This window comes from Cervus canadensis, chromosome 21, assembly GCF_019320065.1.
Source record: "Cervus canadensis isolate Bull #8, Minnesota chromosome 21, ASM1932006v1, whole genome shotgun sequence".
In the NCBI taxonomy this organism is placed as follows: domain Eukaryota; kingdom Metazoa; phylum Chordata; class Mammalia; order Artiodactyla; family Cervidae; genus Cervus; species Cervus canadensis.
The window spans coordinates 13,823,908-13,895,599 of record NC_057406.1 but is presented as its reverse complement, the minus strand read 5'-3'; the positions used below and the strand labels follow the sequence as shown (position 1 = coordinate 13,895,599).

General features: G+C 47.0%; 1 protein-coding gene across 2 annotated transcripts; it reads left to right on the top strand.

Moving 5' to 3' along the window:
• The first annotated feature begins 23,162 nt into the window (after nt 1–23,162).
• Nucleotides 23,163–39,778, top strand: FGF6 (fibroblast growth factor 6). 2 transcript variants are annotated; one of them, XM_043441627.1, is made up of 4 exons: nt 23,181–23,753; nt 24,690–24,793; nt 35,358–35,557; nt 38,334–39,778. In XM_043441627.1, the coding sequence occupies exons 1-3, from the start codon at nt 23,408–23,410 to the stop codon at nt 35,532–35,534; spliced, it is 627 nt and encodes a 208-aa protein (XP_043297562.1). In that variant the 5' UTR covers nt 23,181–23,407; the 3' UTR covers nt 35,535–35,557; nt 38,334–39,778. The 2 variants fall into 2 exon arrangements, with proteins under 2 accessions (XP_043297561.1, XP_043297562.1); XM_043441626.1 differs by having other exon boundaries at nt 23,163–23,753; nt 35,358–39,778.
• The last annotated feature ends 31,914 nt before the right edge of the window (nt 39,779–71,692 follow it).

Sequence of the window (71,692 nt, the reverse complement as noted above, 5' to 3'; positions counted from 1 at the left end):
GCAAAAGCTATCATAAGGAAAGCATTATCTTCTGAGTATCATTCAACAGCTTGCTTTTTAAAAGCAAAAAAAATATTTATTTTTTTATTTGGCTGTTGTGGGTCTTAGTTGCAACATGCGAGATCTTTAGTTATGGTATATGAACTCTTAGTTGTGGCATGTGGGATCTGGTTCCTCTAGCAGGTATGGAACCCAGGCTCCCCGCATTGGGAAAGTAAAAGTGAAATCACTCAGTCATATCCAACTCTTTGCGACCCCATGGACTGTACCCTCCAGGTTCCTCCATCCATGGGATTTCCCAGGCAAGAATACTGGAGTGGGTTGCCATTTCCTCCTCCAGGGGATCTTCCTGATGCAGGGATTGAACTCAGGTCTCCTGCACTGCAAGCAGACTCTTTACCCTCTGAGCCACCAGGGAATCCCCTGCATTGGGAGTGTAGAGTCTTTAACCACTGGACCACCAGGGAAATCCTAATAACTTGCTTTTTTAAAACTCAATACGATGCTTTTGAGATTCAGTCATATTGATACAAATAGAGCTACTTCCTTCATTTCAGCTGCTGTATATTATTTTTGAATACTCTGAATTATATAGGTTTATAGTCCAGTTTGCTTATTCGTTTATTCTCCTTTTGATGGACAGTGAGGTGCTTTGCTGCAACAGCCACATCATATACAGGTATTGTCCATCATATATATATACACATACACACATACATGTATACATGTACATCACGTATATATGATGTATATACGTATACATCATATACATATACACATCATATACATGTATTGTCCTCATATATATGTATTGTCCTTCATATACATATGTGTTGGCTTCTCCCTGGTGTATCTCTGTGAGTGGAATTACTGAGTTATAGAGTATGAACAATGTCAAATTGGTGAGTTCCAAATTTAACTCCAAAGTGGTTGTACCAAATTCCCCTTCCACTGACAGTACATGAACCCTCCTTTTTTCTCCATCTCCTCAGGTAAACTAGGCAAGAACTTTCAGAAATTTTATTTTTTGCCATTCTGGTAAGAAATGGTGCCGCAGTGACGTCTGGTTTTGCGTTTCTGTTGTTACCGATAATGCTATGTAGCATGGGGCATGGCAGATGTTTGCTGGCCATTTTGATGTCCCTTGTCACAAATTGTTTGAATCATTTTGAGGAAACTCCATGCTGTTTTCCACAACGGCTGCACAAGTTTACATTCCCAACAACAGTGCACAAGGGTTCCCTTTTCACCAACACTTGTTGTCTCTTTTTTTGGCAATAGCCATTCTAACAGGTGTGAGATGACCTCTCATTGTGGTTTTGATTTGCATTTCCTTGGTCGTTAGTGATGTGAAACATCTTTCCATGTACCTGTTGGCTGTTTGTGTGTCTCTTTAGAAAAATGTCCATTCAGTTCCTCTGCCAATTTTTTCAATTGAGTGGTTTGTTTGCTTTTGTTATTGAGCTGTATGAATTCCTTATCATTTTGATTTTTAAACTTTTATTTATTAATGTTTATTTTTGGCTGCACTGGGTCTTCATTGCCACGCATGGGCTTTCTCTAGTTGCGGTGAGCTGGGGCTACTCTTCGCTGCAATGCGTGGGCTTCTCCTTGCAAAGCATGGGCTCTAGGGTGAGTGGGCTTCAGTAGCTGCAGCACACAGGCTTAGGAGTTGCGGCGCATGGACCCAGTTGCTCCATGGCATATGGGATCCTGGACCAGGGGTCAAACCCATGTCCCTTGCATTGGCAGACGGATTCCAAACCACTGGACCACCAGGGAAGTCCCACCTTATACATTTTGGATATTAACCCTTTATCAGATACATGATTTACAAATATTTTCTCCCATTCCGTAAGTTATTTATTCTTTTAAGTTATTTATTTATTTACATTATTTATTCTATTAAGTTATTTATTCTTTTAATTGTGCTGTAGGCTTAGTTGCTCAGTCCTGTCCGACTCTTTGCAACCCCATGGACTATAGCCTGCCAGTCTCCTCTGTCCATCAGGGTTCTCCAGGCAAGAATACTGGAGTGGGTTGCCATGCCCTCCTCCAGGGGCTCTTCCAAACCCAGGGATCAAACCCAACATAGCAGGTGGATTCTTTACTGTCTGAACCACCAGAGAAGCCCAAGGTTGATGGTTTCCTTTTCTGAGCAGAAGCTTTTCGGTTTGGAGTAGTCCTGCTTGTTTATTTCTGCTTTTGTTGCCTTTCTTTTGGTGTCAAGTCAAAAAAAAAATCATTGCCAGGACCAATGTCAAGGAGCTCATGTCCTGTTTTCTTCTAGGAGTTTTATGGTTTCAGATCTTAACATTCGCGTTTCTAATCCATTTCAAGTTGAATTTTGTGAGTGGTTTAAGATGAGGGTGCAGTTTTATTCTTTTGCTTGCAACTGTGCAGTTTCCCCAACATCATTTATTGAAGAGCCTGTCCTTTCCCCATTGTATATTCTTGGTTCCTTTGTCATAAATTAATTGACCATGTATGTGTGGATCTATTTCTGGGCTCTATTCTGCTTCATTATTTTATGCCAGTACTATACTCTTCTGAGTATGATAGTATTGTAATATAGTTTGAAATTTAAAAAAACTATGTAGCAATACTTGTTGATTATCCATTTTAAATATAGCAGCATGTACATGTCCATCCCAAACTCCCTATTGGGAGATTTTTGATTATGGCTTCCGTCTCCTTACTAGTAATTGATCTGTTCAGGTTTTCTATTTCTTTATGATTTAGTCTTGGTAGACTAGTGTTTCCAGGATTTTACCATTTCTTATACGTTGTCTGATTTTTTTTTTTGCATATAGTTGTTCATAGTAGTTTCTTATGATTCTTTGTATTTGTGTGGCATTAGTTACAATGTCTCCTTTTTCATTTCTAATCTTATCTGAATCTTCTCTCTTTTATTCTTGGTAAGTTTGACTGAAGGTTTATCTATTTTGCTTATCTTTTTTAAAAAACAACTTTTAGCTCCATTAATTTTTTCCACTGTCTTTTTAGTGTCTATTTCATTTATTTCTACTCTGATCTTTGTTATTTTGTTACTTCTTCTAACTTTGGGCTTACATTGCTCTTCTTTTTCTAGTTCCTTGAGATGTAAGGTTCAGTTGTTTATTTACCTTTCCCCCTCTCAACTTCATAAAATCAGGCAAGAAAATAAAGGAAAAAGATAAGATTTAATTTGATTGTTGAAAGCCAAGGCCATATTTGGATATGAGGATCTTAATATCTTTTGGGAGGTAAGGCAGGACATGCATGGGTAGGCGGGTAGATGGAAGGAAATTAAGTAAATAAATATGTATTGAGTATATCTTTTGTGTCATACACTGTTTCAAATATAGAAATATTACATAAGAGTGAACAAGACACATGATCTCATCCCTTGTCCAGTAGGAGAGATATATTAGATCAATAAACAAATACATATGTAACTATAAACTATGCTGGGTCCTAGGGAAAAGGGGTCAACATAACTGATATGACAATAAGGGAAGGCTTTTAGGATAAGATGGTGTGAAGCTAAGACCTGAAAAATTAATATTAGCCAAACAGAGTATAGGCAGGTGCTTTCCCAGGCTGAGGAAATAAAATGAAACAAGCAGAATTTTTTAAAAGAGTAGTTGAGGTAAGTACACTGAGTAGGGAAAGTAAATTCCCAGATTTCTGGTTAAAGGACACAAAATGGGAAACACGGGAAAGAACTAGGGAAATCAGAGAGAGGGGAAAGCTGGAACCTACACCACAAAGTAGTTTGTGAGCTCCTGGACTTACTCCAGAGATGTGTCAGCCTGGATCTGATCTTAAACATCTTACTAAAAACTTTGAGAACTAAATGATGAGATAGATCACCACCCAGATTCCAGGCTGTCTGCTGAGCAGCACCAATGCAAGAAAATTTCAAATAGCACTGCAAAGGCTTTGAAAATAGAACTAATATTCAAGCCATAACCCACAAAAAGTTTTGTCTGAATTTGTGGTCTGAAATAATAAAATGAGTTGGTTGTCTGCTAGGAGAAAAATATCAACATTCTCCATAGGATTTAAATAAAACCTAGAATCTGATAATATAACATTGTAAATGTTGTGAATACCATCTAAAAACACTTGCTATACAAAGAACAAGAAAAATCTCAACTCCCAAAGACAACTTAAAATCACTCAGATGTTGGGATTATACCACAAAGCTATTAGAAAAAATGCTTTATTAAATAAATACAAACTCTCTTGAAATGAATTTAAAAATTCTTAGCTGAGAAATAGACATAAAGAAGAACCACATGGAAACTTTAGAACTAAAAAATTCGATCTCCAAAATAAAGGAAGAAATCACTGGATAGGGTCAGAAGCAGAATGGAGATGATGAAGAGAGGAGTCTGTGAACTTGAAGACAGATCAAAAGAAATTCTTCATGCTAAAGAACAGAGAGAAAAAAATAGGGAGGGAAATAAGCTAAACCTCAGGGGACGGTGGGTAAATAGTAAAGTGTCTGACATTCATGTTGTTAGAGTCCCAGGAGGAAAAAGACTGTGGTGCTGAAACAATATTAGAAGAAATATTGGCTGAAAACTTCCCAATTTAGTGAATGATATAAATTTAAAGATTCAAGAATTTCAGTAAATCCAAAACAAGATAAATTCAATGAAATCTACATCCAGACACATCAAACTGCTGAAAGCTAAAAATAAACAAACAAACAAAATTCTTGAAAGTAGCCAGGAAAAACCAATGCTATAGCCACAAGGCAACACCAACATAAGTGGCTGCAGGTTTCTCATTAGAAACCATGGAAGCAGGAGGAAGTGGAAAAAGACTGTCCAGAATTCTATACCCAGTGAAAATATCTTCAGGAATTAAGTGAAATAAAGACCTTCTCTGATGAAGAAAGACTAAGAAAATTTGTTGTCAGAAGACCTGCGTTAAATATATTGCTAAAAGAAGTTCTTCAGACATTAGAGATTCAGGAAGAAACGTAGAAGATCAGGAATGAAGGAAGAGAAACTGAAATGGTAGATGTTGAGTACATATGGTTGACTATTCTCCTTTTCCTCCCTCCTAGCATTTAAAGAGTGAACCCTTTAGCTTGGTTACAAGGCCTTCCATAGTCTGCCTCCCCATCACTTCCCCAGCCTTGTTGCCACTCTCCAATCTCCCCCCAAACCATTTTCTTTTGACCAGTATAGTATTTTAGACTTTCAGGGTCACATGTTCTCTGTCACAAAGACTCAACTCCAGTTGTAACACAAATCAGCCATGGGCAATGTGTAAATACATGGGTGGAACTATGTGAAAATAAAACTTTAATTACAAAAACAAGCAGCTGGCTGAATTTGTCTCTTGAGCCACTATGTGGTGACCCCTGCTTTAAACAATTGAACTACCTGTGGACAAGGCATTTTCTTTCATCTCTCAAGCACTTCTCAGTCTGCTGTCTGGAATGCCTCTTTCCTTTGCCCTTTGACCTTTATTCATCACCAGGTCTCAACCCAGATGCCACTTCTTCAAAGACTCCAGGGACTCTCTTTTGCCTCTACCTCCATCTTTGCACTTACTGTGCTAATGTATTTACCTACTAATGTATTTACATGTGTACTTCTCTGTCTTCTCCTGCTAATTTATGAGCCTCTGGAGGGCAGAAACTATATCAAGTCCACACTTCAATCCCTAGTGCCTGGAAGAGTGCTTGGCACATGTTAAGAACTCAATAAAACTTTTTTTTTCCATTGAGTGAATGGAAGGCCAGTAAGTCTCTGGCTGGCCCAGCCCCAGTCTTCAAACTTCAGGACTGGGGAAACTGCCTGGCTAGATGGTTGTATCACCATGGAAGTTGTGGTCTGTTTGGGGTAAGCCACTCCTTCGCTTTGGCCCAGCTTCCTCTTCCAGGGAAGTAGAGGTCCAAAATTAAGGACCAACCACTGCATCTCCTCTCAGACAGCACCCATTCCGTCCACCTGGCAGCTCAGAGCTGTCTGACCCCACTTCTGGCAGGTATTCTCAGCCACTGATTTTAAAAATAAGCCACGAGGGGGGAAATTGCTACATCTCTTTCCAAAGGCCCTTGTAGATGCCAAAGCGGTGGTCAATGAACCATTTGTGGTTAAGGGTGGAGCAACCGCCATTCAGCCAGCATCCTGGGGACTGTCCCTGCCTGTCCAGTATCCTCCCTTTCCCGCCCATCACCAGTGAAATGGGAAAGGGCGACTTTCTCAGCTGAGCCATCAGGTAAGTAAGGAGCTGAATGGTCAACCAGGTATCCCGTTCTGATCCAGTGCTAAATCTCAGGTGAAGACCTGGACACTTCCTGTAGGATCTTACAACCTAGTTGAAAAAAAAAAGGCACATATGAATCAATTAGAGATTAGAAGAATGCATTTATTATCATTTTTTTTTAATTTTTTTATTAGTTGGAGGCTAATTACTTCACAACATTTCAGTGGGTTTTGTCATACATTGACATGAATCAAGGTGGCCTCTATGCCAGGTACTGTGGGGTGCAGAGTCACAAAGATGAAAAGGAAGAAGAGTCCCTTCACTCAAGGAATGGTCTGTCTTAAGTTTATGCTGAAGTAGGAGCAGGTTGATTGTGTAAGGGAGCTTAGGGTAGAAGATGTCAGTGAAGACTGACATCAAAGGCCCATCAAGGAGGCCGAACTTGAACTGGTCTTGAAGAAACTATGAGACAGAGATTTATGAACCGAAGGGGGAGAGGATTTTAGGTCAAGGAAGTGACAGGACCAGAGGTAGGGAGAACAGAGAGTGGTGAAAAGAAAGGTGAGTGGGAAGAAGCAAGGCTGGAGAGATCAAGGGAGTTCAAAGACTGTGCACTTAACTCCAAGGCCGAGGGTGACAAATAGCCTTCTTTTTAAAAGTTGAGCTGTATTTCACATGCCATAAAACTCACCTTTTTAAAGTGTAAGTTTTTACCATCCTCACAAAGTTACACAACCATCACCATGATCTAATTCCAGAACAGAGAGTATCCTTCTGTACATTTCTGAAGAGAAAGTGCATGGGGTGAAACTGTGTTTCAAGAAGTTCACCCCAGCTACAAAATCAGGAATAACGTGAGGAGAAACAGGACACAGAAGCAAGCTAAGAGGTCCAGAGGCGTGGAGACCTGGACAGAATAGGACCTACTGCCACCTCCTGCCTACCATCATCTCACTCTATCCAGGACAGCACGATGTGCACCAGGATAATTTACTGAGAAGATCGACTTTGTCTTCTTCCCTCTGTATTGCCCTCTTGCATTCCTAGGTGGTGCAGACATTGTGTTCCCTCATCGATGCAGCATGGGGAGTGAGGCCAAAAGCAAGTTACCTGTAGACAACCCTCCTTCCTGACTTCCATCTAGAAATTCTGAGCTCAAGGTCGGGGTTCTGTTGGGAGGGGGAGACCCCCTGGGGACAGTGGGAGCTGAAACTGAGCCATCAGAGAGAACGGAGCAGGGCAGGAGAGTCCCCCAGACTTTGAAGAATCAGTGATCTCTGGTTCCGAGACTAGTGGGGAACTCAGAGAGGGTGATGGTGCTGCCTCCTGGAAGCATGATCCCAGGCGCTAGAGCTCCCAGGGCTACGAACCTCCAAAATGACTCCTGTTCCCAAGTGAACCTATCAGCTCAGCCAAGTGGACCGAAGACCAGAAGGGCCTCTCTCCTAAGCATTCTGTTATGCACAAAACTCCCAGGATTCTGTCCTGCCCTGCAGAGTGAGGAGCCCCCGTGATGATGGGGTCTGCATCAGCCCAGTGGGCAGGGTGGGGCTCCGGCAAGCTGGGGGACTGTGGAGCTTCTCGAGAGCTGGCAAGCAGTGGTCACAGCAGATGCTGGAGGCCTGAGCCTTGGCACTGCTATCTGATAGCTGGAGAGCTTAGGCATCGTATAAACCTCTCTGTGGCTGGGTCTCCTCCAAATGGGGACAATGAGAGTCAACTACCTCACAGTGTCGTCCTGGGTGTGAAGTGAATGAATGTAAGTAGAACAGTTAGAACCTTGCCTGGCACATAAAAAGGCTACACAAAAGTTTGCTTGTTATAGGTTAACCTGGTGCCTCAGATTGTTAAGAATCTGCCTGCAACGCAGGAGACCTGGGTTTGATCCTGGTGTCAGGAAGATCCCCTGGAGAAGGGAATGGCAACTCACTCCAGTATTCTTGCTTGTTATTACTAACTAATGAGATGAAAACAAATAGTTGGAGGCAGGAAGGAATGTAGACATCGAAAGAAGATAACTAATGTGTGATTGTGTGGAAATAAGGGTGGGGGAAAGAGTGGAGGGGATAAAGAGGAGAAATAGGGGGAATAATAAGGATGAAAGACTGAATTAAGAGATAAGTAACTGTTTAGACATGAAGGAGAAAGGACAAGATAATAAAAACAGAATGAAGATGAATTAGGAGGGAGAAATAGATGGCTTGATAGACGATAGAAAAATAGATGATAGATAGATGATTGACAGATGGTAGATAGATGGCTGATAGTAGATAGATAGGAAATAAAATGGGATTGAGAAATAAATAGATCACATAATGAAAATGTTACAGAAGTAGAAAAGTAGTGGCAAAAAGTAACTGATAAAATGATATGTGACAGAGATCAACTAATACAAGTGATAAACTCAGAATGAAACAAGTAAATAGCCTCAGATGCTAAAAGGAAAAAAGCACCCAGGGAAAACTAAAGGAACGGTGCTGGTGAGAACCAGGTAACTGGTGGCTTCCGTCTGTGGGTGGAGGGGCTGCGGTCCCCCTGCCGCGCCCTGCCCCCTCCTCCCCACCCACTCCACTCCTCGGGGCTCAGCCCGGCCTTCTCTGATTTCCAGACCGTGCTCCTCCACTTGGGAACTCCCCGTTCTGTGTACCACACAGTTCAGAAATGGATTCTCTTCTGTCTGGTTTTCTAATTACTTTGTGGATGCAATTCCTCTTTTTGCTCCAGAAGACTATTTCCCTAATGAACATAGGTCCACCCCTCACTCCACTTTCTTGGTGTCCTGCCCCGTATGGGGTTGGGAAAGAATCTGTTAAAGGAAAGTTCTGGAATGGAAGTGAGAATCCTGGGGACAATCCTACCTCCAACTGCCACTGTCTCCTCCCTGCCAGACATCACCAGTTGCCTCTGGAAGGTTCATCTCAAAAAGCTTAGTCTAGGGGACGTTGTTCAGCCTGCCCCAGCCCAGAAAAGCACGTGTGCAATATGTGATGGTACCCGCCCCACATGTGCCTCTCAAGGGTCTGTGTGTGTGTGTGTGTGTATAAGTCACTCAGTCATGTCCAACTCTTTGTGATCCCATGGACTACAGCCTGCCAGGCTCCTCTGTTCATGGGATTCTCCAGGCAAGAACCTTGGAGTGGGTAGTCGTCCCCTTCTCCAGGGGATCTTTCCTCTGCAATTCAGCATTTTCCTGTAAATAATTGGTCTCCCCTTCAAAACTGTGAGCTCCCACAGGGCAGAGACCATGTAGGTAAAGTTGCAAAAATGTTATAGGACGAACAGGCGCTTATATTCTGTCTCCATCACTTTTAAGCATCTGAAAATCTCCACTACCTTTCAGTAAACATGCTTCATCCTAGGGACAGAAACTGTGTGGTGAGGAGAAGGGAAATCTTGGTTAAGAAAAGAGACATGAGATTCTCTGTTTGCACACATCCTGAATATAGGACAGGGGCCCTGTTCATACCCAGAGAGAGAGTTCTGGTCACCTCAGCCCAAGGAAACTCCCCCGGACTGATCTAAACCCGTTCCTTTCCTCCTAGACGAGAGGAAGGAAAAGTTCCATTCATAACCACAGACAAATAAAAGTCTTCCTCCCTGATTATATGCAATTTACAGCAGAGCATGTCATTTGGTGCCCAGGAGCCTGTAATAGCTGGAATTACCCTTGTTCCTCTTCCTCTGGAAGGGCCAGAGCTGAGAAGTGCCCTGTGATTATGGCTCAGGGTATGACATCTCCACACCAGGCTGACTTGGCCTGGTTTGCTGTGTGAGGGTGTGTGTGTACGCGCGTGTGTGTGTATGCATGTGTGTGTGCGTGCATGTGTGTGTGTGCACACACATGCGTGTGCGGGTGTGCATGCATTTCTAGAATAAAAATTTCCCAGCTCCTTGCATAGTTTCTCAATTCATAAGGAATGAATTAAGATATTTTTGTCTCTTCCCTCATCCTTAGTGGAAGGAAGGAAAGAAGGGAGGGAGGGGAGAGAAAGGGGGCAGGGAGGGGAGGGAGAGAGAGAGAGAGGATGGAGAGAGGGAAGGAGACAGGGGCAGGGAAGGAAGGAGGGGGGAGAGAAGGGGCAGGGAGAGGAGGGAAAGAGGTGAGGGGGGAGGACGGGGGAGAAGGAAGGAGGAGGGAGGAGAGGGAGAGAAGGAAGGGGGAGAGATGGGGCCGGAAGGGGAGGGAGGAAGGAGGATGGGACGTGGGGGCAGAAAATAGAAACAGCCATGCCCCCACCTTGCAACCCTGCATATGGATTGAGAACTCCAGTATCAACAGAACAGAAAAGCTGAATTAGTCGGGGGGCTGCGATGAGCTAATATCTGTAGAATGGTAGGTAAGGACCAGAGAGGAACAGACTCCCTGGATTGGAAGGTGAATGCCGCACAAAGGCAGTCATGATTCATTCTCCGCTGGAGTTTTGCTACACATGTAAAATATTAGAAGCCCTAAGTCTGGGGTTGCAAGCTGTTTCTATTGAGGGTCAAGTAGCATGTATTTTAGGCTTTGTGAGCCGTCCGATCTCTGTCACAACTAATCAGCTCTGTAGTCCAAAAGGAGACACAGACAGCAGGTAGACAAATGCCTGTGATCCAAACAAACGTCAACACAATAACAGGCAGATGCTCCAGTTCGGCCCTCAGGATGGAGTTTGCCCTGACTCCTGCCCCCAAGCGATTTAATTCTCTGAGGACCTGGTTTTGAAAAATCTTGATACTTTTAGAGTCAAGACTAAAAGATAGAAAGACAGGAGAAGGAAAGGAAGACCAGGAAGAGCTGGAGAGTGGGCAATAGTTGTTTTTAGAACAGGGGCCAGGAGGAGCACCTGGACGGATGGGCTGGGTGCAGAAGGAAGAAAAATTTCCGTTTGAATCATTTCTGGGTGAAATTTAGGAAATCAAGTGGGGCTTTGAGTAGCTGCAAGGAAAGCATTTGTGACCAAGTGCTGAGGAGTAGAATTTGAGTCCTATCGTAACAAGTCTTTCTCCCTGTATTCATTGCAACAAATTCACTCCAAATTTAGTGACTTAAATGTTGATGCAAATATTGTGTGATTAAGATATCCAGAGTACCCAGATTCTTGGAGAAGGTAGACATGGTGGTTGGTTGCCAAGACCTGGGAGGGAGTGAGAAGTTATTGTTTAATGAGTACAGAGTTTCAGTTTGGAAAGATGAAAAACTCAGTGGAGATGGATGGTGGTAGAGGTTTCATAACAAAGTGAATGTACTTAATGCCACTGAACTGTGCACTTAAGAACAGTTAAAATGGTAAATTTCATTTTATGTATATTTTGCCACCATGAAACAAATAATTAAATCAACCAACTCTTAACTCAATAAATAAATAAATATGGATCATCTTCCATTGTTTCTGGGGGCCAGGAAAGTCAAGAGTGGCCTGGCCACGGTTTCTCACGAGGTGGAGTCAGAGGTCAGCCAGAGCTGCTTTCATCCGAGGCTTGGCCGAAACTGCACCCACGTGCCTGAAGAGCCGGCACGGCTGTTGGCTGGAGGCCTCAGCTCTTTTCCACTTGGCCTCTCCGCAGTGCGGCTTGAGCGTCCTCACAGCATGGCTGGGAAGAGCAAACCAAGAGACCCAAGTGGGAGCCGCCGTCTTTTCATGACCCAGCATCAGACCTCATACACCTTCACATCTGCCATACTCCGCGGGTCACAGGGACCTGTCCGGATTCAGTGTGGGGAAAGGCCAGCCAAGGGGCCCATCTTAGAGGCTGGCTACCTCCCACCTACATACAAGGACAGCTAAAAGATGTCTCTCTGGTTTCAGTCTGGGATCTGCACATTAGGAGGACCTAGAAATGTGTGTTTGCCTCCGTCTAAGGAAAGAAAGCAAAATATACCACCCAACTTAAAGTTGCTTCAACAATGAGATTTATTTCACTGTCTAGATGCAAGAGATTTCAGGGCCACTTAATTCCACAGCTCAACAGTGTCAGGCTCTTGTTCGGCCTCCTGCAGTCTTCTTGGCTTCATGGAAGCTTCATGGTCACAAAAGGATTGCCGCTGCTCACACTACATGCATACACCACTGCATGTGAAAGCAGAAAGAAAGGAAGTCTGTTGAGCAGCTGGCTGACATTGCTTGTCACAGTAGACTGATAGGTATATGGCCACATGTGACACTCTGAATTGACTAACATGAACAGTGCACTTGTAACTTTCTAGAACCACAGCATCTCAGAGTCGCCAAGTCCAGTTTCCATCTGATGTTTGCATCCCTTCTATTGAATCCAGGGGACCTTGCTGTATACTACAATTTCCTCTCCCATTACTCAATTAGCTTGGGCACCGTAATTATATAACAGAGCCTCTAGGTCAAAGTGCAGAATAGCTAGAAAGGTCAAGAGTTGAGGCTGAGGTAGTTGAGGGATGATCCCTGAGCACTGGCTGGTAGCAGAAGCTCTGTAAGCACTAGTGGAGTCTTTTATTAGGGGCGGCACTCCGACCACCATGGAGCTTGATGTCTCTCCTGCCCTGAAAGTGAGTTTGGGTGAGGCACATCCCCCTAAATGACAGTAACAGTAAAACCCCAAATAAATTGGAATCACCTTAGCATCTCTGAGGAAATCAGTCGTTTTTACATGTGTGAATCTCTTTCTGGTCTATATTCAGTTCCACCATTCTATGTGTCTGTCTCAAGCCAATACCACCCCCTCTTGACTTCTGTAGCTTTAAAGTGTTGAAATCAGCTGGTGTTAAGTTTTCCAATTTTGTTCTTTCAAAAAAAATTTTTTTGGCTATTACAAGAAACTTTACATTTCCTATAAATTTTAGACATATATTTCCTAAGTTTTTAATTATTCGGCTGCACCAAGTCTTAGTTACAGCACGTGGGGTCTTTAGTTTCGGCATACAGGCTCTTAGCTGTGGCATGTGGAATCTAGTTCCCTAATTAGGGAACAAATCTGGGGACCTGACTGGGGATTGAACCCAGGCCCCCTGCACTGAAGCTCAAAGTCTTAGCCACTGGACCACCAGTGACGTCCTCTACATTTCCTATAAATTTTAGAGGCAAATCATCACCTTCAACAAGAAGCCCTCTTTTAAAAGAGAGAACAGGTTTACCGAGGTATAATTTGCATACCATAGAATTTATGCATTGTAAGGGTAAAATCCAAAGAACTTCAGTAATTTAGAGAGCCATCATCACAATTCAATATTAGAACATTACCATCATCCCTAAAGGATTCCTCATGTACATTTGCTGTAATTCCCCTTTCTAACCCCCATCCCCAGGCAATCAGTAATCTGCTCTCTCTCTATAGATTTGCCTTTTAGGGACATCTCAGGTAGAGTCACATAACAAGTGATATTTTTTATTTGTCTTCTTTCATTTAGCATAGGGTTTTCAAGGTTCTTCTATTTTGTAGCATGTATCAGTACTTTGTAACAGTTTATTGCCAAATAGTATTCCTTTGTAAGAACAAACCACATGTTGTTTACGCATTCACCAATTGATGGACATTGGATGGTTTCCACTTTGGGACAACTGTGAATGATACTGCTATGAATATTCATACACAAATCTTTCTATGGACATGTATTTTAATTTCTCTTTATGTTTAACTTTTGGGGGATCTGTCATCTAGTTTGCAAGATTCGGTCATTTTACGTTCCCACCAGCAATGTTAAGGGTTCCATTTTTTCCCAGACTCTCACAGACTCTCCTTATTGTCTTTTCTTTTTTAATTTTAGAATCATTCTTGTGGGTGTGAAGAGTTATCTTGTAATTTGAATTTGTGTTTCTCTAATGACTTGAGCGTCTTAAGCATTCTTTCCTTTGCTTTTTGGCTCTTCATACATCTTTGGTAACTCACATACTAAAATCTCTTGCCTGTTTTTAATTGGGCTATTTGTCTTCTTACAATTGAGCAGTAAGAGGTCTTTGTATATTCTTAGTATAAGTTCTTTATCAGATATATGATTTGCAAATACTTTTCCAGGTCTGTGATTCCTTTTATTTTCTTAGGGATCCATAGTCATGGAATGTCTATCCATTTATTTAGATCTATAATGTCTTTCAGCAGTGTTTTGCTTTTTCAGTGTACAAGTCTTGAACGTCATTAGTTATATTTATTCCTAGTTTATCTTTAGTTAAATATATTCTTTATGGCCCTATTGTGAATGGAATTATTTTCTTAGCTTTATTTGCAAGCTATTCACTGTTAGTTCATAGAAATACAATCAATTTTAGTACCCGGATATTGTATGCTATAGCCTTTTGGAACTTGCTCATTAATTTTAATAGTTTATGTGTTTGTGTGTGTGTGTGTGTTTTACTTCTTGAGATTTTTTTACCTACAATATAATGTCATCTGCAAATAAAGACCGTTTTGATAACTCCTTTTCAACCTCGTTACCTTTTACTTTTTCTTGCCTAGCTGCACTGGTTAGAATCTCTCACTGGGTAGAAGTGAAAGAGAAAGCATGTTTGCCTTGCTCCTGATATTAGGGTAAAAGCATTCAGTTTTCACCACTAAGTATAAAGTTAGCACAGCTTTTTCATAGATGCCCTTTATCAAGCTGAGGAAGGTCCAGTTTATCCTTACTTGTTCAAGAAATGGTTGTTGATTTTGGCACATTTTTTTCTGCTTATATTGAGATAACCATTATGTTTCAGTTTATTAAGTGAATTGCATTGTTCAATGAGTCAATGAATTATGATGATTGATTTTTTAGTGTTAAACCAAGATTGAATTATTGAGATAAACCCCACACTATCATGATGGTTATTGTTTCTATATATTATTATAATTGACTTGCTAAAACTTCCTTAGGAATTTTTGCATCCATTCATGAGGGATATTGGTCTATAGCATTTTTTTTCTACTGTAATGTCTTTATCAAGTTTTGTAAGTGGTAATGCTGGTGGCACAGAATAAGTTGGTAAGTTTTTCTTTCTATCAATTTTCTGCAAGTGTTTGACATTGTATCTTCCTTAAATATTTAGTAGAATTTGCTAGTGAAGCCATCTGAGCCCAAAATTTTCAGTTATAAAATTTTTACTAGATATAGGGCTATTCAGGTAATCTATTTCTACTTGAGTGAGCTTTGGTAGTCTGAATCTTTCCAAGAATGTGTCCATTTCAATGAAATTGCCAAATTTATTGTTATGAAATTGTTCATAATACTCCTTATTATCCTTTTAATATCTGCAAAATCTGTAGGGATGTTACCTCTTTTATTCCTGACATTGGTAATTTGCATTTTCTCTCTTATTTTCCTGATGACTTTACTAGAGGTTATTAATTTTATTTACCTTCTAAAAAATCAACTTTTAGTTTCATTGATTTTCTCTCCCCCCCGCCGCCCCCCATTTTCTATGTTACTGATCTCTCTAATCTTTATTGTTCCCTTTCTTTTTCTTAGTTTGGGTTTAATTTACTGTTCTTTATTCTAGTTTTTGGAAAACAAAGCTGAAATCATTGATTTGAAATCTTTCTTCTTTTCAAATACAGGTATTCAGTGCTTTACATTTTCCTCTAAATACTGTTTTGATAGAATTCCGTACACTTTTGGCAAGTTGTATTATCCTTTCATTCAATTCAAAACACTTTTAAATTTCCCTTCAGATATCTCCTTTTACCCATGGATTGCTTAGAACTGTGTTATTTAGTTTTCGAACATTTGAGGTTCTTCCAGATTTTTATGTTATTGATTTCTAATTTTACTGTTGCCAGAGAACATACTTTACATGACTCGGATCCTACCAATACTTGTTTTCTGGCCCATAATATAATCTCTCTTGTGTACTATGAAAATGTGCCTGACAATAACAGTATTCAGCTATTGTGGGATGGAGAGCTTTACAAATGTCCGCCAGGTCACGTTGGTTGATATGATTGTGCAGGTCTTCTCCATCCTTACTTACTCTTCAATCTCCTTGTTCCATGAATGATTGCAAGAGGGTATTATAATCTTTGGCCGTAACTGTGGACTTGTCTATTTCTCTCTATAGTCGTATCAGCTTTTACTTCATTTCCCTGAAGTTCTTATGTCAAGTGCATAATGATTTATGGTTTTTGTGTCCTCTTAATTAACATCTTTTTTGCATTTTGAAACAACCATCTTTATTTTTATGCTATTCTTAAAATGGAATCTACTATGACTGACATTAATATAGACATTCCAGCTTTATTTTGATTTGTTTTTGATGTATTTTTATATTATATTTACAGTGGATTTTTCCCAGGCAGCATCCATTGTCATGATTTTTTTATCCTATATGACCATAAATAAGTTAGTTGCTCAGTCACATCCTACTCTTTGGGACCCCATGGACTATATAGCCCATGGATTCTTTACTGTCTGAGCCACCCAGTAATCTGATTATGGTGGCATTATTTGTTGTTCAGTTGCTAAGGTGTATCTGATTTTCTGCGACCCCATGGACTGTATGTAGCCCTCTAGGCTCTTCTGCCCATGGGACTTCCCAGACAAAAATCCTGGAGTAGGTTGCCATTTCCTTCTCTATGATGGCATTATAGTTTTCTTTATATTTCTTATGCTTGGGGTTTATTGAGCTTCTTGGACCTATGACTGTAGAGTTTCCTTTGAATTTGGAAAATTTTAAACATTATTTTAGCAAATATTTTTTGTCCCTTCCCCTTCATCAGAGACTCAAATTCTACATATATTAAGTTGCTTTAATGATGTTCTGTGCATTTTAAAAGCTGTCTTTTCTCTCTATGGTTATTTTGAATAGTCTTTATTGCTACGTCTTTGATTTTACTGATCTTTTCTTCTGTATTGTTTCATCTGTCATTGATCCCACTCAGTGCATTTTTCATCTTAAGCATTGTGTTTTCATCTCTGTAAGTTCATTTTGGGTCTTTTTTATATCCTCTATGTCTCCACGTAACATTTTTTATTTTTTTCCTCTAGCATTTTGAACATATAACATAGAATTATAATAACTCTTTGAATGTGGTTGTCTGATAATGCTAACACCTGTGTCAGTTTTGGGATAGTTTCTACCTTTACCATTTTTTTTTCTTCTTATGCCTCACACTTGTCCTGCTTCTTTGTATTACTGGTAATTTATTTTTTTTTTAATAGAGCCATTATTTTAAAAAGTAACTTTTATTTATTTATTTATTTATTTTTGGCAGTACTGAATCTTCGTTGCTTCATGGGCTTTGCTCTGGTTGTGGCAAGTGGGGCTCCTCTCTAGTTACAGTGCATGGGCCTCTCATTGCGGTGGCTTCTCTTGTTGGGGAGCACAGGCTCTAGGTATTCGGGCTTCAGTAGTTGTGGGCACGTGGGCTCAGTAGTTGCAGCTCCCAGACTCTAGAGCACAGGCCCAATGGTTGTGCTACACGGGGCTTAGTGCTCTGCACGTGGCATACGGGATCGTCCCAGATCAGGGATTGAACCCATGTCTCTTGCATTGGCAGGCAGATTCTTCACCCACTGAGCCACCAGGGAAGCCATTGGTAAGTTTTTATCGTATGCCAAACATTTGAAATTTGCCCTGTCGGGGTCTGAATGGTCTTGTATTTTTATAGATATTCTTGAGCTTTTTTCCTGGAGAGAATTTTATACTTGGAAACACATGAATCCTTTGGGGGTTTTCTTTTAATATTTGTTAGGTATTGAGCAGCATTTGGTTTGAGGATAATCATCTCTCACTGTACTTGCGCAGCCAAATAAATAAAAAAAAATACTTTTAAAGTGGTTTTACAAACTAAAATGCCCCATCAAAACCGATCACGCCCCTCCCCCACACGGAGGGCTTGGAATGTGTTAGAGAATCGCTCATCTAGTGAAACCCACAGATTCCAAGCCTTTAATTGAACACCATTGATTCAGACATTTCATGGCCTTTATTAGCCAGCCAGCACTGGGCTAGGTTCTGAACACACAGTGATGAATGCGGCTCCATTGCTTCCGTCAGGACTTCCCCATCAGAATGATTACCGAATCAGATCATGACGCTACAAGCTGGTGAAGGCAGCGATAGAGAAACATACAAAACATTACTGAAGAGAGGGTGGGAGGAGGGAGCCAGGAGCACCTAGTCCAGCTTGGGGACAGGTGGAAGGTTGTCAATGATAGCTTCCGGTGGTGACATTTCAGCGGAGCCTTTAAAGATGGGAAGCCATCCGCCAGGCAAAGAGAGGACAGTTCAAGTGAAAACACGCAGGCAGAAGGAGCACAAAGTGGGCCTCGAGAGCCGTGGGCCATTTCAGTAAAATCTCCCAAAGGAGAGGCAGGGGATGGAGCCGCAGAGGCCAGCAGAGGTCAGGACGCGGAGGGCCTGTCCTGCCACACTGGGGAGCCTGCCACCACAGGCCGAGTCTTTTACATAACTCTGCACGGTGGCTGGCAGGGTGCATGCCCGCCTCAGCACGCAGTAGGTATTATTAGACGATGATCATGGAAGACAAACCTGAGAACCTCACAACTCTGAGCAGAGCCAAAACCCCTTACGTTCTGAGGCTCCAGAAAGTTATCTGACTCCTCTGCCCCTCTGCAAATTCAGCTGAGATGTGCGGCCACGGTGGTCAGCCAGCCCTGAGGTGCCGCCTCCTAGGCAGCTGGCAATCCCTCTAGGCTTGTGTGTGTGGCTGGAGAATAATAGTCAGGGGGAGAGGGCAGAGGGTCAGGGGAGAGGCGAGCGAGAAGGAGAGAAGGAAGCGGGGGTAGGCTGGGAGATGCAGCAGGAGAGGCTCGGGCTGAAGGCACAGACCAGGAAGCCCTGTGACCCAAGGTGGTGATTTCTGGGGTGGAGAGGAGGACGTGTCCCCGTCCAGAGGACTCTGCAAATCCTTGGACCGCCAGGACACAAGGCTGAGCAGGGTGGGATGTCCCCAGTGAGGGATGGCTGGAAGAAGAGCAGGGTTTCCAGTCTGAACTCCTGCATGGAGATCACCAGTGGTCTGGCCCAGCAGAAGTCCACCTGCCTGAGTGTTGAAGGGCCTCCCAAGAAAGGATCCATCCTGGAGGAAAAGAGAATACCGCCTCTGGGCTTCACCCATATCGAACGAGGAATCTGGAAATAAAACCCCAAAGAGGAATCCCTTTGGGGTGCAGGGATCAATAGTTCTAGTTAGGCACTTCTCTAACAGGCATCACTATAGGCGGGGACCCAGATACTCGCCCTAGTGTTGGAACAGAACATAGAGCAGCACTGGCTCCTTGAGGACTTTGGGTCTTCAGCGTTGGAGGGAAAAGAAATACCCGTTGGCTGTAAGCAGGAGGTGGAAGGCTGATGGATGGGACTCCTGGTAGGTCCCCTGCGGTGGTCCCAGGCAGGAGCAGCCACGTGCTCACCCACATGTGTAAGGCTCACTCTGGACTTCCAGAAATAACTAGGGGGCACTTACAGTGTGGTGAAGCTCCATCTGCGCTTTCAGCATGTGGGATTTTATCTCCCTGACCAGGGATCGAACCCGCACCACTTGCAATGGAAGGCAAAGTCTTAACCACTGAACCATCAGGGATGTCCTTGGAAATGTTTTCTCTCTCTTGAATCTTCCTATTTGTAGCAAGTGTCACGGGCCCTAAATGTCAGCTTTGGGCAGGGTTCTTGCTAGTCCCGCCCCTCAGCCCTTGCCCACCTCTGACCCATCAAGCCCCCTGAGGAAACACTACCTCTGCACAGCCGGTGAGAGCGCACAGGTGTCTGAGCAAGAGGGAGGGAGAGTGCAAAGGAGGCAGCAGTCCCACACCCAGGTAACTCAGAAAGACCACCGAAGATGCTCGACACAGCTGTGTCATTTTCTACCTGATAACTTTCTGCGTTTTCCAAATTATCTATAGAAAAAGGCAAGTGCTAACTTTTTTCAACAGCAAATGTCAAAATTCAAGTAAACAGCACTTTTGACAATTGAGGTGAGCTTTCTGTGCTTTCCCTTATGGTCACTCCTAGGGTGTTTGAAATTCACGAAGTGGTAACTAGGAGGCATAAAAGGCAACAGGGCTTCCCTGAAGGCTCAGCAGATAAAAAATCTGCCTGCAATGAAGGAGACACTGGAGACACTAGCTCGATCCCTGGGTTGGGAAGACCCCCTGGAGAAGGAAATGGCAACCCACTCCAGTATTCTTGCCTGGGAAATCCCACGGACAGAGGAGCCTGGCGGGCTACAGTCCATGGGGTTGCAAAGAGCTGGACACAGCTGACTAAGCACACAGCACATAGAAACAAACCCACCTGGTTGTGATAGAAGGGGTTCCATCAGGCAGGTCAAAGTCGATCAATGTCTACTGCGTGGTACCTGGCCCCCCAACCCCGCCAGGGACAAGGCCTGTCACGGAAGGAGATGGACATTAGCATTTTTTCCCTCCGCTCACCTCCACCAACTCTTGGCTCATCCAGAGAGAGTGATTGACAGTCCCAGAGGCTGCTGGGCAACTATTTGAAAGAGGGGTCCACGGAGAGGCCTCCTCCACCTGTTACTCTTTTTCTCTATCACTTCACATCCATAGGGGTCCCTAAGCCCCAGGAGAAGGGTCAGGTGCAAATCTGGTAAACCAAGAAGCCCTAGCAGTTGTCAACTTAATTAGCCTTCAGGAAAAATCTATGGCTATATGAGCACAGCAGGGTTGCTATGGTGACAGGCCCAGGAGGCGCATTTAGAACAGGGCCTCATCACATCACGCGATAAAAATAAGACCCAGGCTTTTTAATAGAACGAATTACTTAAGTTTTATATTTAACAGGGGACGATACCAAAGCTATTACTGGTTTTCAGAATATTTTAGGAATCCGAGCTGCCTGCTTCTGCATATGTTAGCAGCCATCACAATATACACTCGGGTGGCCGGCAGTTAGGAAGTAGACGTCCACGTGTCTCTCCCATCCTTGAGCTGAGAGATGGTCTTTCTCACTCTGGGTCTGTCCTCCTTGAATTGGTTGAGCAATTTTCAACATGTTTCTGAGCAAAGACTGTATTGTGTTCTGCACCCAGCCCTTTGCATATATTGTCAGTAATATAAAATAACCCTACATGGTAATGGCCTCATTTTGCAGATGAGGTTTGGAGAGGTTCAGAAATTTTACAAGGTCACACAGCTAGCAAGTGGTGGAGTCAGGATTTAAATCCAGGCATCCCGCATTCCAAAACCCTTTGCTTTGTAAGACGCCAACCACCATCTCTGCACAAGAATCTGGAATGAGGCAAATCTAAAGAGGTTCACTACATTTGTTGATACTCAGCAAGCACCCTGTGATGGTTGAATCTCTCCTCCAAAGGGATCCCAAAGCAGGTGGGTTTCAGGAAGAAATCTGCTGAGATTCTGGCCCCCTGCTCATGTGCGCCTCTCCAATCAACCGAGGCAAGGGTTCACTCATCTCAAACTAGCTTCTCACCATCTGACGGGCTGCCTCTTCCTGAAGTCCAAGCAGCAGCAGCATGAACACAAAATTCCAAAGTGGCCACGGGTGAGGGGATGTCTCCACCGCTCCTGGATGTTGAAAGGGTAAATGTGCGCAATCTACCTGGAAGTCCAGCGTGAAAGTCCATTTTTGACAGTTCTGTTTTTGATTATTCAAGACCTTCCTACTTTGCAGAGAGATCCTTTTTAAAAATTATGTATATGTGTATATATATATATATTTAAACTAATTTTCTAACAAGGCTTACATAGTTGACCCGCTCTGTACCCACTGGGTTCAGATCTTTCCTTGTGGATGAAACAGTGGTGCAGATGACGGGGGTGGGGGGCCAGGAGGCTGGGGGCCCAAGGGTGAGGCTGATGGCAGAGTGGAAGTTCATGTCTTCCGTCCCCTACTCCCCACATTTTACCGGATGAAAGTATTCACCGAAGACCACTGGGCTTCAAGGATTCTGAGAGGACAAAATGGACATGCAAGGTTTGGCAAAAATCCTAACCAAAGCGTCATCCAGGTGAACTAAGCAGTGGGCAGAAGGCAGGGGGACTCCATGGAGGTGGGGACCCAGGCCAAGGCCGGAGCTTACAGTTGGAGGGGAAGGCGTGGGGTCTCAGCAAAGGCCCTGAGCAGCAGGCCTCATCCTAGAAAACTTTCCCGTGTTGCCCGCAGCCTCCACTGTGAGTGAGTGCTATTGAAATGATTCTACTAGGTACCCTTGGCCTAGAGCAAGCTCACTCGATTCATGAAAATCTCACTTCTACAACAGGGGTCATGCAGAGGTTGCAAGCACTGGCTTTGGACTTCAGCCGACTTTATGTTTTGGCTTTGCAGCTTACTAGCTGTCGTCATTTGGGCAACTCACTTAAGCTTGCCCCCTGCCTCAACTTCCTCATCTCTGAAATGGGAATGACAGCAGTCAGGTGCCAAGGGTGAACCCCAGTAGGAAAAGGGCTGGTGGCTCTGTCCAGGGCTGGATGCAGCTCCTACCCTCTGGCTGGTTGCACGCCAGGACCTGAGTGGAGAACAGAAGCCCAACCCTAGCCCCACCTCCCTCCATAATCCTCAAGACCCTTGGAGACCCCCTATCCAATCCCTATCCTCTCTTGCTAAAGGGGTGCAGACTTCCAGTATCTCCCCAGCCTTGGTGGCCCTCAACCATGAGCTCTTTCCATGAACAGGGTGACTCAAAGGCCCCGGTCATCACCCTCCACCAGGCCTCCCCCATCCCTGGCTTTACCCTTTGCCCTCTAAATAAGGAAGCCAGCGCTGCCAGGCCAAGGACTTCTGCCCAATTTGGGTCCTGGGTGGCCTCTCGCCTCCCTCTTCCCTTGGGCCCCCAGCCAACTCCCCCTCCCTCAGAGATGCGCCCTGCTCACTTCATTCCTGCCTCATAGTTGGAATGACAGCGGCTCCCAGAATCTGTGGGGTGTGGGGAGGGTGCCGGGGGTCTGGGGAGGCAGCCAGGCCCTGGAGCAGGTTAATGTTACAGCCCTGGATAAGTGAGCTGGGCCACTTGACGTCAGGGTGATGATGGGTGGCGGGGAGGGCCAGGCAGCTGAACTATAAAGACAGGTCCAATCTGATATAATCAACTCGGGTCGGAGCGAGCGGGCCAGCCAGGCAGCGTCCCCAAGCCATGGTCCCTACCGGCCGCGGCTCAGCCTGGGTCCCTCTGCTCCAGACCCAAGTGCCCAAAGCCGGCTTTGGTTTCATGTCAGCAGCCTTCAACTGCCTTCCAAAAATAAGCCCCTGCCGCCATGCCGAGGGGAGAAAAACAAGAAGGGCGGTATTTTTAGGGCCATTAATTCTGACCACGTGCCTGAGAGGCAAGGTGGATGGCCCGGGGACAGACGCTGCTCATCACTATGTCCCAGGGAGCAGGACGTCCGCAGGGCACGCTGCGGGCTCTCGTCTTCCTCGGTGTCCTAGTGGGCATGGTGGTGCCCTCTCCCGCGGGCACCCGAGCCAACGGCACGCTGCTAGCCTCGAGGGGCTGGGGCACCCTGCTGTCCAGGTCTCGGGCTGGGCTGGCCGGAGAGATCGCCGGCGTGAACTGGGAGAGCGGCTACTTGGTGGGAATCAAGCGGCAGCGGAGGCTGTACTGCAACGTGGGCATTGGCTTCCACCTTCAGGTGCCCCCCGACGGCCGGATCAGCGGGACCCACGAGGAGAACCCCTACAGTGAGTGCCAGCCGCAGCCAGTTGGGGAAGCCGGGGGCTGGGACTCCAGCAGGTCTCTGGTGCCTGGCTGTGATGAAGGGTGGAGGGGGCTTCTCCACTTGGGTGCCCACTAGCTGAGCCACCTCCCCCAGCTCGCTTTGCTCCTGTAGGATGCATAGGCAGAGGTCTGAGCATCCTCTCCCATCAGCCCAAGGAGCCCCTGCGACATTAATTCATTCAGCATTTCAGGCGCAGCCATGGCCTTGTAGGACCACCAGGAACCCCCACCCAGGGGGAGCCACAAAATGAGGGTGGAGAGAACTGGCAAGGATGCTTAAGCCAGATTAGACCTGAGCTGCTTTTCATTTCGCTTCCCTCTTTGAGAGGAAAGGCAAGTCGTTTGCAAAATTTCCAGCTGCAGCTTGTCCTTCTTTCTAGTTCAGCTTGCCCCCACCCCCCATGCCTGCCTTACAAGTTGGTGGGTTGCTGTCTAGATGGGCTCTCCCCAGGAGGGGATGGGGCTGGAGGATCCAGGGCAGCCGTCAGACTCTGTGTGGCTGCAGTGTTTGCTCAGATGGGCTGAGATGTGTTGAAATGCGAGGAGATATTTTAAACAAAGCTAATCAGAATTCACTTTTTTTTATCCATGTCAAGGACCTCATGTGATTAAGCCCAGACTCGAAGCTACCCTTAAGTAGATGCCCAGGTGGCCACTGGGATTTCTAACTCCAATGTCAGAACTTCCCCCTTGCAAAACTCGATTGTTAACAGTTCAGTAGAATGGACCAGACTGGCAACTCAGCTCCTAAAGTGAGATCAGGGTGGAGGCTATGAAGGCCTGACTTTCTAGAGGCAGGAGGGTGGGCCTAGATGCCCTTGGAGGGGGTCACTTTTAGGTTGACATCCCACTCCGCTTTGCACAATCCTGGGGTAACACAGCCCCCATCTCTTTGGCAGGCCTGCTGGAGATTTCCACGGTGGAGCGAGGCGTGGTGAGCCTCTTTGGGGTGAAGAGCGCCCTCTTTGTCGCCATGAACAGTAAAGGAAAATTATATGCCACGGTGAGTCCATGAGGCCAGGGGAAGCTTCAGGCTGCACAAGGCCTGCTTGTGTGCTCAGTCGCTCAGTTGTGTCTGCCAGGCTCCTCTGTCCATGGGATTTTCCAGGCTGGAGTGGATTGCCATTTCCTCCTCCAGGGGATCTTCCCAATTCGGGGATCGAACCCACGCCTCCTGCATTGGCAGGTGGACTCTTTACCACTGAGTCACCCAGGAAGCCCCTGCATGAGGCATGAAGAGTGTGCAATTGAAGAAAATAGTGCAAACTCTTGAGCAGAGATGTGCGTATTTATCTAGAATGAGGAGGGAGGCTGTGGGAGGAGCCGGTGCAAATGAGGTGCTCGCAGCTCTGTGCTGGATCATGTTTTTCCTGATCCCACCTGTCGGAGCCTTGTAGCAAGAAAGGAACTATAGCTCAGAGGGTCATAGGGTCCAAGGAAAGCCAGAGTTCTGCATAAAGCTGCTCTCCAAGCTTACGGTCAGGCCCTGAGCCGGAGAGGCCCAGAGAAGCAGGCCCGTGTTTCAGCCTAGACACGCTTCTCCCAGGAGCCACCCTCCAGCCATGAGCACAGCTCGGGGAGAAGAAATGAAGCTCTTTTCCTCACCTTTATCGGTGTGTGGACATCTTACTTTAAGGTTTTAAGCCCTCTGACCTCTGATCCCAGGCGCCAGAGAACCATGCCCCCATTGTACCCCCTTGGCTGGCACCAGACCCCACCTCTGCCTTCTCCCACCACCCGTCACCGCTGGTGGGGGCAATGCTAGCACTTGGGTTAACCTCCCCAACTTCCACGTTTCCCCACATCTCTGCTCTCTCTGACCCCTTCCTTCCTGAGTCTCCCAGCCCATAATTTTGGCATATTCCAAAACGTGGAGGGGGAAAGCATTCCTACGAAGGCAGAGACACTGGGAGTTCTCGAGACCGAAATAAGAAGGCTAAAAAGGAAGATCTGTGAGCCATGGTCGAGGAATAGCAGAGTGACTATTTCTGGGGAGGGTGTGGAGGGCCGTTCTACCCCTGCATGGGGACAGACGGGAGCAGGAAGTGAACGCAGAGGCTCTGGGACCCAGGGCCAGCATCCAGAGAGGCTGTCCCAACACAGCAGGGCTGTGAAATACCCGAAGGGGGAGCCCAGGTAGTCTTGGCCTGTGATCTGCAGCGCTAACACCTCTCTGTCTGGGTTGGTTTGTGTGGAGACAAGGCATACATCAGAATCAGTGAGCCTCTGAGGACAAGTGGCTGGAGGGCAGGTAGGCTGGAGCTGGAACCGCATCTTAGTCTGTACCATGAGAGGAGGCGCTACTGCTGGGGGCCTACATGCATCACCTGCAGAGCCCAGAGGCAGGTCTGCACACAGACCCGGAGGCCCACCTGCAAGAGGAGGATGAAGATCAGATGCATCTCTCGGGGCTGCTGGGGAATAGTGCTTAGAGAGCATCCCCAGGGCTCCTGACAAACAGTAGGTGCTCAATACAGGGGAGTCATTTATGTTGTCTCAACACTGCCCCAGGCTCTGCCCTCCTCCTTCCTAGAGATGAGTCTCATGGGAGGACCCTCTGCATCCACACCACCTTGGGAACTCATCACAGGCCAGATTTCTGGGGACCCTCCTCAGAGATGCTCAGTCATTAGGGCTGCATTGGGGGGCCTGCATATGTTTGTTTTTATTCTTCAAGTTTCCCAGGTATTTCTGAGGTGCAAGCAGGTTTAGGGGCCACCAGGCTACATGGGCTTTGCAGGGCAGGGAATCCATGCTGGCCAAGGGTCACACCAGTGCTGAGGGCTGCCGGGAGATGAAACTGGTCTGCAACGGGGATCCTCAGATGTCCTTTTCACTGCTCTCTGCGTGTGTGATGGAGAGGGCAGGAGGCCCCTGGAGCCAGCAGGGCTTCGATGGAGCCAGTGTCCCGCCCGGTATAGCGGATGGTCCCCAACAGCCCCTTCCCAGCCGCCTGTGTGTTGCCTGGATCCCACTGGCTGCAGAGCCAGGAATGGGGGCCGTTGGCTCTGAGCTTCTCCTCAAAGTGAATCTTTTCAAAGGAAGTACAGACTACATCAACCCTTATCTCTGCCACCGTCATTAACAAGCTATTTAGTATTTCTTTCTCCTTATCCTGAAAGAAATTTAACTGTGAGGTGGGGGAAGGGCACAAACAGAGGATCAGTGTGTCCACGTCCCACCTGAAACCTGAGGTCCCCGTAGGAGAAGCCAGTAAGGCTGGGACCAGCAAAACCGCTGGGAATGGACAGAGCATTCCGGGACCACAAGAAGGGGGAGACTCTGAAGCGTAGGCTGACCCCTGATGTTCCAGACACCCCTGACCCCTCACTCCTCAGCAGATGACTTCAAAGAGGGTCCACAGGACACACTGCAGAGCCAGAGTCCCAGAAAAGGGGGGCCTTCCCTGGGAGGAGCCCTGCCCACCGTCTACACCCCCACCTCCTCCCCTCATATACCTCCCAGGGGTATCTGCCCAAGGGCACCTTCTTGGAGGGGAGATCGTCCTCCCCAGAGTCCCAAGCCCACCACCAGATGCTCCTGAACCCTCTCTCCCCAGCCTGCAGTGCCCCCCAGGGGCCGTTATCACAGTCTGAAAAAACAATTGCCACTGATCCCGGAGCCAGGAAGACTCCTGATGGATGGTGATTTCATTCACACCATTTCCCTTTAAGCCACTGGAGCTGTCTCCCTTCCCTGCATGCTCAGCTGCTACTATGCTGCCTGAGTGGGGTTTCTTCCGGGGGGCTGGGGACCCCTGCTGGGGGCACAGACAGAGGGAGGGGCAGGGGACAAGGTAAGAAAATGAGTAACAGTGTTAGTTGCTAGGCCATGTCAGACTCTTTTACGACCCCATGGACTGTAGCCCACCAGGCTCCTCTGTCCATGGGATTCTTCAGGCAAGAATACTGGGATGGGTTGCCATTCCCTTCTCCAGGGCATCTTCCCAACCCGGGGATTGAACCCACATCTCCTGCATTGCAGGCAGATTCTTTACAGGGAAATCCAAGGTAGGAAAATAAGCACCAAGAAAACCCACCTAGAGAGTGGGCTCCCACGGGCTTCCTCCCTTGGAAGGAGGGGTGCAAAGCCTGTGGCAGTGTTTAGACAATATAAACAGCTCCCCCATATTGAGCACCTACTGTTCGCCAGGTGCCCTGGGGATGCTTTCTGGGCAGTACCCCCAGCACAGTTGGGAGGGGTGTCTGATTGTCATCCCCATTTTGAAGATGGGACCCTGGGTCTCTGAGGCCTCAGGTGAATCAGGTTTGTGTGCAGACCTGCCTCCACGGGTGATGCCCTAGGCCTGAAACAGAAACACACAAGGTATGTAGACTGATGCCCAGGTTTCCGCTCCTAGCCTCCAGCCACTATCTTACTTCCGACAAAGTCTCTAACCATCTCTGAGCCCAGACCTCTGCTCCCTCTGATGGGGACGGAGGCAGGAATCAGTGAGTTCCCATCTCCTTGATCTTTTTAAAATTAAAAAAGAAAAAAAAATCAAAGATCTCCACCTGACATGGTACTGTTAGAATCCTTTAGCTGAGAAAAGTACATAGTGAAGAAAACCTACTAGGAATTCAGTTATGCTTCTCAGTGACTTTGGTTTTACTCAGTACAACTATGTCTCCATCCTTTTCATCAATGGCATCATGACAACCAGCGAAGCACAGCATTTGTTTCATCCACAGAGGCCGTCGGTTATTACCTGGGGTGTTAACCTGCAGGGAGGGGAGGATCAGGTCTTTCTCTTGCCCTTGGCTGCTTCTCCCCCGCTAGCGGGAGATGGAGTCTGAGCATATGGGGCAAAGAGTCGCTGGTGCTAACAGTAGGTGGAAGGGTCAGAGATGGGACCCCAGAGCTGGGGGCAGCTTGTGCTGCAGCCAGGGACCTGGGGAGCCCTGCAGACAGTCTCCCAAAGGGCTCTGTCTGCAGCCTGCCTGCTACCCAGGGCGATGCCGGAATGAGGAGTGAGAATCACGACAGGCCCGGTGGAGGCATCTTCAAATGCTTCTCCATTGCCGATGCAATTGTGTGTTAGGGACGGGGATTAGAAAGGATAGGCGTCTTCAGAGCCAGGAGGTGCTGTTTCTCCATTTCAGCTAAGGGCTGAGAAAGCAGCAGCTGGGCTCCAGGAGGAGAGGGTCTTGAGACAAAGAGTTCTCTGGGTGTTTTCTCACCTCCCCCTCCTTATCCATGCAACCCCCTCCCCAACTCCCATGCCCATAGACAACCAGGAGGAAAGGGGGCAAATGGCCCTCAGCAGCCCTAGAAGGAAGAACTTTAAAGACATGGAGACACTTCCATCAGTCCAGTGGCCTACTGAACAAAGACCAGAGTCTGGGATGGCTGTCTGGTCCACCTCAGACTCTGAGGGGCATTTCCGCCAGAGGTAACTCATGCCAAGACCCCTGTATGTCCCACCTGCCCCTGCAAAACGCCCCTCTCCACTGTCAGAGCTAAACGCTTTAGAGCTCAGGTCCTCAGAAGTCTGATTAGACCTACGTGGAATTTAAGGCATTGTCACGCTGGGGCTTGGGGCCTGGCAGGCCCCAGCAATGTGATCCGGGGGAATTATTTTCATTTGTTCAAGTAATAATATACGGTAGCTGCTTTTCTTAACACGGCGTTCGCTTGGCTTTTCTCACCAGAGCTGAGGAGCCAGCATTCCTGAGCCATGAGACTCGGCTCAGGGACACAAACGGTGAGACGAAGCGAGGGGCTGGTCCCCATGCCAGCCTGAGCATCTGTGGGGCCGTGGAACATTGGGCGGGAGGGAAGGATTCAGGGCCACGGTCTCAGCCTCCTGCCCCCGGCCGCATGGCCACCTGAACACCAGGGATGGAGCAGAGAGGGGCTCAGAGGAGAAGGGGCCAGGGAGAGGCAGAGAAGCTTTCAAAGCAACTTCATCCATGTCTCTTCTCACTTTGGATTTGCACAGAATTCTGGGGAAGACTTCAGAGAGTAAAGAATCTGCCTGCAATGTGGGAAACCTGGGTTCGATCCCTGGGTCAGGAAGCTGCCCTGGAGAAGGGAATGGCAACCCACTCCAGTATTCTTGCCTGGAGAATCCCATGGACAGAGGAGCCTGGAGGGCTACAGTCCATGGGATCACAAAGAGTCGGACATGACTGAGCAACTAACACAACCTGGGGAAGGCTAGGGACATAAGGTGGGCTGGAGGAAAGAAATAGAGGTCGGAAACTTTCTGAAAAGTTGGGGTGGAAGTTGAATAATCAATATCTGATGAGCGGAGACAAAAGCACAATGTATAACACTACCATCATGCACATTTAAACAAATACGTTTTAGAAGATCTAGAGCTTAGCAAAAGCTAGATTCTTCTATTGGATCAGGGCAAATGCTCTGAATTTCTGGCTCCAATCTGGCTCAATTCCTCTCTCTTCCTGTCCTGTCCCCCAAGACCTCTGCCCCAAGATCTGATTTCCTCTCTAGAGTTTGCAAAGAAAGTGAAGTCACTCAGTCGTGTCCGACTCTTTGCGACCCCATGGACTGTAGCCCAGCAGGCTCCTCCATCCATGGAATTTTCTAGGCAAGGGTACTGTTGCCATTTCCTTCTCCAGGGGAGCTTCCCGACACAGGGATCGAACCCAGGTCTCCCTCATTGCCGGTAAAGGCTTTACCGTCTGAGCCACAAGGGAATCAGAGTTTGCAAACCTCGCATGAAACCTCTCCCTTGACCACAGTTTAGATCAGAAATGAATTCTCCTGGAAACTGGTGGGCAGGGTGCTCTCCAGGGTCATAAAAAGTTAGAATCGATTGGTGGGTGGACAGGGGGCTGGACAAGACTAGAGGGAGAGCACAGACCAGTCTCTGATACAAAGCTTCTCTCAGTCCATTTTCTGGGCCATCTTCCACCCTCAATTCCCTCCCTATTTTCACTAATACACTAATATGACGAGGTAATATCAATACATGAACATGGTTTAAGGAGAGGAAGGTGCAGAAGAATACATCATGGAAATGAAGTCTCACTCTCACTGTTTTTTGTTTTTTTGGGTTTTTTTTTTTTTTGGCCATGCCATGCAGCATATGGGATCTTAGTTCTCTGACCAGGGATCGAACCCATGCCCCCTGCATTGGGAGCTCAGAGTCCTAACCACTGGACCACCAGGGAAGTTCCTCCCTTTCACTGTTGTCTCAAAGACCCAGACTCTCCCCAGGACACCTTGTCACTAGGCCTTGTGTGCCAACCATCCTAGGAAGAACTAGCATCCCTAAGTGTATACTCATGTTGGCATCATATTTTAAAATCACACGAACAGGAGCAAACAACCCACACTGTTTGAATCTTGCTTCTTCACTGAACAGTATGCCTTAGGGGCCATCTCAAAGCAGTGCACAGAGGGGTTCTGGTTTTTTCATGACTGAGAACATTCTCTGTGTGGCTGTCCCATCCCTGAGCTCAGCACCGCCGTCTGATAGACCCTGAGGTTGTTTTCAGTCTCTCACTGTTATAAATGATGCTGCAGTGCGTGACTTTTAGACACAAGTGGGAGTGAGCCTGTAAGATAAATTCCTAGAAGTGGAAATGCTCATCAAAACTGTAGTTATTATTTTATTCTAATAAATGCTGTAAATCTTCTCTTGACAGAAGTTATAACAATACACACACCAACACTTCCAATGAGAACTCCTAGTCCCCATGCGCTCACCAATGAAAGTCTCTGATCCAACACAGTTCTGTGTGCAACCCGACAATTAAAAACATAATCACACACTTGTGGTTTCTGTTTCTTTTAGGGCTTCCCTGATGGCTCAGATGGTAAAGAATCTGCCTGCAATGCAGGAGACCCAGGTTCCCAGGCTGGGAAGATCCCCTGGAGAAGGGAATGGCTACCCATTCCAGTATTCTGGCCTGGAGATTTCCATGGACAGAGAAGCCTGGCGGATTACAGTCCACAGGGTCACAAAGAGTCGGACAAGACTGAGCCACTAACACTTTCACTTTTTTTCTGTTAGGCATATTTTCTTATGTTTAAATGCTCCTTGTATTTCCTTTTCTGTGAACTGTCATCTATAAATATCCATTTTTCAGTCAGTTCATGGTTCTGAATATAGTAACCAAATTCAATCTATTGCAAACTATATTATAAAGTATAATGCATTGTAAATATTTTTTTATTCAGTTTGCTATTTACATTCTTATTTTCTTTAAGGTGATTTTTTTTTTTCTAGGCAGAAGTCTAATTTATTCCTCTTGGGTTTTATAATGGCCTCTAGTTTTTTTGTGTCCTGCTTAGAAAGAGCTTTCTGACTTTTTTTTTTTTTTTTTTAAGATTCTCTTCTCTCTTTTTTTCTTTGTTTTTGGTTCTGCCTGCATGGCTTGTGGTATCTCAGTTTCCAGACTGGGGATTGAACCTGGGCCTTGGCAGTGAAAGCACCACTAGGCCACCAGGGAACTCTCCTTAAGTTTCTCTTTTTAGCATTTAAATATTTGTTCCTTTGGAATTTATTTTAGAGTTAGGAATAAAATCATACATCAACTTTTATTATTATTCCATTATTACTATTATGTAAGATAGTATCCAGTTCTTCCAACACCATGTCTTCTCCAGTGATTGGAATTGCCACTTTTATTTTATATTCGTTTTACGTTCGTGTTTGGATTTACTTCTGGATCGTATTCTGTTTGTTGAGCTGCACCAGACTGTTAATTCATGCAGCATTATTTCTGCTCAACTTTGACCATTGATCCCGAATTCACTTTTCCCTGGAGCTTTGCCCATGGACAGCCTTAGGTCCTGTGGTTACCCCGAACCCCCATATCCCGAGAGGCCCCAGGAGTGCAGGGCCAGAGCCGGGTCAGCTCTGTGCCCGCCTCCCCCAGGCTCACCCTCTACCACCACTCAGGCAATAAATGCAGGGCTTAGAAGCTAAGTTGTCCTACAACCCACCGCAGCTTTTTCAAACTTTACTTATTTTTGGCCGCTCTGGGTCTTGGTTGCCGCAGGGACACGTCTCTAGATGTGGAGAGCGGGGTCTGCTCTTCGTTGTGGTTCGAGGGCTTCTCATTGCAGTGGCTTCTCTTGTGTGGGAGCACGGGCTCTAGGCTGTGCAGGCTTCGGCTGCTGCCACTCCCAGACTCTAGAACACAGGCTTATAGTTGTGGCGCCCAGGCTCAGTTGCTCCAAGGTACATGGAATCTCTCCAGACCAGGGATGTCTGGAAAACCTATGTCCCCTACATTAGCACATAGATTCTTAACCACTGGACCACCAGAGAAGCCCCCACAGCAAGTTTTATAGGAATGATGATCCCAGGTAAGACAAAGCTTTTAGTCCTTTTACTTCCAACTAATCTATGAATCAGTTAGAGGAGAATCATTATGGCAATACCAATTATATTTTACTCTGCTGTGTGCCAAGCATTATACCAAGGTCTCTCCATGCATTATTTCAGTGAATGCTCCCTCCAATTCTATGACACAATTATCCTCACAGCTCCCATTTTACAGATGAGGAAGCTGCGGTTTAGGAGGTGAAATAATTGCCAAGTTCACATAGGTAAATAAGAGGTGAATCATCATATACGCTTCGCCTACTTTGATTAGTTTCTTTTTCCTACTTTGGGACATTCCTTTCTTCATTCTGTAAATATTTTTGCCTACCCATAGCAAGAAAGGTAAAAACTTGTGAAAAACAGAACTCCCTGGTGCGATATTCAGAAGCCAATTGACATGGCTGGTGCAGACTTACAGGGTCATCTCAAGGAAATGAACATCACGGGAAGGTGCCTTGTCAACAGTAACCCAGGGGTGTGAGAGGGAAAGAGGGGAGGCCTTCATTCAGTGAGGGGGTGGCAAAGGGATGGGTGAGTGGTACCCAGTGTATTACCTAGATGATGCCCATTGCCCCTCACTGGCTCTCACTGCATCCAAGAGCCATCCCTTTGTGGGCATCCATGAGCCCCTCTTAGAGCATCATTCATCCAGTGTCACCTGCTCAAAAGGACACAGTCCTTGTCTCAGGGACCTGGGAGTCCCCTGGGATGGTGCATTGTTTTCAGTGCTCTCAAACTGGTCCACTCGGAGCCCCGAGGAGCCAGCTCATCACCCTTCTTCATCAGAGAAAGAGGCTCTCGTTCACCCCACGCCGGCAGGGTGAGGCCAGGCGCTCGTAGTACGATTCCTCTTGAGAAGGTCAGACGACACCCCTGGCACAGCCGCTCAGCCATTGAGTGGGTTTTTTATAGCCGATGGCCTCAGTCGGCAGGAAGGAGTCAGGTATTATGCTCAGCTCTACCTCTGTTTCATTCTGCATTTCTCTAAAGACCAGATCCCAGGCTTTCTAGCCCCTCAAGGGAGCGACCTCCACCCGAAGCCCAGACATCTCCCCAGCCGGGGGCAGTGACTTGGGTGGGTCTGAATGGAGGGCCCTCTCTTCTAGGAATAAAGGAGGATTTGGGTGATTTATTGGGGCTGAACTTGTCGATGTGTGGCAGGAAGCCTGGCCCTCAGTTTCTGAACAGGTGGTCCTCACACGAATCGCTCCAGAGAGGGCCTTTCAGCATCAGCCCCAGATTCCATGGCACCACAGGTCACAGAGGGAACCAGGTTCTGTTCCCCATAAAGTCTGTGCTCATCACCATCTCATTCCTGCCTTTCTCTGGAGAACAGTGGATTCCAAGGGGGCACCAGGGCTTCCCAGGTGACTCAGTGGTAAAGAACCCACCTGCCAATGCGGGAGACATAATGAGACACAGGTTCGATCCCCGGGCCGGGAAGATCCCCTGGAGGAGGAAATGGAAACCCACTCCTGTATTCTTGCCTGCAGAATCCCATGGACAGAGGAACCTGGTGGGCTACAGTCCATGGGTTCGCCGAGTCGGACATGACTGAACACACACACACAGTGACACCAGGCACCTCTGGGCTCAAAATCAAAGCCAAGGATGGGCCTTTTAAGGGGCAGCACACTCGGGCCTTAACCTGGGAAAGATGGGATGAGGGATCCAACTGGAAAGAGAATTACTATAATAACCAGACACAGGTGTGCTGGGAAGGCCTTAGAAAGTCGACCGTCTCAACCTCCGCCCACCTGCCCCTCCTGATGGTCCCCCAGCATGTGGCGTGCAGAGAAGGGAAACAGGTCTGGAGGGGAGACGGCTGCCCCAAGGTCACAGAAGTGAAGCCACTGATCAAACCCCAATTCTCAGTCCTGCTCCACTAGGTCCTCTCCCAGGGGACTCGAGAAGACAGCTTCTATCCCTTCCTGGTGCTGTCTCTGAATGTAATAAATTATCATCCAGGCGTTTAACAGACTAAGTGCCCGCGACTGGCAGTCCGGAGCACCCTTGCTCTCCACGTGACACAGGCCGTCCACCCACATCCCTGGGCCTGAGTTTTCTCATCATGAAGTGGGGGAAGGTGAAGAAGGGCCCACGAGAGCTCCGATGGCCCCCCTGTTTTCAGCTTCCAGGCTTCCGCTCACCCAGGATGGCTCAGAGCTCCCAGCGGTCAACCGATTCGGGAAGGTGAGGGGCCTGATGTCTGCTGGGCTTCATTCATCACTGATGCTCTGCCGTTTGTCCGTTTCCTCCGCAGCCCAGCTTCCAAGAAGAGTGTAAGTTCAGAGAGACCCTCCTGCCCAACAACTACAATGCCTACGAGTCGGACCTGTACCGAGGCGCCTACATCGCACTGAGCAAATACGGACGGGTGAAGCGGGGCAGCAAGGTGTCCCCCACCATGACTGTCACGCACTTCCTCCCTAGGATATGAGGACCCTGGAGGAAGGCTCACAGGTGGAAAGCAATGTCTTTTCTGTTGGAATTTTGCACAGGTGGACAGTTCCCCCTCCCCCTATGCCTCCTGGGTCGAGCTCCTTCTCTGCTTGGGAGAGGGGGAGATCTGAGCTGGTACCCAAAGCCACTGGACCCCATGGCAGGTGACCCACCAGAGGGAGGGCTTGCAGACGGGCTCCTAGAATGGCAATGGATCGATCCCACGCTCTGACCTCGACTGAGGGGAGAAAGTCCAGAGACACTCATGGAAGAGGACCCTGGGCGCTGGAAAAGGAGGGGAGGAAGTGTGTGTACTGATGTATATTCATACATCTCAGTCTGTACGTACAGACATCTCAGTCTATATCATCAGAGCCGATGCATCTGGGCATCTCTGAACAGGCTTTTTCCTCCAGGCATCACCGGAATCTGCCTGCAAGAATGTCACCTGTCAGCCCAGCAGGATCGATGCGTGCTCCCATTCTGACTCTTTCCAATCACCTTCCCTCTCAGAGGCTGCTGACTGCGTGGGTTGCCCCGGGGCGGGGGCAGGGGCAGGGGCAGGGAGCAGCTGTCCTCTAAAGTGCAGAGAGGCAGGGTGACAGGGCGTGAGATTTAGCTGCAGACCAGAAAGTGTGAGCGGGCACTCAAGGCATCCCGGGTGTGAGGGCTCTGGGAACCCTGGGACACATTGTCAATGAAACTGGGGGAGACAATGTCCCCTTTTTTTTTGGAGGAGAGGGTTGGAGCAGCGTGTGAGGCAACTGGGAGAAAACTGGCTAGAAGCAGCGGAATGGACGGGGCGTCCTAGAGAGAGCCTTTCTGCCCAGAGGACTCAAGTGCTGCGCGTGGCTCCAAGAACAAGCTGGGGCCAGGCTGCCTGCCCGTAACTTTTCCTCACATTGAACCGGGTCTTATTTTAACCTCAGATGACAAGGATCCTAATAATGGCAACCTCTTTGGCCAGCATCAAGGGGTACAAAATAGGTCATGAAGGAAGTAGAGAGGTTTCGGACTTCAGATGCTAATTCCTCTCCAGTAACATCCAGGAAACTCACCCAAGTTCTCATCTGATACTCTCACTTCCTTCTCGGCCGGCCTCCCACACACACACACTGGTGCCTGGATGCAGCGGAATTGGGCACCGTGACGTCCAGAGTTTGCCCCCCTGACCCCCTATAGTAGGAGGAGAGTGATAATCCAGGGAAATGGAGCAGCCCAGCTGAAGCGGCTCCTTGCTGCCACAATGCCTTCTTGCCTCCTGGCCTTTGAGAGTATTTAAAGCAGAGGTGCCCCAAGCGACTATAAATGTTGTCTGCCTGGAGCCTTCGGATGCCTGAGCCGTTGGGACGTTCCTAAATCTGAAACCAGAGAGACCCGTGTCGGAGCGCACATATTTTCGGCGGACGTGGACAGGCGGGTTACAAAATGAGCTGACACCCTCTGTGACTCTCAGAGGCCCCGGCCAGCAAGACCAGTCCTTTCTCTGCTGCAAATATCCTCGCCTTTGACACACCTCTCTATTTGCAGATGCGTCCAGCTATAGATAGAGCCAGGATGAGCTGAAGGCAGGGGCTCGCGATCCAAGGGAGAGACACCCTGCTGGTCACCTCCTCTGCCCAGCACATATCAGGGCAGACAGGTGCTGGAGGAGGGACAAGAGGCTACACCAAAGCGGGCGAAGATGCAACAGACAGTGAGATGCAAGTGGGCGAAGATGCAACAGACAGCTCAGGATGAGAGAGGGTGCAGCCAAGTCTTGAGTGGAAACTGGACGGAGCTGGGGTCTTGGTCAAGCAGAAAGGGAAAACATCGGTCCATCTTGACTGTTTGGAATATTTCAAGTGTAGGTCTGCTTGGAGGCAGGGGACAAAACGGATTGTTCTTCAGGAGGCCTTGTCCTGAGCAACTGGTCTGTTTAACAGGGTACCTCGAAAACCAATGCACTCAGAACCTGAGCTGTGGGTCAGCTCCCAGTAGGACGCAGTGGGCGTGTAGGGGTCTGGGTGGGGACGGATGGACCACGATCTGGAGAGGAGAAGGAAGTCACTGGTCTCAAAATATTGGTTCCCTTCTCCCCCAGATGCTGAGCTCTCTTGGCAGGAGAAGGCTCTTCTAAGGAGAGTCATGAGGCCTCAGATGGTTAGATCTTTCCTGCAGCCCCCTAGAGGCTTATAAAAGTGCCCAAATCCTGACCAGGAGTTTCCCCAAATGTCCACTCCGATCTCTGATGCTGGGAGGGAGGATGAGAAGCTCTGAAATGCCCGGGACCCAGCAGGCTTGATGTCCGTTGCTCCAGCGTAACACATTGTCTGACATCCCATGGGCAGCTGGGCATCTGTTCTCACTGGTACCAGGGCCCAAGGTGTACTAGTGTTTCAGTGCTTTGAAGATCACCGCTGATGTACGGCTGAATCACTGACTCTTCAACATCCTTCCCATCCAAAGGAATTCTCCTAGGGCTTTCCTTCTGACCTGTGAGCAACTGAGGCTTAGGGAAAAGTCAAACCCCATCCCCAGACATGGGATCGGGGCGGGGAGTGAGGTCTGCACAGGTGTGCCGAGTTCTCTCCTTGCTCATCCCCAGCTGAGGCCCATGCTCAGCTGTCAGCCCCACTGGATCCAAAAGTCTGCAAGGAGGTGGCAGAAGCAGGGGAACAGAGGTGAGCCCCACCTTCCCGCCAGGCATGCACTAAGAATGTCTTGGGTCCTCCCTCCCCCAGATCCTGAGCTGTGACCCCAGTTCATGCAATTTTTGTAGCTAAATGGCCTCTGTTCCATCTCAAACCATCTCCAGGAGCTCCAGGCAAAGGCGGGGCTCCAGGAGCCCAGAGACTGCCTTATTACCCCTTCAAGAACAAATGATGCAGAAGAGAGCAGCAAGGTGCACCCCCTGAAGGTGGCTTCTCAGCTGGAATGACTGAGCTCAGGACAAAGAACGGGGGCCAGGACCGTGAAGAATCTACCCCCTCCACGGGCAGCCATGGGTAGACCACAGAGGAAACCAGAAAACGCCCTCCTTGTTCCTGTAGGTCACTCCCTGCCTCCTGACCCCTCCCTCCCCACTTCCCAATGGAAAAGCAGCGTACAACTTTGTGATGGACCCTCCATCATTGTTCTCCTCTATACCCTCCCCTCTGCCCCCACGTCCCACCACACCTCCAACGCACACCCCAGGCCCCTGGTCAGGGCTGTTCTGGGGCTTAAGAAAGAGGGGAGGTTCTCCTGTCCTCTGCTCCCGGTGACAAACTTCTCTCCTTCAGACACATCGCTTTCTCCCCAGGCTCGGAATTCTCTCCCAGGTCCATCCTATCCCGAAGCAGGTGGGATGCTCCAGCCCAGGCTGGCTCCGCCCCTCTCTCATCCTGGACCTCGGACCCTTCCTCATCCTAAGAGAGCCCTGGGGGAGGAAGGAAATGCACGAGGTCGTGAGCGGTCAGTCTCCTTCCCCCCAGAGTTGGACGTCCATCGCCTTTGCCCACTCTGGGCCACAGCTGCTGGTACACACCAAACATGGTCGCTGGCCTCTGGGATGAGCTCTCTGCCCTCCCTTTCCCTTTTGCCCCTTTTCATATGGACACAAGCTAGATTGCTCCTACCTCTTTCTACCCCAGTGCTTTTCCCCAAGGGCTCTGGGTCCATCACCACCAAGGAGGTGTTCTCTGCCACCTGCCCCTCCCGTACCTGCAAAGTGGGTCGCTAGTATTTCTACCCTCTCCTTTCAGCAAGAACCCAAACATTCATTGTGCTACCTCCCAGGAAAACTCCAATGGTAGGAAAGTTAGGGTCAGGGCCAGAAGAATAGATGGAAACACTGAAATCTGTGCTTGCCCCAGAACTGGTGCATGCTCTTCCCTGGACAGGAGGCAGGAGTGACTGTGCCCACAGCCTCCTGAATCTGGTCCACCCTGCAGACAGCTCACACAGACCCATGTGTGGATGCCCCACTGATCGGCAGATCCCAGCACCCACACTGCTGGGTCCTCACGTGGGTTCTCCTTCCTATTAATATAAATCAATCAGTACCTCAGGCTGCATCCCAGGGCAGAGCCTGGGTTTAGCAGGTAGGAAAACGCAGAATTTGTTCAGTCATGTGCTTGTAAAATGTGATGCTTCTATTTTTTTTTTAATATGTATGTGCTATGCACAAACCATATTGTGTTCCAGCAAAAAGGAAAAGGTCTTTTTATACGTTCCTCTAAACTGTTTGACTCCACCCCTCCTATTAAAACCGACAACAAATCTCTGGGCTGTGGTTGATTCTCCTCTGGATTCTTTTTCTCCTCTCGAGGAGGGAAGCAAATTGGAAAGAAAAAGCAGGAGTGCGTGGTGCTGCGAATTTTTAAGGCCGGAAGCAATCACATGGGTTGCTTCATCCATTCTGCATTTTACAGAAAGGGAAATACAGCCAAGGAGGGAGAAGGACAATACCGCTGGCCCTGGTGGAGCAGAGGGCTTCCTTGGTGGCTCAGCTGGTAAAGAATCCGCCTGCAATGCAGGAGACCCAGGTTCGAGCCCTGGGCCAGGAAGATCCCCTGGAGGGGGAAATGGCAACCCACTCCAGTATTCTTGCCTGGGAAATCCCATGGACAGAGGAGCCTGGCAGGCTACAGTCCTGGGGACTCAAAGACTTGGACACGACAGAGCATGTGTACACACATAGTGGACCAGGAGCCTGGTTATGCACACTGCTGGGGCCGTCAATCACATTCATTCCTCATCCACAGATTCGCCCATCCAGGATTATTAATAGTTTGGGGGCACCTGTCTCTGGGCTGCCCTGGGCTAGATTTGGGGGCAGGCATGTGAGTGAACAAGGCAGAAACAGTTTCCCAGCCTCTCACGGACTTGCATTAAAAATATAAAAATCACCCGTGAATGTAGTAAAGTGTAGATTCCAAGCCACACTCCCAGCATCTGGGCCTGGGTGAGCCCAGGAGTCTACCCAGGCAACCCCAACATTGCAGAGCCCTGGTCTAGAAGGATGATTGAACTCGTAGAACATTTGGGCCAAGAGAGACTTTATAAATCATTTTTAAAAATCTTTTCATGGATTAAAAGAAGAAGGCTTAGGGAGTCTAAGTTTCTTACCCAAGATCACCCAGCCAGACGAGACCCCTTCTCTCCTTTCTGGGCACTGTCCCCCACCATCATCAGCCCTCCACCTCACCCCTCACTCCTACATGCACACCCCACCCTCTTCTGCCTCCTCCGCAGGCCCTGGGGTGGATGGCAGTGTGTCTTCAGCTGAGCAGTGATGGGTTCTGAATAAACCTACACACTCTTGGATGAGGGCTTCCCTGGTGGCTCAGATGGTAAAGAATCCACCTGCAGGGCAGGAGACCTGGATTCACCCCCGAGTAGGGAAGATCCCCTGGAGAAGGGAATGGCTACCCACTGCAGTATTCTTGCCTGGAGAATCCCATGGACAGAGGAGCTTGGCGGGCTACCATCCATGGGTTGCAAAAGAGTCGGACACGACTGAGCGGCAGACACTTCCACTTTCACTTTCTGCTGGAAGAGCCTCCTGGTCCCGTGTCCTCTTTATCTCACTCTTGTGTTTATCCATGCAGTTAACATCTCTGCGCTCCTACTGTGTGCCCAGATACCACACTGGCCCCAGCAACATCGCTGTGATCAGTGATCTGTGGGCTCATATACTAGCAAGGAAGACAGACATTAAAGGAATAATTCAGCAGTTTGTAATTAAGAGGCATGAATGAGAAAGTCCAGGGGTCCCACAGGGGCACAGATTACGGTCCTGGGTGGATAAGGGGACCCATCCCAGTGAGAGCTGAGCTGTGAGGGGTGTCAGTCAGATTTCAGGTGAGTGAGTGGGTGGGTGGGGTCAGGGGAGGATGGATACTCTGGGGGAGGGAGGCCGTTGCAGGTGTTTGAAGGGGCAGGTGGGGCTCAGGAAGAGTCAGACACAACTGGGTGACTGAGCATGCTCACAACATAGGCAGTAATCTCCGCTGCAGACGACTAGGACCTTAGGCCATTTCTAAAGACATCTTTGACCTTCACAAGTAGGGGTGTGGGGTTTTATTGCATCGAGTGGGTAGAGACCAGGGCTGATACAGTACCCAGCACAGCCCCGACCGCAGAGAACAGTCCAGCGTTGCCCGGGTTATGAAAGCCTGCGGATAGGTATGGGCCCCCCTCACTTGGCCTAAAATTCCTTTTTTTTGGGGGGGGGCATGCTACATTACACAGCTTATGGGATCTTAGTTCCCCGACCAGGGATTGAACCCAAGCCCTCAGCAGTGGAAGTGCAGAGTCTTAACCACTGGACCACCAGGGAAGTCCCTCACTCAGCCTGAAATTGATCACTGACTCTCACTGGAGACCCAGGTGAGGCAGGAAGTCTCTGAGAGAAGCACCCCTCGCACCTCCTCCGCATCCCCAGGAAGTGCTGTGCGGACAGGATAAGGCAGTGGGCAATGGAGGACTGTCCAGAGAGGAGGCCGGGCAGATGAGGACTTCACACCTGGGAGCAGGTAAGTGTTCCTGGGTGGAAGGAGGAATGTGAGGGGCAGGTGAGTAGGACCCAAGGGAAATGAAGTGAAGGCCCCACAGGTCCTCCCTCTTCTCTGTCACTAGCATCTCTGCCACCCTCTCAAACCCAGGTCAGAACCCTTTCCCAAGCCCCGCCCCACTCCTGCCCGCATCCATCCCATCCCAGCCAGCAGGACTCTTGTTCAAAATTTTATCCCTAAATTGTTCTTTGCTGTTCAGCTGTTGTGTCCGACTCTGCGACCCCATGGACTGCAGCACGCCAGGCTTCCCTGTCCTTCACTATCTCTCGGAGTTTACTCAAACTCATGTCCATTGAGTCAGTGATGTTATCTAACCATCTCATCCTCTGCTGCCCCATTCTCTCCTGCCCTCATTCTTTCTCGGCATCAGGGTCTTTTCCAATGAGTTGGCTCTTTGCATCAGGTGGCCAAAGTATTGCAGCTTCAGCTTTAGCATCAGTCCTTCCAATGAACACCCAAGACTGACCTCCTTTAGGATGGACTGGTTGGATCTCCTTGCTGTCCAAGGGACTCTCAAGAGTCTTCTCCAGCACCACAGTTTGAAGGCATCAGTTCTTCGGGGCTCGGCCTTCTTTATGGTCTAGCTCTTACATCCATCCTGATGCACCCATGAATTAGTGAGCTGTGGCCACCAGCACTCACTGGCCACCTCTGTTCCTCTCCATCCGACCTGACCCTCCCCAATCCTTCCCCAGGATTACTGTGGGGCCTTCTGATCTTCAAGGATGCCAGGAAGGTAACACATCTTGATGTTTTTATGGTCTTCTAGTCATTTTTAATTGGAAAAACCCAGCTAAATAACAAAGCTTCAAAAATTAAATAATACATAATTCTAAATTTAAAACATTTTAAATTCATACACAGCCATTAGGAGGGTGGAGAGAGAAAAGTAACAAAATTTGGAAAATAATAGGCAATAGCATGAATCATATTTTTAATCTTATTTTTACACCTAGATAGACTTTTTCCTTACAGAATGTGTTATGTGCTTCTTGACTGGCAAATAAAATTGTGCTTGGGAAACTAAAGATGTAAATATCTTATCAAGAAAAGCAAAGAATACTTAGCAGGGGGAAGAAGCTATTTCCCCATGTTTTCCAAATTTTTGAAAAACTTCGAAAGTTTTCAGAAACTTCCCAAAATGTGTTTGATCACTTTCATCCAAATTTCCTCCTATACTTCACATTGTTATTTACCTTTTTGGCTGAGCACTTTTTCTTTCTCGAGCTTTATTGTAATATATTTGACATAATAACATTGTATAAGTTCAAGGTGTATGATATGATTATATATATATATATATACTGTGCTTAGTTGCTCAGTCATGTCTGACTTTTTGTGACCGGGTGGACTGTAGCCCACCAGGCTCCTTGGTCCATGGGGATTCTCCAGGGAAGAATACTGAAATAGGCTCCTACTCCACTAAGCCATGCCCTCCTCCAGGGGATCTTTCCAACCCAGGAATCGAACCAGGGTCTCCTGCATTGCAGGCAGATTCTTTACCAGCTGAGCTACCAGGAAAGCCACATACATACATACATACATACATACATACATATATATATATATATATGCAAACTTATTACCAAAATAAGGTCAGATAATACAGCAATAACCTCACATAGCTACAATTATGTGGTGAGGAGTTTTAAAAAAATCTACTCTCTCAGACAAATTTCAAATATACAATACAGTACTGTGAGCACGCTTCAATTCTTTTATATGTTTGCTCCTCCGGGCCCTGCAGGGTCTCCTGGGTGAAGTCAGGGCGATCCATCATCAGACCCTTTGGTACTGCCCCCTTGTGGTCACTTCCTTCATCACCGTGGTTGAGATCCACTGGATGTCAATAGGAGTAGCGACTTGGACGCTAATTTTATGAAGAGTCTGTAGTCCTTGCCTAGAAAGAGCTCACAGCCCTGAGTGGAGGAGTCACCTGCTCAACTGATGCTGCTTTCAATCAGAATGCATCCGAGGGTGCCCAGAAAAAGATGACTCAGCAGAGGGGTGGAAAGCCTCATGGAGGAAGAGCGGGTGGGGCTGGGACCCCAGGGGTGAAAGACATGTGGAGAAGAGGAAGGACTCAGCTAGGCTCAGAGACGAGCCTGAGCACAGCCCGAGGATGTTAAAACACAAGGTAGGTTCTCTTGCTGCTGCTGCTGCTAAGTCGCTTCAGTCGTAGCCGACTCTGTGCGACCCCATAGACGGCAGCCCACCAGGCTCCCCCGTCCCTGGGATTCTCCGGGCAAGAACTCTGGAGTGGGTTGCCATTTCCTTCTCCAATGCATGAAAGTGAAAAGTGAAAGTGAAGTCGCTCAGTCGTGTCCGACTCCTAGCGACCCCACAGACTGTAGCCTACCAGGCTCCTCCGTCCATGGGATTTGCCAGGCAAGAATACTGCAGTGGGGTGCCACCACGGTTCTCTTAGTGGGGGTTAAAAATGAGGCCTCGGGTGGCAGACAGGTTAGGGGGGAGGTTGTCAGGGCCTGAATGTGGCATTCAGGAGCTGCTCCATCACGCTGTTGTGGTTCAGTTACTCGATCGTGTCTGACTCTGCAGCACGCCAGGCTTCCCTGTCCTTCACCGTCTCCCAGAGTTTGCTCAAAACTCGTGTCCATTGAGTCGGTGATGCCATCCAGCCATCTCATCCTCTGCCGCCCCCTTCTCCTCTTGCTGCTCCATCTTAGGTGGATTATGTAAGCCTCAGTTTCTTCTTCCATAAAACCAGGGATTGTCGGGATAAGGCTAGTGCCTATCCACAGAGCCCTTGCAAAGTGTGAATGGAATAATATACATAAAATACTGCACGCAGGACTCAGAGAAAGTGTGATGACAGCGGCCGAAGCAAGTAGTTCAGGTGTCCTAGAGCAGGGGATGGCATGGACGGGCGTGGAGGGTAGTGCAAACTGCAGCCACACCTTGAATACCAAGCTCAGGACTCCCGAATTATCCACAGACAAAGGGGACCCACGGTAGGGCTGGCAAGGGAAGCATTCTAATGAAATCTTATCTTAAGAGAATTCTGTGATGAGAATAAAATAGGGAAAACAAAGGAAGCCCCTCAGAGCTTCCCAGGTGGCTCAGTGGTGAACAATCTGCCCGCCAGTGCAGGAGATGCGGATTCCATCTCTGGGTGGGGAAGATCCCCGAGAGGAGGAAACGGCAACCCACTCCAGGATTCTTGCCTGGGAAGTCCCATGGACAGAGGAGCCTGGCGGGCTGCAGTCCACGGGGTCGCAAAGAGTTGGATGCGACTGAGCAACCTGTAGCTAAGGACTAGGAAGCTACTCATCCATGTATCAGTCAAATGTCTACAACCCGCCAGCTTCGGGGACTTCCCTGCTGGTCCAGTGGCCAAGGCTGGGCGCTCCCAATGCAGGAGGCCAGAGTTCGATCCCTGGTCAGGGAATTAGATCCCACACGCGGCAGCCAAGAGTTTCCATGCTGAAAGTAAGACCCGGTGCAGCCAAGTAAATAAATACCTGGCTCGTGCTGGTGAAGCTCAGTGAACTGGAAGCAAGAGCAGGCTCCTGCCGCTGGAAGCCTTTGTCCTGGTGGAGACTGGACGGCCACGAAGTCCCCAGACAATATACCCTTATCACACGACAAGAGGAGGGTGGCAGGGGCACACCCGTGGGGCCAGAATGGAGAATAACCCGGGGAAGTGGGTCACTTCAGCTCGGGTGCCTACAGGCCAGAATCAGTGTGCAGATGCAAAAGACGTGATGTGTTAGGAGTTTGGGATTAACAGATACAAACTACTATGTAGAAAATAGATAGTGGAGACATGTTAAGCATCTCATAACATGTTTTCATTATATTAAAATGTACCATTGTTGTGTTCTAAGGAATAAGCCTCCCCAAACTTCACTGGCTATTTCTTCAACTTTTTTTTTTAAATTTGGTGGAAATAATCTGATATTTCTCAAAAATGACATTAACAATAAGGACCTACTGTATAGCACAGGGAACCATATTCGTTATCCTATCATAAACCATCATGGAAAAGAATATGAAAAAGAACATACATAATATGTATGTATAACTGAGGGCTTCCCAGGTGGCCCTCGTGGAAAGAACCCACCAGTGCTGGAGATGTAAGAGGCATAGGTTCGATCGCTGGATCAGGAAGAGCCCTGGGAGGAGGGCATGGCAACCCACTCCAGCATTTTCACCTGGAGAATCTCATGGACAGAGGAGCCGGGTGGGCTACAGTCCACAGCATTGCAAAGAGTCAGACATGACTGAAGCGACTGAGCAGACAGGCAGGCGTGTACAACTGAATCACTTTGCTGTACGCCTGAAACTAACACCACATTGTAAATCAACTATTCTTCAATATAAAAAAAATTTTAAAAGCCACAAAGCAATGCTGTGCAGGGCTTGGGAAACAAGGATTCCGGGAGGAGTGAGAACGGTGTGCTGGCTCTTCTTTTCTGGCCCTTCCTGGGCTCTTGCAGAAGCTCTGAGGCCTTTGCCCCCGGTCTCCTTGCAGTTGACTCCTCTGATCTTTCCTCTGCCCTTCCTGCAGCCAGCGAGGGTCGTCCAGCTTTCAAATGTCATGTAAGTGAACCTCCTGTTTATGACTCTCAGCCTGGAATCCAAGTCTGTTTCAGAAGGATGAGGGAACACAATGTCTGCACCATCCAGGAATAAGAGAGAGAGAGAGGGAGGGAGATACAGAGGGAAGAAGACATAGCTGATCATCTCAATGAATTATCCTGGCGCATGTCCCGCTGTGCTGGATGGAGTGAGAGGATCGTAGGCAGGAGGTGGCATTACGTTCTATTCTGTCTGGGTCCCTGTGCCTCTGAGCCTCTTAGCTTATTTCCGTGCCCCGTTTCTCCTCATACAACCATTCCTGCTTTTGTAGCTGGGGGTGATCTTAAAACACAGGAGATTACCATTTTGGAGAACCATCTCTTGACCATGCCCACCTTCACTAATGCTGCCCCCATGAAAGCCTCTTTTTCCTGAGCTGGGTTCCCCACATCCTCCGCACACATATCTCACACTCCGGCATCGTTCCCACGTCCCTGCCAGCATGCCACTTGCTGGTTGTTCCCTGAGGACAGGGATGGAGGCCCCTGGCATCCCAAACCCGCCTGCTGGCACTGGCTAGGTGTTCGCTGCACTATTTGTGCTGGATGAATAAAGGAATCGATGACTATCCTCGGAGTATGCAGATGGGCTGGAGAAAAAGTCTGGAAAGAGTGTTATGGGTGAGGATACCCAGTGAGCCCCGTGTTCTTTGCTGAGAGAACGAAAGAGTCAAGGAGCGGAGTGAGTGAAGCATGGATTGCTATGCAAGCTCCGAGCCCTGGACCATAGCTAAATGGGCTGCTGGGCTCCCTGTCCAGCAGGCAAGCAAGCAGGCCAGTGGATCTAGGACCCCCCTGGCCTCCTGCCAGGGAGACACTTCTTTCCCTGTGCCCTGATTTCCTCCTTTCCTCACTCACTGGTAGTGAGTGACTGGGAAGGAAGCTGATGGGGAAAGCCCTGCTCCACGGCTGAGAGCCTGCTGATTGGCTGCCAGGCGCTGGCTGGCCCACAAGATAAACATCAGGCCAAACGCACGGTTCCTGTCACCTTGCATCCCACGCTGTGGTTTATCGTAAGCTTTTCTCTTCCAGCCAACAGTTCTAGGAATCAGAGGAACAGAAAATCCTTGGGCTGAGAGACTCTACGGGGCCAGCAAGCCTCTGTCTCCCCTTGACTGAGTGTGCCCAAAGCTCTGGCTTGGTTCTGAGCTGTCTGCAGGATGTGAGCTGCAGCTGCCTTGGATGCCTGTTCTGGAATCTTCTCAAGCAAGGGCGTTTACCCACAACCGGCATCCTTTCCATTCAGTCGTTGTCTGACTCTGTGCTCTTCTGATCAGCTCTGGCGTCAAGGGAGGATGCTAAGAAGATAATGCCCATCCTGGCCGAAGGAGAGGCAGGAGGTGCTGGGGCAAAGGGCAGAGCCTCCAAGGACAGATCAGCCAGGACCAAGCTCTGGCTACACCATGTCCCAACTCCCTAGTCTCATATAACCGCCCTCAGACTCAGACTTCCTACCTGTAAAATGAACATGATCCTTGGTCTCACTCCAGCCCCTCCTCAGAGGGCTGGTCTATGAATTAAACTAGCTATTGTCGCTGTTTAGCTGCTAAGTTGTGTCCAACTTAGCGTGTGTCTCTTTTGCAACCCCACTGTAGCTCACCAGGCTCCTCTGTCCATGGGATTCTCCAAGCAAGAATACTGGAGTGGGCTGCCATCCCCTTCTCCAGGGGATCTTCCTGACCCAGGGATCGAACCTGGGTCTCTTGCATTGGCAGGTAGGTTCTTTACCGCTGAGCCCGGAGGGATGCCTGAATTAAACTAGTAAATACACCTAAAAAGCTCAGCACACCTGGCATGTAAAGAAGAGTCAGCGCCTGTCAGTTGTGTAATAACACTCTCAGGGCTCAGACACTTACGCACAAACGAGGACTCATATGAGCAGCTCAATGATGTCTTTTCATATATACGTAAGGTAGACCTTATAGCATGCTTTTATACTTTATCTCATTCAATGAAAGAATGAGAGGTGATGAAGACAATTCGTTGCTGCTGGAATTACATGTATGGAGTGAGAGTAACCTCAGAATCAATCTAATAGCAAGCCATCATCATGCAGAGAAGAAAAATGAAATTTAAGTAACTTACCCACACCATGCATCTCAATAACAGTGAAAGTTGGGAAGACAACCTTGGTCTCCTAACTCCCCCACAGGACGTCTGTTCCCTACATCATTAGCACACACAACCAGGGTCAAAAAGATGAAGAAATCCCACTGGGAACATCTGCCTTCTTGTCCTTTCCTTGGTGAGATAGGAACATGGAAAGAGGTGCTCCCTGTGGTCCAGGGCTGAGGAGATGAGAGAAGTCACACCTAATTCACTAAGTGGGGACAAAACTGCTTTTCAGACCTCAGAAGAACTGCCTCGGGTCCCCGTGTGTGAGGCTCTGAGGCCACATTGCTTGCCTGCCCACACCCCTGTATTCCCTATAATTATATTGTCATGAGCTCAGACTTCTTCTCTGAACCCAAAGGAGTGCTGGCCCTCTTCTTCCCTTTTACTCTTCCCCTCTATGGCCTCAAGCTAAATGTTACCCCTAATCTCCTCACTGCCCTGCAAGTGGAGGGGAGGAAAGAATGAGCACTGTTAGTAATTTCATAAATACAAGTGAACTGCAGGAGTTCAATACTTCCCAGTGTTGAACCAACACTGTTAGGTTCAGTGTTGAACCCAGTGTTGTTGCTTGATCCAACAAACTCCATCCCAAGCACCAAGGTTTGTGGCCAAGCATGGTCTCCACTAGGTTAGTTCAACTTCTGAGCTGTCCTTAAGAGTCACTGCAGATGGTTTGATGACTTTTATGCTTGACTCGCCAGTGCAGGAGACCTGGGTTCAATCCCCGGGTCTCCAAGATCTCCTGGAGAAAGAAATGGCAACCCACTCCAGTATTTTTGCCTGGAAAATTCCATGGACAGACGTGCCTGGTGGGCTGCAGTCCATGGGGTCGCAAAGAGTCAGATACGACTGAGCAGCTGAGAAGGGACTCATGCATGCACTCCTCTTAAGAGAACCAATTGTGACCAAATCTCTCAGGAAAAAAATGGTCAAATTGGTGACTTATGCACAGAAGAAAATTTATAGAGCAATCATAACTAAATCTACCAGCCCCTGCTAACCAAACATAACAAATGACCCTCTTGTTTACTCAGACCTGCCTAAAGTGAATAAGCTAGTTTTCTTTGACGGCTGCAGGCTCCATTGTATTTATTTCTATTGAGAACTTCTTCACAACAGCAGATGTGTGCTCCAGAGTATCTAGAGGTTTTGTTCCCACGGTTTCTGAAGTTCCAGCTTTTCCATACGGCTCACATCTGCCTCTTGACATTAACAAAGGAGTGGAGAATGTATAACTAGCCAAGCTCTATCCATGATGCTTTCAAACTGTGGTGCTGGAGAAGACTCTTGAGAGTCCCTTGAGCTGCAAGGAGATCAAACTAGTCAATCCTAAAGGAAATCAACCCTGAATATTCATTGGAAGGACTGATGCTGACACTGAAGCTCCAATACTTTGGCCACCTGATGTGAAGAGCCAACTCATTGGAAAAGACCCTGATGCTGAAAAAGATTGAGGGCAGGAGGAGAAGGGGGCGACAGAGGATGAGATGGTTGGATGGCATCACTGACTCAATGGACATGAATTTGAGCAAGCTCTGGGACATAGTGGAGGACAGAGGAGCCTGGCGTGCTGCAGTCCATGGGGTCGCAGAGTGAGACAGTCCTTAGTGACTGAACAATAGGAAGAACAAAGCCCCATCCAGAGGACGTCATTCAAGGCCTCTAGAGAGTGTTTCTCTTTCCTTCTGTCTTAATGATTCAGGCCCTTTCCGAGTTCCAAGGATTCTTGGAATCCGAACCGCACTCCGGGTACACTGCTGACAAGCAGCGGTGGTCAGCGGGGAGTGCTGGGGGTAGGGAACGGGGTGGGGGTCAGCGGAACGCTTGGCCTCTGTATCTTTGCAAGGTTTCGTTTCCCAGGGCAAGAGCCTCCGTGCCTGGACACAAGCGTTTTCTGAGAAATGATCATCACTGCTGCCCCCCTTCCTGGACCAACTTTGGCAGATGCTAGCCGGAAACAAGTCTCTTCTCTTTACTGGAATGTTATCCCTGTTGCTGTTTCTGGAATTAGCATGTCATCTCTGCCTGTTAGGCACCCTCCTTACTATAAGGAAAGACAAGCCTCACGTGTGGGACTGCATCCGTTCATTTAGTCCATGCATTCAGTAAACAATCATTAAGCGCCTACTGTGCGCTCAGACCATGTTAGCTCTATGGATGAGGACACAGTTGCTAGAGAATTAGAATTATTAGGAATATGCCCTCTTTCCAGAAAGACTACATAAACTGGGAGAAGCAGAGGACCATTTCCTAAAGGCAACGTGCGGATCAATTTACTTTTACGTAGTCACTATCTTCATGAAAACTGCAGCCCAAACAATTCTTTTTCCAGAAATTGTATTCTAAGTACCCTAATTAAAGTTTCTCTAGTAAAGTTTATGAGGAAGGACACTTAACTAGAGAACAGTTGTATCAAGTCCTGAAGTCCCTTCCTTGCTTTCAAATTCCATGATTCTCTGAGATCAAGCCAGATCTTGACCTAAGTGTTAAAAGACTTTAAAAAATGAATCCTAAAAAAAGGCAAGAATATAGTATGATCAAATTCTGGCAAATACTAGTGTCATTAAGGTAAACATGTACTTTATATAGCAAATCTCAGAACATGAAAATGTCAGCTCCCTTGTCAAAACTTCTTTAAAGCTTTGGAATAATTTAAAATACCTAAGTGCTATCAATTTCTGTGAAGGTGGTTAGGCTCTAGAACTCACTACTGCCAAGAGTTAATCTAAATGGAAAATATAGTTAGGCTTGGGACAGAAATTACATAAGTCAGCAGATGAGTTATCATCATGGGCATGTTTGGGGACGTGCTCTTGACACAGTGTATTCTGGCCCAGGTTCTACTAAATGCTTCAGCACTAAGCCAGCTGTGAAAATTCAGACAGGGCACTTCCCCTCTTTGGGTCTCACCTGCAAAATAAGGGGCCTGACTGCATGATCGCCAAGTCCCTCCCTTCTCCACCGTTCTGAGAAACCATCTTTTGGAACAGCTGGAGAAAACAGGATACAAGGCTAAGTGCCCTTGTCGGATGCAACTGTGCAATTCTGAAAAGAAACCCACGGTGGCTTCTTTTGTAACGAATTCACTTGTTATTTGTGAGATTCTGTATGCTTCTTCACAATGACTTGTACGCCTATAAGCAGAGCCGGCTCATTGGAAAAGACCCTGATGCTGGGAAAGATTGAAGGCAGGACGAGAGAGGATGAGATGGTTGGATAGCATCACAAACTCAATGCACATGAATCTGAGCAAATTCCGGAGATTGGTGAAGAACAGGGAAGCCTGGTGTGCTGCAATCCATTGGGTTGCAAAGAGTCAGACACAACTTAGGGACCAACAACAGATGTAAGCGTGGAGAAGCTATGCAGTCTGGGAGCGGTCAGAGGAGTCCAGGGATGAATCTTTCCTGGGTTTTGGAGGGTGATCTGGGCAATGGGAATAGGGGACAGAACTGTGTGCCCCACAGTCACTAAGGGCACTGACTGAAGCCACTGAATATCAGCAGATCCCAGGACCAGCTGCAGGTCAGCCACTTGCATGATGTGGTTCAAGGTGGGTCAGACATTCCTCTGAACTCCCTTCCTCCAGTCAAAAACACCCCTCCCGCCAACATGCATGAAAACGGCCATACCTGTGGACTTCATGACAGATTATAATTTGTATTTTTGATTAAGAAAAACAAAATCAATGTTTCATGTCACTATGCTTTGAATTTCATTTCCCTCTCAGTGGGCAAGCTCATTTCTAGATTCTGTGGGGTCAGAGAACTTTATTGCCCTGAGAGTGCTGGGTTGGCCATCTGTACCTTTGCAACTTGAATGAGCAAACACAGACAAAGGTGCCAGCAGTTACCAGCTTGAGAACCAAGTTCTAAAGGTGAAAATCATCAGAAAGTTTAAGAAACCAGGTAGTTTTTGAAACAAACTAAGCTTCAGTTTCCTCATCTGCAAAGCGGGAATTGGAGTTCATTTTTGTAGGGTTATTGTAAGGGTCAAATGTGATAATGTCTGTAAAATATCTGGTGGGTAGAAAGCAACTAGTATGTTTTTTGTTGGGCGGTATTCAATATTTTGCTGTATGTTGGGAAGTATTCACATTTTCGTAGAAGCCTACTGAAGATAGATCCTGGATATGAAGGAATAAATTTTTCACAGCCATAATGAGATAGCTGTTGGAGGAGGTACAGAGTTTCAGTGACCACAGGCTCAGAGGTATGGGGATTACTTAGGGATTTAAAAAACGATGCTTTTCTTGGCCAAGGTTAGAATTTCTCTGGCAACACAGTTTCCTTAATATTTTTGTTGTTGTTCAATCGCTAAGTCGTGTCTGACTCTTTGCGACTCCACGGACTAAAGCACGCCAGGCTTCCCTGTCCTTTGCTATCTCCCTGAGTTTGCTCAAACTCACGTCTGTTGAGTCGGTGATGCATCCAACCATCTCATCCTCTGTCCTCCCCTTCTCTCACCTTCAATCTTTCCCAGCATCAGGGTCTTTTCCAATGAGTCAGCTCTTCGCATCCGGTGGCCAAAGTATTGGAGCTTCAGTGTCAGCATCAGTCCTTCCAATGAATATTCAGGGTTGATTTCCTTTAGGTTTGACTGGTCTGAGCTCCTTGCTGTCCAAGGGATTCTCAAGAGTCTTCTCTATCACCACATGTAGCTTCCATCAATTTGCTTCTGGTCAGTTCTATGGCTTATTAATCCTCAACCAAAGACTTTATCTGGACATGGTCTCTGAGTCCTCTGATAAGTGAGCTCCTGGGCCTAGAGTAAAGACCTCTGCCCAGAGGCACTTTAAATAACATTCCTGGGCAGGGAGCCCCCACCATAAAGCCGATCTTGCTGACACCCTGTCCAGAGCATCTGGTGAAGAAACTCAAAGGAAGGTGTTTGGGAGGGTCCTGGCCAGTAAGGTTTTTATGGGCTTAAGTATCTCCTGGAGACAAGATTCCCACCTTCTTCTCTGCTTTCCGATTGGCATAATCCTGTCTCTTTCTTATAAGATTTACTAAAGGCCACCAAAAATAGTCAGTGCTCCAGTATCCTGAATTTCCCATCATTTTCCCTAAAACCACACCCTCAGTGGGCACTCACTTATCATCCCACAGTTCTACTGAAAATAGTTGCATCTGGTAACTCATAGCCTCATAGCAGTGTCCCCAGCTGTCCAGCCTGGACCAGCGGGGATCCTGGTTCTGGCTCCTGCTTCCCCACTCCTCCCCTCGCCCAACCTTCATTTGAGGGCCTCTCTCTTCCTCACATCTGTCACCCCTTGGCTGTGCCCCTCTGCATGTACACCTTTTGCTCCCACAGTGGCAGAAAAATAGCTGTAGACACAACTATCACATGCAGATACCATCATACCCTTTCATACGCTTTTCTTCGGGAGCAAGAATTTTCCTGAAGCCCACCAACAACCTCTCCTTTATGCCTCACCCATCATACTGGGCTGTGTGCCCACTCCCAGACCAGTCTCTGGTGCGGACCATGGGGTCACCATGACAGCTTTCAACATGTGTTTAGGGGCCCCTGGGGGTGCTGAGATCCTTTCAGGAGGTTCATGAAGGGAAAACTATTTTCATAACAGTATTGCCTTTCTCTCTTAGTCTCTCACGATGGACTTTTGCAGCAACTGGATGCTGGGTGATGACACCGCAGACAGAACGCAGGAGCGAATGTGGGCATCCAGCTGGGCTGCTACGAAGCCAGGCACCGAAAGGAGTTTTGCAAACACGTAAAACAATGCTGCTCTTCTTACTGAGTGTTTTTGGTTTTGGAAAATAAAAGAGGTTTTCTTTAAAATATGCTAAACAGGTTAACATCGAACTGGCTTCTTGTTGCTATTTGTAAATTAATTCAAAAGAGTTCTTAAATTCCCTACTTTTAGTAGCAAATACAGTAAATATTGACAGATATAACCCCTAGAAACGAAGGCTCTTTGAGTTCTTCAAAAAGTTTCAGAAGTGTGAAGGTGTCTGACATAGATGTATGGATACCAAGGGGAGGGGAAAGGGGGTGGGATGAACTGAGAGACTGGGATTGACATATACATGACTGTATATGACATAGGTAACTAATGAGAACCTACTGTATAGCTCAGTGCTCTGTGGTGACCTAAATGGGAAAGAAATCCAAAAAAGAGGGGATATATGCATAGGTATGGCTGACTCACTTTGCTGTATTGCAGAAACTAACACAACATTGTAAAGCAACTATCCTCCAATAAAACTTTATTTAAATAAGAAAATAAAGGGTAAAGCTGTCTGAGACCAAAAAGTTTGAGAACCACTGCTTAAATTAATCAGCTTCCACCCATTGAGGCTGGGGCAGCCCGTGGTCAGCATCCCCAAAGCTTTTCATAGAGGAGGGGTGCATATCTGAGCTCAATCAGGATCTGTTGGAAAGGAGTAAAGGGCAAATAATTATTGAGCAGATAGACAACAGGGTTCACTACAGTACGCAGAATTTTTAACCCAAACTTAGAAGTGCACTCACTCACTTGCCCAAGGTCACGCAAAAGCTCTGCGGGAGTCAGAACTTAAAAGCAAGACTTCTGATTGCTGGTTAGAATTAGCAGTCTGAGTGTTATGCTTTCTAAGCCCCACTGCCTTTTTGCCAAAGGTCTGAAAGAGGTTCAGAAGTCCTGGCAAGGTTGCAGTGATGGGCCATGCTCATAAAAGGCTGGTCAGAGTATAAATGGTACAACCCTTCCGGAAAGCAATTTGGCAGTATGCAGAAGCAGCGTTGAAAATGTTTTTACCCTTTCACCCAGTAATTCCACTTCTAGGAATTTACACAAAGGAAATCATCAGGAATGTGAACAGAATCTATGTATGAGGATATTCATCAAAGTGTTATCTGTAGCGATGGAAACAACCTGGATGTCCAACTACATGAAATAGTTATAAATTCTGAGAAAGCTGCTGGCTGCTTCGAGTGGTTTTCTCTTGAGGTGAGAATATCAGGAATGTTCATAAACATGAATATTTTATGGGGATGTGTAAGTTTGGTGATCCAGAAAAAGAAAGATAAAAAAACAATAAAAAATGATTATGACCCTGAAAAACTTTAATGGCGTGGGAAAATACAATACTGAGTTTTTTAAAAAAACATGGCACCATACTAAATATGTAATATATAATTTACATATGTCGGGGGTGGATTTTCAGAAGGAAATGTTCCTAAATGTTAACATTTGATGTCATCTCTGGGCTATGAGATTATTGATGATTTTGCTTTCTTTTTTATTTTAATTTTTAATTGTTTAACACCAAAGACATCTTGTACTGGGGTATAGCCGATTACTAATGCTGTGATAGTTTTGGGTAAAGAGTGAAGGGGCTCAGTCGTATGTATACATGTATCCATTCTCCCTCAAAATTCTCTCCTAGCCAGGCTGCCACATAACTGTTGCTCTCTTTTTTTTTTCCTGAATTTTCCAAGGCTTTAGAATGAGCATCTTTTCCACTTGTAGTCATGGGAGAAAGAAAGGTTGTTATACAAATACAAGAGTTGGCCGACGAGACATGAGACGAATCCCACCCAGGGCTTGGGAAGCTTTTTCTTCTGTTTCCCCTTTGTCGCTGCCAGGAAAATGTACGTGATGTCTGGAGTTGGAGCAGCCATCTTTCAACTCCAGGGTCAAGGCTGAAGAATCAAAATGATACAGCCCTGATGATGAGCCACTGAACCATTACCAGTAAACACCTACTAATACTTTCTTATTACCTGAGAAAAATACCCTTCTCTGTGTTTGAACTGTTGTCAATTGGGTCCTCTGTCAATTGTAGTGGTAAATATTCACTTTCAGTGGCAAATATTCATTTCATGAGAATTAGTCTAACAGACTTGCATAGATGGTTTTCAGAGCTATTCTCAACCTCATCCTTGAACCCAGAACAAGCAGAGTTGCTCAAACAGTAAAAAAAAAAAAAAGAAGTGGTATGGAAATTATGCATTCACACTACAGAAGTTGAAAGAAAAGGAAAGAAAAAGACAAAAACATTAAATACTAATGCAGAAGTTATTTAAGTTTAGTCGCTAAGTTGTGTCTGACTCTATTGCAACCCTTCAGGCTACTCTGTCCATGGGATTTCCCAGGCAAGAATACTGACTGGGTTGCCATTTCCTTTTCCAGGAGATCTTCCCAACCCAGGGATCTGACTCACGTCTCCTGCTTGGCAGGCAGATTCTTTACCGCTGAGCCACCTGGGAAGCTCAATGTGGAAGAAGTGGTCAGGATCCATCATTAAGTGCAATTAAAAAAAAAAAAAGGCCACAAAACTGTTTATAGTTTTAGTTATCTATTTCTACATAACAAATCACTGTTAAACAACAATCAGTGGCTATGGCTTACAATTCTATAAATGAAGAACGTGAGTAGGGATTAGCTGGGGGCTGCTTCTGCTACACGTCAACAGATGGCGTCAAGACTTGGCTGCATTTAGCGTTGGCTGTGCTGAAACAGAGGGTCCAAGAAGGTTTCACTCACATGCCTGGCTTCTCTCTCTCTTGCTGGGTGGCTGACTTAGACTTCCTCACAGTAGGGCAGTCTCGTGGCATTCAGGCTCTTTACAGGTCTGCTGGCTTTCAAGAGGGAAGACGCTTCATCCTTCCAAATATAAAATCTAGGCATAGGAAACAATGCAACTGCAAGGAAGTAAAGTCAAGCTGACCTCAGACTTCCAGGAGCATTGTTTAACTGGTAAATAATGGGGCAATATTTACAAAGTTTTGAGGAAAAGAAAATGGCACCCCAAATTATAACGACCAAGAAGTCATTTAGCCAAAGTCGAAAAACAAAATTTATCAAACCTGAAAGAACTTAGGAAGACAGCACCCAGAAACTCTACTTGGGATGAGGGGGAAAGTTATTTTAATAAAATTTTATATATTAAAATAAGAATACAAACAAAAATTCAGGAAATGAGAAACAGCTGAAAAAGTACAGGTGGTAAGTACTAAAACAATTAGATACTGACCAAAGACTAAACAGTCATATAACAAGCTTTGATGATGTAAAATTAAGAATATAATTAGCAAAATTAGGGAGTTGTGAGAACACAGACACGTGAAAGATGCAGATTACCTTATTTTTCCTCACATTTACCCAATTGAAACTCCCGAATTTAAATCAGTCACCAAAAAATATTGATAGATAGGCAATGATTTTAACTTCTTAATGCTTTTATAATATTTTCATAATCTATTTTCTTAAGTTCAGTTCATTTCAGTTGTTCAGTCGTGTCCAACTCTTTGCAACCCCACAAACCACAGCATGCCAGGCCTCCCTGTCTATCAACAACTCCCAGAGTCCACCCAAACCCATGTCCACTGAGTCAGTGATGCCATCCAACCATCTCATCCTCTGTCATCCCCTTCTCCTGCCCTCAATCTTTCCGAGCATCAGGGTCTTTTCCAATGAGTCAGCTCTTCGCATCAGGTGACCAAAGTATTGGAGTTTCAGCTTCAGCATCAGTCCTTCCAATGAATATTCAGGACTGATTTCTTTTAGGAAGGACTGGTCCCTTGCAGTCCAAGGGACTCTCAAGAGTCTCCTCCAACACCACAGTTCAAAAGCATCAATTCTTCGGTGCCCAGCTTTCTTTATAGTCCAACTCTCACATACACACATGACTACTGGAAAAACCATAGACTTGACTAGACAAACCTTTGTTGGCAAAGGTATCTGCTTTTCAATATGCTATTTAGGTTGGTCATAACCTTCCTTCCAAGGAGCAAGCGTCTTTTAATTTCATGGCTGCAATCACCATCTACAGTGATTTTGGAGCCCAGAAAAATAAAGTCTGACACTGTTTCCACTGTTTCCCCATCTATTTGCCATGAAGTGATGGGACCGGGATGCCATGATCTTAGTTTTCTGAATATTGAGCTTTAAGCCAACTTTTTCACTCTCCTCTTTCAGTTTCATCAAGAGGCTCTTTAGTTCTTCACTTTCTGCCATAAGGGTGGTGTCATCTGCATATCTGAGGTTACTGATATCTCTCCCGGCAATCTTGATTCCAGCTTGTGCTTCCTCCAGCCCAGCGTTTCTCATCACGTACTCTGCATATAAGTTAAATAAGCAGGGTGACAATATACAGCCTTGATGTACTCCTTTTCCTATTTGGAACCAGTCTGTTCCATGTCCAGTTCTAACTGTTGCTTCCTGACCTGCATACAGGTTTCTCAAGAGGCAGGTCAGGTGGTCTGGTATTCCCATCTCTTTCAGAATTTTCCACAGTTCATTGTGATCCACACAGTCAAAAGCTTTGGCATAGTCAATAAAGCAGAAATAGATGTTTTTCTGGAACTCTCTTGCTTTTTTGATGATCCAGCAGATGTTGGCAATTTGATCTCTGGTTCCTCTGCCTTTTCTAAAACCAGCTTGAACATCTGGAAGTTCACGGTTCACGTATTGCTGAAGCCTGGCGTGGAGAATTTTGAGCATTACTTTACTAGCGTGTGAGATGAGTGCAATTGTTCGGTAGTTTGAGCATTCTTTGGCGTTGCTTGTTTAGATGACACATTTAACTGAAGTTCACCAATTCCTTTGCCACTTTTACTTCCATTTTTTTCTTCCATTAAATCCAAGTAATATCGAATTGAAACATTTTTGTGTAAAAGCATGAATATGTAGTATGATTCCATTTTTGTAAAAACACTTCTGTTAATGTTTCTGCCTATTCTTCTATCCCTAAAGATATACATGGAATGGTGGTGGTGGTGCTCAGTCATGTCTGACTGTTTTGACCCCATGGACTGTAGTCCACCAGGCTCCTCTATCCATGGGGATTTCCCAGGCAGGAATACTGGATCAGGTTGCCATTTCCTTCTCCAGGGGATCTTCCTGACCCTCGGATCGAACCCTGGTCTCCTGCACTGTTCAGGCGGATTCTTTACCACTGAGCCACCAGGGAAGCCTATATATGCAGATATATACAACAAAGTTCACTCAAGAGTGGATATTCACAGATGGCAGGGTTTTTTTTTTAAGCTTTGTTTTTTATACTTTATTCTTTCTTTTTCACTTCATTTTCTTAAAGTATTTATGAGTAACAAATTTTCACAAAACAAAGAAAGGTATTTGATAAAGGAAGATCTGAGAAAATACACTGAGTTGTGATCAAATAATTATTCTGCTCAGGCAGAGTATGGGTATTTTTTTGCCTCTGTACTTTTCTATAGTTTACAAAGTTGCTCGCCTTTCAGATCTCGGTTTAGTCCTCATCATGTCCTCCTGGTTATTCATTGTCCTGTTTGCCCAGATGGGACCCGCTGACACACCTTCTCTGATGGGACCCACTGACACACCTTCTCCTGGGTCTGTGTTCCACCCCACATTTATCAACTCTTAATGTGACTTCTAAAATTGTCTTCCTTCCCTGCTAGACAGTCACCACTTTGAGAGCAGAGGTCATGTCTATCACTTTTTACTGCTAAAGTATCATATAGCAACACTACTCAATAAAAATGTATTTTAAAAGTGTACATGCTGAAGTTGTATCAAACAGCAAATATTACCACCACACACAGCAATTGCTTTTTATTTTCTAAATCGAATCCTCTGGCTTTGCCACACTTATCAGGCTATAAGGTACATGGATATTTGAAGAAGGAAATCTTTTAAGAGTTTATTTTTCGATGCCAGTTTTGGATTCATAGCAAAATTGAGATGAAGGCACAGAGATTTCCCATCCTCCCTGCCCTCAACATGCATAGCCTTTTCCTTGATCAATATGCTGCACCAGAGTGATACATTTGTTACAGCTGATGAACCCATATTGACACATGATCATCCAAAGTCCATAGTTTCCACTAGAGTTCACTCTAGACGTTGTAACAGATTCTATGAGTTTGGACACAGGTATCAAGTGACATGAAATTAAAAGACACTTACTCCTTGGAAGGAAAGTTATGACCAACCTAGATAGCATATTGCAAAGCAGAGACATTACTTTGCCAACAAAGGTCCGTCTAGTCAGGGTATGGTTTTTCCAGTGGTCAAGTATGGATGTGAGAGTTGGACTGTGAAGAAAGCTGAGCACTGAAAAATTGATGCTTTTGAACTGTGGTGTTGGAGAAGACTCTTGAGAGTCCCTTGGACTGCAAGGAGATCCAACCAGTCCCTCCTAAAGGAGATCAGTCCTGGGTGTTCATTGGAAGGACTGATGCTGAAGCTGAAACTCCAATACTTTGGCCACCTCATGCGAATAGTTGACTCACTGGAAAAGACCCTGATGCTGGGAGGGATTGGGGGCAGAAGGAAAAGGGGACGACAGAGGAAGAGATGGCTGGATGGCATCACCGACTCGATGGACATGAGTTTGAGTAAACTCCAGGAGTTTGTGATGGACAGGGAGGCCTGGAGTGCTGCGATTCATGAGGTCGCAAAGATTCGGACACGACTGAGCGACTGAACTGACTGACTGACAGATCAAGTGAAATGTCACTTGATACTTCATTAGAGTATCATATAGAGTATTTTTACAGCCTTGCCTGTGTGCTCAGTCATATACAACTCTTTGCAACCCCATAGACTGTGTAGCCTGCCAAGCTCCTCTATCCATGGGATTTTCCAGGCAAGAATACTGGAGTGGGTTGTCATTTCCTCCTCCAGGGGATATTCATGACCCAGGAATCAAACCCGAGTCTCCTGCATTGGCAGGCGGATTCTTTACCATCTGAGCCACCTAGGAAGCCCAAGAAATACACAATTTGAACCCAGGGATAAATCCTTTCTGCTCTGCCTATTCATCCCTCAACCCCCAAACCCCGGAAATATCTGGTCTTTCACTGTCTCCATAGCATTGCTTTTTCCAAAAAGTCACATAGCTGGAATCACACAGTATGTAGCCTTTTTCACATTGGCTTCTTTCACTTAATACTAGACAATGAAGTTTCCTCCATGTCTTTTCATGGCTTGATAGCGTATTTATTTTTAGCACTGGAAGATCCCCTGGAGGAGGGTAGGGCAACCCATTCCAGTATTCTTGCCTGGAGAATCCCCATGGACAGAGGAGCCTGGCGGGCTGCAGTCCATGGGGTCACACAGAGTCAGATATGACTGAAGCGACTTTGGCACACACACACACACACAGGGTAAGAGTGTGTTTAATCTTGCGAGAAACTGCCAAGCTGTTTTCCAAAGTGGCGGCACCATTTTGCATCCCCACCAGCAATGAGTGAGAATTCCTACTGCTTCACCTTCTCGGCAGTATTTGGCATTGTCAATTCTGAATACTAATCTAATAAGTGTGTAGTGTACGGGTGTGTAGTAGTATCTTATTGTTCTTTTAATTTGCCTTCCCCTGATGACATGTGATGTGGAGTATCTTTTTGAATGCTTATTTGGCATCTGTATAGAATCTTTGTGTGAGGTGTCTGTTCAGGTCTTATGCCTATTTTTTAATCAAGTTTGTTTGTTTGTTTTCTTATTGATGAGTCTTCAGATTTCTTTGTATATTTTAGCTAACAGTCCTTTATCAGATGTGCCTTTTGCAAATATTTTCTCCTAGTCTGTGGCTTCTCTTGATTTTATCTTTCTCAGAGCCAAAGTTTTCACCTTAATGACCAGTATCTAAAAATTATCGCCAAACCCAAGGTCACTTACATTTTCTCGACCATTTTATCTTCCAGGAGTTTTATAGTTTTGCAGTTTGAACCCAGGATTTAAAAACAAAACAAAACAAAAAAACCCCAAAAAAAACCAGTCCCTGATTTCTTATTTCCCTGACTGGAGAAGACAGTCAGTCATGGATTAGCCCTGTAAATCCTTCCACAAAGAAAGCCTTATGAGTGGAACAAATGATACAAGTGGCAGTGGTATTCCTGTAAAGTTTTTCTTTTTGTGATTTGATAAATACGTCACTTTTTCTTTTGAGTTTCTTAATTAATTAGCCTAGACCGTCACCCTATGGCTCTTCCTATTAATGTCTGTCCACACTTTAAAAGAATGTCCACACTCTCCTCATTTCATCCCCTCATTTATCTTGCCTTCAGTCCACACAATCTGGTTTCCAGTCCTACTCTGTTGATACAGCTCTTTGCAAAATCAAGAATGAAAAATTGCAAAGCCTGGTCCCTGAGCTTGTATGTCCTCTCTGCAGTGATGGGAATGGTTCTTCACGCCCTCTTTCTGGAAATCTTGCTTCCTGGGGCTTCCCCAAGACCCCCACTCTCCTTTTTTCCTCTCCTCATTCCTGATAATTAAGAACAATCAACAGGGAGCTGAAGACTTCCTCTTCACTCCAGCCCTGAGAATGGAATCTCGCACGTGAGTCAATTACCAAAAGGGCTTGTTTCTCTGAGGTGTACAGCCTGGGGTTCCGACACACTAGTGGCTGGAGCTCTTTAGTAGAAGGAATAAATAAATCATAGCTAGGAGCATCACGGAGTACATCACACCAGGCTCTTCTCAGCCACTAAGTTCCCTTTCTTCCTTCCCTTCTCTCTGCCTACTTAGATACCTGATGGGCATCAAGGCCAGGCTGGAAGGAGGAGAGAACAGATGGGTTCTACTCCAGCCTCTTGGAAGAGGGTCTTCAGTTATTCCTTTTATTTAACTGTTCATTTCCTGCTTTGGGAAATTCCTGGAGATGAAGAATAATCTGCCTAGAGGGAGCCATACCCTTGGCTTACCTGTTCCCACGCCCTCGGGACAAGGCTAGGCAGGGAGCCGGCCGGGGAGGGGGTGCTGAAATGGGGCCATCTCGCTGATGCGGCTGGTGATGCCACTGGCCACAGGGGCAGCTGGGACTCGAACCCAGTCTTTCGCTTTGTGTTCGTTTTCCTTCAAAGTTCAGTGCCCTGCCCTTATGTCAGCCTCAGGGAAGAATTCATCCCTTCATTCCGTAAATACTTAATAAGATCCTAAGAGTGACTGCAGCCATGAAATTCAAAGACGCTTGCTCCTTGGAAGAAAAACTATGACAAACCTAGACAAAATATTAAAAAGCAGAGACATCACTTTGCTGACAAAGATTCATATCGTCAAAACTATGGTTTTTCCACTAGTCATGTATGGATGTGAGAGTTGGACCATAAAGAAGACTGAGCACCAAAGAATTGATATTTTCAAATTGTGGTGCTGGAGAAGAATTTTGAGAGTTCCTTAGCTGCAAGGAGATCAAAAGAGTCAATCCTAAAGGAAATCAACCCTGAATATTCATTGGAAGGACTGATGCTGAAGCTAAAGCTCCAATACTTTGGCTACCTGATGTGACGAGCTGACTCATTAGAAAAGACCCTGATGCTGGGAAAGACTGAGGGCGGGAGGAGAAGAGGGCATCAGAGGATGAGATGGTTGGATGGCATCACCAACTCAATGGATGTGAATTTGAGCAAACTCCGGGAGATAGTGGAGAACAGAGGAGCCCGGCGTGCTTTACAGTCCATGAGGTTGTAAAGAGTCGGACACAACTTAGGAACTGAATAGCAACCAAACAAAAACAACAAGCTCCAATATGTGACAGGCATTGGAAGTAACTCTGAAATCCAGGAGGGAACAGTCTGGAACTACAGTAGGAGGTTGGAGTTTGGAAAAGGAGCTCTACCAGCAGCAAGAAAAACTGACCATCTACCAAGCGGGTCTACGTGACCCCTTCCCATGAGATTGGGTACCACAGGTGTCACCGTATGAAATCTTATCAGCCGTCTAGTGAGATGAGTGTAATTGTGCTTTCTTCTTCTTAAAACTTCTTCTTTTATTTTGGCATAGAGTTGATTCACAGTGTAGTAATAGCTTCAAGTATACAGAAAAGTGATATCAGTGATGGTTTCGTTGCTCAGCCATGTCCAACTGTTTGCGACCCCATGGACTGTAGCCTGCCAGGCTCCTCTGTCCATGGGATTTCCCAGGCAATAATACTGGAGTGGGTTGCCATTTCCTACACCAGGGGCTTGTCCCCAATCCAGGGAGGGAATCTGCGTCTCCTGCTTGGCAGGAGGATTCTTTACCACTGAGCTGTCTGGGAAGCCCAGTTACACATACTCATGCATCTATTCTTTTTCAAATGCTTTTTCCATTTAGGTTGTTACATACTATTGAGCAGAGTTCCCTCTGCCCTGCAGTAGGTTTGACCTCCTTTTTGACAGATGAGGGAACCAAGTCTCAGAGCAGGGAAGTGGCTTGACAGTACAGAGCTCGGGTTCTCCCCCAAACTGTCGAACCCCAGGGCCTTCCTTCAACCACAGGTCTCTGCTCACTCCAAGTCACACTGAAGACAGTGATTCCCGCAAGGAGACCGGGCAGGGGGTCAGAGCACCGAGGTGCCAGGCGGCTGGCTTCTCGCCTGGCCCGTGGACTCCCCGCCCCTCCCCATCGTGCGGCGGGAGCATCCTGCCTGCCCCACCCCCACGTGTCAGCAGCCGTGACCTCCAGCAGCCCAGGGGGATGCCTTTCTCCGGAAGCCCCCGCATCCTGCTTTCTGCTGAACCCGCAGCGCGTCCGGCCGCCCATCCCAGCCGGAGCACGCAGACAACCTGGCCTGCCAGGCTGGGCTGAATCACCGGCCCCTCAGCTAGAAATAGCCCTCCAAGAAGTGTGCGGCGGCTACGTGTCCACCCGGAGGGGAGGAGGCCGGGCGGGGGAGGGGGGGGTGGTGGGCAGCCAAGGAGTCCCCGGACCCGAGATAACACGGGCCCGGATGTGCGGCATCCCAAACGCGGCGGCCTGGCCTGGGTCACGGGCTCCGAGTAGGTGAGTGGGCACCAGGATGTCTGCTCTCCTACGTGGGCTGCGTGACAAGCCCCAGGCATCCTGCGAGGGCGGGCTGGGTTCCGATGGGCAGCCTGGGAGCGCCAGTCAGATCAGGCAGGCTGTGCACACACACACACACACACACACACATACACACACACAAGGCAACTCTGCAGTTCACAGTTCCCATTGTTCTTCCCTGGACACAATCCCAGCTTGACAAGCATCCTTGTCTTCCTTCTGGTTCTGGTCAAGAGAGCAGAGTGGGAGGGGCTTAGGAGGAGACAGCAGCCCTGCAAAGTTCAGCCAGTGGGATAACCAAGGCTTCTAGAACTTGCTCCTTCTTCCCCACCTGTACGTGTGTGCTCAGTCATGTCTGACTCTTTGTGATCCCATAGACTGTAGCCCACCAGACTCCTCTGTCCATGGGTACTCTCCAAACAAGAATACTGGAGTGGGTTACCATGCCCTTCTCCAGGGGATCTTCCCAACCCAAGGATGGAACTCTGGTCTCTTATATCTCCTGCACTGGTAGGCAGGTTCTTTACCACTGGTGCCATCTGGGAATCCCTTTTCCCCACCGAGAGGAGAGAAAACATTCCAAGTTCCTCCTGCAGACCCTGATTCCAGGGTACCATATCCCTCCAGCTCTCCTTGCCATGGCTCTCTGCCCACTATGTTCCAACCCCAACCACTCAGTTCCAGTTCCTGAAGATGGGAACACACACCAGATATGGGGCAAGGGGGTGTCTTTGGCAGAGCTCTGAATTCAGAGCAAGAAGGCCAGGGTCTGTCTCCCAGCTGTGCCTCAGAGGAAACATAAAACCTTGCATAAGTCCCAGATTGATCCTCAGTTTCTTCTGACATCAAATGGGATTCCTACTCTCCCACAGAGTGGTTGGGAAGATCAGATAAGCATGTAAAAGGGGCTTCCCTGGCGGTCCAGTGGATAAGACTCTGAGCTTCCAATGCAGGGGCTGCAGGTTCGACCCTTGATCGGGGAACTAGGAACCCACATGCTGCAGAGCAGCCAAGAAAAGAGATAGAACAGACGATGTTCAGAGATGTTCACAGAACAGAGGATGTTCTGTGAGACTATTCCATTTGGAAAGTCTTTTGTAAATGTCAGGGGTGGACCTTTTGTTATTACCTGAGACCTAGGGCATGCTGGCCACTCCCGGCTTCAGTGTGGATCACCTTGGAGACACTGCTGAAAATCTCCTGCTGGGACACTGCCCTCGCCTCCTCCCTGGGCTTACACGGGGGTGCGAGTAGGTGTAAGAAAGCACTTTATCCCTAGGGCTGTTTATATACCTGGAGCAAGTGTGATGACCTTGGAATAGGGCTTCCCAATCTTCCTCACATGGGGGCCCAGATAGAAGGTGGCATCTGTCTGCAAGCTGGCCACCCATCCCCCCAGGTTCCGGCCATGCCCTGCACATCTGCTATCCCTGGGGATTCACAGGACATAGAGCTCAGCAAAGCACCACTTCAAATTATAAACTTCTTTTAAAAAAAAAAAATGAGATTGGTTGGTGGGGGCAGGGTAACAAATTGACAAACTTTATATTAAGAATCCTCAGGCGGCAGAGAATGAGATGGTTGGATGGCATCACCGCCTCAATGGACTTGAATCTGAGCAAACTCCGGGAGACAGTGATGGACAGGGAAGCCTGGCGTGCTGCAGTCCATGGGGTCGCACAGAGTCGGACACGACTTGGTGACTGAACAACAACAGCAACAAATACTGAGAATCCTTATTCGAAAGCTGGCTGCCCCAATCAATCCCATGCTCCCTTCCCCGCTTCGTTTCCATGTTTGTTCTGTATGTCTGTGTCTCTCTTGTGCAAATAAGATCGTTTATACCGCTTTCCTTTTACTGACTTCTCTCTGTATGACACCCTCTGGAGTCATCCCTGTCTGACTGGGACTGACACATACACACTATTGATCCTGTGTATAAACCAGATAACTAATGAGAACCTGCTCTACCACCCAGGGGACAGTCAGTGCTCCGAGCGACCCAGCTGGGAAGGAAACCCATAAGGGAGGAGATAAATGCGTATGCTCAGGTGATTCACTTTGCTGCATGGCAGAAACTAACTGGACTCCAATAAAAATTAATTTAAAAAATAAATGAATGAAATCTTCTGCTTTGATACAAAAACATATAAAGTCTTATCTCAAAATAAACTCTCATCTCCAAAACAAGCTGTGTTCCCCCATTCCCTCTCCCACACCCCCAGGCCCACCCCTCCCCGCTTCCCCAGCAAGCCTGACCCCCGTCTCTGGCTTTGCTCTGAAGGGACCCAGCGCAGCCCCGCTCTTGTCACCCAGAGTGAACCCGCTGAGATCCCTCCCGCAGCCGGGGACACGCGGTGCTGTCTTATCTCTCCCCGGCCGTCGTGGAGGAGGCCAGGAGAGGGCTTCCAGTAAGAAGCGTGTCAGCGGAAAAGAGGAAGGGGAGGAGGTAGCGGAGGAAGGGGACGTGAGCTGCAGCCTCGGGTCAGTCTACATTCTGCTGTCAAGCTCTTCTGTGACCCGCCCTTGACCGGGGTCCCCAGCGAAGGCGTCCGCAGGACTTGAACTCCCCTTTGTCCTGCAGCGTAAGCTTCGTTCGGACCACCACAGGACAGGCAGCGGCAACACGGGTTCTGAGACGTTCGAGAAGCCGTTTGCATTTCACTGGGGAATGTATTATGCGGGGTCTATCTATATATTTAGATTTCCTCTTGAGTACATCTGTTGGGCTGAGACTGATATTATAGGGACCTATAATATTAAATGTTAAAAATACACAATACTTTGTGTGATATTCAATATTAAATTAACAGCATCTGTAGCATTTGTAATTAAAAAGCTAGATGATAAAGGACAGAGAGGAAACAGAGATTTAAAAAACAATTTAAAAAAATGAATAAAACCAAGAGCTGGTTCTTTGAAAGGATAAACAAGACTGGCAAATCTCTGACCAGGCTCACCCAGAAGAGAGAGAATCCAAATAAGCAAAATAAGAAATGGAAAAGGAGACATAACAACTGATACCTCAGAAATACCAAATAACACAAGGGAACACTATGAACAGTTACATACCAACAAATTTGACAACCTAGAAAGAATGCGCAAGTTTCTAGAAACATACAGCCCACCAAAATTGAATTAAGAAAAAAACAGATCATTTAAACAGACTGATCACCAAAAGTTAAAAAAGAAAAATCTCCAGTTTTAAAAAGTAGCACGATAAATAAAATAACATCTGTAATTTAAAACCAAATGATGGGAGAGGAAATAAAAGAAAATAGAGAGTAAAGGCATCTTTCTTGCTTGAGTTGATCCCTAATCCAGTGTGAACACTATAAGCAAGGCAAGAGGGGAAAAACGAGGCCAGCAGCAGAGAACAATAAACCCTCTGTCTCCATCCACAGGTGGGCACTTCCCAGCTGACCAGGTCAAGTGTAGCAGGTGATAAAGCGAGTTACCGTGAAGGGGAATGGAAGCCATGACAAGGTCTGACCCCCAGAGACACTGCCTGACTGATACCTGGTTGGGACTTGAGAGATTATTTCATTCACACATCCACCTCCCCAGTAGACGGGAGGGAAGACAGGTCAGAGAGGAGGATGTGGTTCTGCAGTTTGCAGGCACAGATTTAGAAAAAAAACAAGTCTGCACAGTGACAGGGAAGCTGCTCCATGTGACAGGGCACGTGAGAGACTGAACGTGTCTTATCTCAAGGCACGAAAGGTAACCAGTAAACGCAGGCAGATGGACGCTGTTTCAGCAGATCTCATTTCTCTGACCCTGGAGTGAATTGTTCCAGGTGGTGATCCCATTTCGACCCCGATTCAGGCAAATGGCCATGGCTGAGCTTTGTTCTCATTCTTTGGAATATACGTTCTTTTTTTTAGGGCAGTTATAACAGTGGGCTTCCCAGGTAGCTCAGTAGTAAAGAATCTGCCTGCCAATGCAGGAGACATCAGAGATGCGGATTCAATCCCTGGGTCGGAAACAGCCCCTGGAGGAAGAAACGGCAACCCACTCCAGTATTCTTGCCTGGAGAAGCCCATGGACGGAGGAGCTTGGTGGGCTACAGTCCATGCGGTCTCAAAGAGTCGGACACAACTGCTCGACTGAGCACCCACACATAAGTTAACAACAAAATTGAGCAGAGAGCTCCCATATACCTCCCCCTACACACAATCTCCTCTACTACCAGCATCTGGCATTAAGTATTGCATTTGTCACAAAATCATGAAGCAATACTGACATGTGATGACTAACGAAGGTCCTGAGTTTACATGAGGGTCCACTCCTTGGGTTGTGAATTCCGTGTGGTTGCGTGTCCACCATTACAGTCTCTGCGAGAACAGTTTCACGGCCATAAAGCTCCCCTGCACTCCAGGGCTTGGCTGTGGGTGTCTTCTCACTGTCTTAGACGGTGCCCAAGTGCCAGGAGCCACAGACAACAGGGTGCGGGCATGACCGTACACTTGCAGGGCTGGCCCCGCCCTAAAGCCTTTGCTCTCCAGGGATGCTGTTTCCTAGGATGTCCTCTGTCTCCTGCTTCTCCTCGCCCCCAGCCACGCCTCCTTCCACACTCTCAGGACAGCTTCCTCTCAGTCACCAAGTCGCAGAGCCCCCCCCCCACACACACCCTGCAAGCCTCTTCAGAATGCCTATCCAGCATGACTTATACCTTCTTAAAAAACGTTAAACGCCTATGCTGAGCAAGCACTCAGATATCGTTTTCATCAAACACACTCAAACAATTGCTATTCTTATTTTTTAAAAAAGCTTTCAAGCGCTGTAGTGGTAGCGGTTTAGTCAATAAGTCGTAGCCCACTCTTTTGCGACCCCACGGACTGTATGTAGCCTGCCAGGCTTCTCTGTCCGTGGGATTGCCTAGGCAAGAATACTGGAGTGAGTAGCCATTTCCTTCTCCAGGGGATCTTCCCGACCCAGGGATTGAATCTGGCAGGCAGATTCTTTACCAGCCACCAGGGAAGCCCTTCAAGCTCTGTAAGTTGATACTAGGTGGCAAAGTTGAATGGTATGCATTTGAAAGTCAAAGCTTATTTTCCCAAAAGCCAAGTAGATAACACTCAGATGCCTATCCTTCCCATCCACAACCATTGCTGACCCACCAGTGTCGGTAATTACAGAGTTATGAGGTCACTGGAAGCTTGGGGATTCACTGGCAGAAGCAGCAGTTGTGGCAACAATTCTCACCCCAACGTTTTAGGTGGATTTGAACTTCTTTCCAGGCCTTGATGGTACATCCGCTCTGCCTGGGTTCAAGGGTCCCTCTCCCTGTTGGAGAAGGGTGGGCCCAGAGAACAAGTCCTCCCTAGGGCCTTTATTTTGGGAAGTTCCTTAAGAACTTCATCACCTCTCAGTCAAGTATTAATACCTCCCATGGGGTCACTCGCTTCCTCTTACATTCCTTCCTTCCCAAAAGAGATGTTTCAATTTTTCCTTTCCAAAGCAGACATTTCAGCTTATTTTTCTGGTCATGGTAACCTTCCTAAAATAAAGGCCCTTGGGAGAACTTGGGAGGACCCCTTGGGAGGTATTGATTCTTGATTGAGAAGTGATGAGCTTCTTTTTTTAAGTGTATTTTATTGAACTACAGTTGATTTACAAGGTTGTGTTAGTGTCTGGTGTACAACAAAGTGATTAAGTTATACCTACATATACATATATTTGTTTATAAATATACCTGCATTTGTTAATCCCAAACTCCCCATCCATCCCTCCCCCAACCTGCCTCCACCTTGACAACCACAGGTCTGTTCTCTGTGTCTGTGAGTCTGTTTCTGTTTCGTAAACAAGTCCGTTTGTGTCATATGTGAGATTCCACATAGAAGTGATATCATGTGATATTTGTCTTTGTCTGATTTACTTCACTTAGTATGATAATCTCTAGGTCCATCCATGTTACAAATGGCATTATTTCATTCTTTTTATGACTGAGTAGTATTCCATTGTACATATATCTAGCACATCTTCTTTATCCATTCATCTGTTGATGGGCATTTAAGTTGCTTCCATGTCTTGGCTAAAGTAAACAGTGTTGCTGTGAACATAGGGCTCATGTGTCTTTTCAAAGTATAGTTTTCTCCAGATATAGACCCAGGAGTGGTATTGCTAGATCATATGGCAATTTTATTTTTAGTTTTTTGAGGAACTTCCATACTGCTCT

Excerpts from the sequence above, each read along its gene's own strand:
- FGF6 (XM_043441626.1), top strand. The coding sequence starts at position 23,408 with ATGGCCCGGGGACAGACGCTGCTCATCACTATGTCCCAGGGAGCAGGA. Across the intron at positions 23,754-24,689 it reads CCACGAGGAGAACCCCTACA|GCCTGCTGGAGATTTCCACG; the intron begins GTGAGTGCCAGC and ends TCTCTTTGGCAG. Across the intron at positions 24,794-35,357 it reads AAGGAAAATTATATGCCACG|CCCAGCTTCCAAGAAGAGTG; the intron begins GTGAGTCCATGA and ends TTTCCTCCGCAG.